The 60948-nt window shown below is 51.1% G+C and overlaps 3 protein-coding genes and 1 pseudogene across 4 annotated transcripts in view; 1 reads left to right on the top strand and 3 right to left on the bottom strand.

Annotated features, from left to right (window-relative positions):
- LOC142435013 (uncharacterized) overlaps positions 1-15446 on the bottom strand; it is an 18348-nt gene extending 2902 nt beyond the window's left edge. The window contains exons 1-5 of the mRNA XM_075539615.1: positions 15383-15446; positions 11005-11223; positions 7314-7440; positions 5779-5929; positions 1-2103 (exon numbers count right to left, since the gene is read on the bottom strand). The exon at positions 1-2103 is cut by the window's left edge and continues 2902 nt beyond it. Of these exons, the coding sequence (XP_075395730.1) occupies positions 1-2103; positions 5779-5929; positions 7314-7440; positions 11005-11007 (2384 nt within the window). The 5' untranslated portion in view covers positions 11008-11223; positions 15383-15446. The remainder of the gene's footprint in view (positions 2104-5778; positions 5930-7313; positions 7441-11004; positions 11224-15382) is intronic.
- Positions 15447-28784: 13338 nt separating this feature from the next.
- On the top strand, positions 28785-40154 carry LOC142434191 (uncharacterized). Of its 2 annotated transcripts, none has more exons than XM_075538889.1 (4): positions 28785-29626; positions 32976-33102; positions 37094-37151; positions 38014-40154. In XM_075538889.1, the coding sequence occupies exons 1-4, from the start codon at positions 29324-29326 to the stop codon at positions 39107-39109; spliced, it is 1584 nt and encodes a 527-aa protein (XP_075395004.1). In that variant the 5' UTR covers positions 28785-29323; the 3' UTR covers positions 39110-40154. The 2 variants fall into 2 exon arrangements, with proteins under 2 accessions (XP_075395004.1, XP_075395003.1); XM_075538888.1 differs by having other exon boundaries at positions 28787-29626; positions 37016-37151.
- A 3997-nt stretch (positions 40155-44151) lies between these two features.
- On the bottom strand, positions 44152-46591 carry LOC142434739 (ubiquitin-ribosomal protein eL40 fusion protein pseudogene; annotated as a pseudogene).
- Positions 46592-46981: 390 nt separating this feature from the next.
- LOC142434741 (uncharacterized) lies at positions 46982-60367 on the bottom strand. Its single transcript, XM_075539361.1, has 5 exons — positions 60358-60367; positions 58830-59879; positions 55182-55308; positions 51373-51508; positions 46982-50528 (listed from the first exon to the last, which is right to left on the bottom strand). The coding sequence occupies exons 1-3, from the start codon at positions 60365-60367 to the stop codon at positions 55292-55294; spliced, it is 1077 nt and encodes a 358-aa protein (XP_075395476.1). The 3' UTR covers positions 46982-50528; positions 51373-51508; positions 55182-55291.
- Positions 60368-60948: the final 581 nt, after the last annotated feature.

The following is a 60948-nucleotide window of genomic DNA, read 5'->3' on the forward strand; positions in this document are numbered from 1 at the left end:
ATGCAGTGAGTTTTCAGATGGGCTTTCAGCTGCGAGGACACCCGAAAGGCTTTTCCACACTTCCGACAGTCGTAAGGCTTCTCCCCAGTGTGAATCGTTTTGTGGACATTCAGGTGGGACAAATCGCTAAAGGCTTTACCACAATCCTTACATTGATAAGGTTTTTCCCCACTGTGGGTCCTGATGTGCAAAAGAAGGTTTGAAGATCTAGAGAAAGCTTTGCCGCACACTTTACAGTCGTATGGCTTCAGCCCCATGTGAGTTTTTACATGTTTAGTGAGGTACACGGGAATCTTAAAGACTTTCCCACATTGCTCGCATTTGTATGGCGTGTCTCTGCTGTGGGTCAGTAAGTGTTGCCTGAGGACTGAGGAATACCTAAATGACTTCCCACACTGCTCACATTTGTAAGGTTTCTCTCCAACATGGGTTCGCATATGCATCCTCACTGCAGACAAATAAGTAAAGGTCTTTCCACATTCCTTACAATCGTGAGGTTTCTCGCCCGTGTGAATTCTTTTATGGACAGGGAGGGCTGGGGCCTGCTTGAAGCTCTTCCCACAGTGCTCACAGGCGTACGGGCTCTCTCCGCTGTGCATTCTCACGTGCTTCATGAGGTCTGAGGAGCCGTGAAAGGCTTTCTCACATTGCTTACATTCGTAAGGCCTCTGTCCTGTGTGAATGAGCCCATGTTCAGATAAGCAATAGGGGTGACGCAAGGTTTTCCCGCATTCATTGCACGCATAAGGCCTCTCCCCACTGTGGGTTCTCAGGTGTGTAGTCAGATGGGAGGAACGCCCAAAGGCTTTCCCGCAGACCTCACATTTGTAAGGCCTCTCTCCGCGGTGTGTTTTGATGTGATGATTAAGGTACGAGGAGTGGGTGAAGGCTTTGCCACACTCTTTACATTCATAGGGCCGCTCCTCGCTGTGAGTGCTCCTATGTCTACTGAGGTGTGAGGAGTAGCTAAAGGCTTTCCCACAATCTTTACATTCATAAGGCTTCTCGCCGCTGTGGGTTCGTCTGTGTATCCTAAGGGAGGAGACCCGAGGAAAGGTCTTCCCACATTCGTTGCAAATGTAACGTCTCATTCCACTGTGGATCCCTTTATGTTGTGTGAGGGAGGCAACCTGGCTGAAGGCCTTCCCACATTCCTGACATTCATAAGGCTTCAGCCCATTGTGCGTTTTCAGGTGTCGACTAAGATTTGAAGAGCACCGGAAAGCTTTGCCACATTCTTTACACTCATACGGCCTCTCCCCACTGTGAATCCTTTTATGGATAATGAGGATGGAAGACTGAGTAAAGGTCTTCTCACACTCCTGGCATTTATAGGGCCTCTCTCCGGTATGAGTCCGAGCATGCTGAATGAGAGAGGAGGAAGAAATAAGGATCTTCCCACATTCCTGACACTGGTAGGTCCTCTTTCCACTAAGAACGTTATGCATGGCGAGCTTTGAAGACTGAGAAGAAACTTTCTCATCCTCCTGACATCCAGACGCCACGTGCTCCCTGTGAGTTTGCATGTGTTGCGTGAGCAACCAGGAAGATTCGAAGTCTCTCCCACACTGCGTACATAAGTGTTCCTTTCCGAAGTTTTGAAACGTTCTATGTAAAACTTGCGATGTCGGAGGACTATCGGGCTTAGCATGTTCTCTACCGTTACCACCTCTCAAATGGGTCTCAAAGGAGGAAAGACCATAGGAATTCTTCCTGCATTGATTACATTCACAGTGTTTCTCACCAGGGCATGTTGATACAGGATTCAGAAGAGTCAACATCCAACTGGCGTCCGCCTCACACCCCACCCTTTTACTACAGGTACTCCTTTGTTCCAGAGTTCCCAGAGCAGACGCTGGGCTCCCATGGCCACGGCAGGCTTCCCCACATTTCTTACACTGAAAGATGCTGCAGCCAGCGTGAGATTCCACACGACAGGACGGCGAGTTATCTGTGGCGGCCCCACCAAGCTGACTTGGTTGAGATAGATTTCCTCCGGGAGCAAGGCTTTGAGCTGCTGCAGTGCCATCTGGGATCTGGCTGAAGGTTGTGTCACACCTGCTGCCTTCATTATTTCCACAGAGACTCTCTTCTCTAAGGTCTCTGCAAAAATTAAAAGTCGGTTGAAAATAAATTTGTCCCTTTTTCAGTTTCACACACATGGATGAGGATACTATACTGTCAAAATTCTCGTTCAAAATTATGGGCATTAAGTGGATGAATGGCTACTGGGGGGAGTTGGGCGGGGAGGTTGGTGGGGAAAAGGGGAGCTAATAAAGAGTACAAGATGGAAGAAAATGTTCTGAAACTGTGGGGAGGATTGATCATATCTTCTTGATGTGACTAATTATTGAATTCTAGGGCATGTGAATGACATGCCAATAAAATGATTGAAAAATACAAAACTGAAAAGATCCTCAGAGCACATGATCTTAATGGTGGTTTTACATGTCGACAAATAGGTAGGATCTCTGGGGGCACAAGGAAGTACACACCACACAGCAGCACTCTACCAGGTCAGCAGTTTCAACACACCTATAGCTCAGCAGGATAAAAAACAAGTTTGCTGACTCCTGGACAGCTCTAAAGTCTGGGGACCCCAAGGGGAAATTCCACCTTGTCCTGTAAGGTCAGTGTAAGTTGGAACTGACCCAAGGTGAAGTGTACATCTCTGTGGATATCTGCACATGTGGACAGATTGATGGATGATGGGCACAGCTATGTGGGTCTATCTAAGCATGTTGTTTTCATATGTATCAGGGCTTGGAATCCGTTCAGGAAGATTCAGCAATTTCCAATGAGAATGAGGGCAGTGCCTCTGGAGGCTGCTGGACATCCCATCAGAGGGGTCACAAGGAAGAGAGCAGACAGGGTGCAGTACAACACTGACAACACACACAACTTTTGTCTAATTCTTTACTGCTTCCACCCCACTCCACTATCATGACCCCAGTTCTACCTTACAAATCCAGCTAGACCAGAGCATGTACACAGGTACAGATAAGAGCTGGATTCACAGGGAATCTAAGACAGATTAACCTCTCAGAACCAAAAATGAGAGTAGTCATACCAGGAGAAGAAGGGAAGGTGGGAGGGGGGAGAAGTAACAGATCACAAAGATGTACACATAACCCCCTCCCAGGGGGACAGACAACAGAAAAGTGGGTGAAGAGACATCAGTTAGTGTCAGACATGTAAAAAAAACAAACAATAAATTATCAAAGTTCATGAGGGAAGGAAGGTGAAGGAGGGGGAAAATGAGGAACTGAAAGCAAGAGCCCAAGTAGAAAAACAATGTTTTTATAATGTTGATTCAAGAGATGTACTTGATAAATGTAGGGAGTAAGGGAGAGTTCTGAGGGGCCGGCCCCAATCCGAACTACATGGTTAGCTGCCCCTCCCCCCAGGAGAATTTATTTCAAAGGACAGCACTGAATCTGCAGCTCCAGGAGAGGGGCATGTCTGAGGAGAACACTTGGCAGCAAATGAAGCGGGAGGGAGAGAGAGTGGAGCACATCCTGGTCCACCAACCCTTGAGGACTATATTCCCGCTCAGAGCAGCCAATCCACAGAGGGGACAACATGGGCAGCCCCACAATGAGACAAGACATCCCTCACTGACCCATAGCCGTACAGGAGACAACACAGGAAACACTTGTGGGAATTCTGCCCTATCTGACGCCACCCCAACGAGATAAAACACTAAGGGCATTCAACAGAACAGCAAGGGGAGCAGAGCAACAAAGTCCCCAGGATATAACAAAATTAGACTTTGGGGCCAGAGCTAGGCACCACCGAGCGACTCAACTGGAAAACATGCCTAAAGGCCAACAACAGTCCTTGAACTCACTACAGGCTTTTATTTCTTGTTGTTATGGGTTTTTTTTGTCATTGGCCTTTTGTTGGTTTGTTTTCTTTTGTTCCTTGGTTTTGCTCTGTCTTGTTTTTGTGCGTGTTATTATCTCCGCAGGTCTGTCTAAATAAGACAGGCTGGATGAACAATATGGAGGTGAAAACAATGGGACCGACAGTTCTGGGGGGACATGGAAGAAGGGGAGGTGGGGGTAAAGGTAGTGGTGTTAACAAACCCAGGGACAAGGGAACAACAAGTGATCCAAATCGGTGGTGAGGAGGGTGTAGGCGGCCTGGTAGGGTGTGATCAAGGGTAATGTAACCAAGAGGAATTACTGAAGCCCACATGAAGGTTGAGCATGATCGTGGGACAAGAGGAAAGTCAAAGGAAACAGAGGCAAGAGATAGGAGGTAAAGGGCATTTATAGAGGTCTAAATAAAGGCATGTACATATGAAAATATATTTATATATGAGGATGTGGAAATAGATCTTTGTGCATATAATTATAGGTTTAGTATTAAGGTAGCAGAAGAACAATGGGCCTCCACTCAAGCACTCCCTCAATGCAATACTTTGTTCTATTAAACTGGCATTCCATGATGCTCACCTTCCTGAGTCGATCGCTGAAGACAAATGGGTACATAAGCAAATGTGAAGAAAGCTGATGGTGCCCGGCTATCAAAAGAGATAGTCTCTGGGGGTCTTAAAGGCTTGAAGGTAAACAAGCAGCCATCTAGCTCAGAATCAACAAAGCCCACATGGAAGAAGCACACTAGCATGTGTAACCACGAGGTGGCGAAGGGACCAGGTATCGAGTACTGAAGAACAAAAAGTTGTGAGGGGGAATGCAGGGTGGAGACCCAAAGTCCATCTGTAGGCCACTGGACATCCCCTAATGGAAGGGTCGCGGGGAGGAGACGAGTCAGGGTGCAGTGTAGCAATAATGAAACACACAACTTTCCTCTAGTTCCTAAATGCTTCCTCCCCCGCACTATCATGATCCCAATTCTACCTTTCAAGTCTGGCTGGACCAGAGGATGTACACCGGTACAGATAGTAACTGGAAATACAGGGAATTCAGGGCGGATGATCCCTTCAGGACCAGTGATGTGAGTGGCGATAAAGGGAGGATAGAGGGAGGGTGGGTTGGAAAGGGGGAACTTATTTCAAGGACCTGCATTTGACCTCCTCCCTGGGGGATGGAAAAGTGGGGGAAGGGAGATGTGGGACAGAACAAGATATGAAAAAATAATAACATAAATTATCAAGGGTTCTTGAGGGAGGGGGGAAGGGGAGAAGGAGGGGAAAAATGAGCTGATGCCAGGGGCTTGGGTGGAGAGCAAACATTTTGAGAATGATGCTGGCAATCAATGTACAAACGTGCTTTACGCAATTGATGTGTGTATGGATTGTGATAAGAGTTGTATTAATCCCCTAAAGATTTTTTTTAAAAAGTGACTGTCAATAGATAAAAAGTTCACAATAAATATAATAAAAAGGAATATATTGGGGGGGAAAAGATGATGGCAGCAAACGTACTCAATAAATGTAGGCATGCATCGTGATCAGAGCTGTGTGAGCCCCTAATAAAATGTTTTAAAAATAAATAAAATGAGGGCAAGTCTATGCATAGGGTTACTCAAACTTTCCGGATCCCTAGGAACAGGATTACTAGATCCCTGTGGAGAGGGACACACGTGAAAAGAAGTGCAGCCAACTGTGAAGTCTGACTGGGGCTGATGTTTCTGTGGTCTCAGCGTCGGATGGCCAAAATATGAATGCAGCCTATGTAACACTCACAATACCTGTAAGAAGATTCTGGGGTCTGGACTTATGTGCACAAATATATTCAAGTGTGTTTTAATGTTGTGACACTGTGGTGTTTTCTCCTGGGGAAACGGATTCCTTCTGGGCCTGACGCTCACCTTGCTAGTCTCCCTGGGTCTTTGTGCTGATCTTCGCCGACGCGCCATTCAGAGACGTCGGCCTGCAAGGAGGACCAGGCGTCGTTCTTCCTGAATAGCAGCATCACACGGTCACGGGACAACTTTTCCTCATCGTTCTGGTTGGGAGAGGCTGGCACACCGAGTTGCGTTTTGCAAAATGAAACGAGAGAAAATAATTACTAAGGGAAGGCGGCTGATCTGGACAAAGAGGACATTGCCACGTTTCGCCGAGTGAGCACGTTGGCAGTGAATGGAAAGTCGTGTTTGAGAAAACACTTTCACCTGGATTAAGAGAGACGGCAAAAACATGTCTCCTTGGGAGGCGTGAACTGAAAGCTATGGGGCACAGCACACACACGACATCCAAAGAGCAAAGAGTGTTGATGACCACATGTAGGAGAGCACAGGGGAGAGAACATAGGTAAGGGTAGGAGAGCACGGGGGGAGGGCACAGGTGGGAGGGCACGGGGAGAGGGCACAGAACAGGTGAGCGGGCACAGGTGGGAGAGCAGAGGTGAGATTAGAAGAGTCTGCTTAGCTGTCCCGAAAGTCGTCTCCTCAGGCCAAGAGATATTTTCAAGATGGCTGATGTACATGTAATTCCCTTCATATAAAACAATTCTTTCTAAAACTGTAGGCTTCCTGGTATTTCCCACCATAGTGGTCTCAGGTGAGCCCCACAGGGATTGCCCTGTGGTGTTTTCTTGCTTCTCCCAGAGGACAGAAGGCAGCACTGGCCTGGTGCTCACAGAGCAAGGCACCGCAGGAGGGAGGACAGTGAACGGATCCCTGACACCAGGCGAGTGACTTTCACTTCAGGGCCTCTGAAGACGGACAGGTGTTCAGGCTTGTCTGCAGCAGTGTCAAAATGACAAACTTGTAAGTCAGCACCCTAAGATGTCTCTGCACATATCCCCGAAACCATTGAGTCTCACCCTGTCTTTACCATCCCTCGGCGTTGAGCCGACAACATCACCTAAAACACTATGGAGCCTCTGGGTTTCTAACCACAAGAAAATGGAAACTCATGGCGACACAGGCGGCCCCGTTTATTGCAAAAGGAGTGTATCTGAGGTCCACAGACCAGGGGATGGTGTCCGTGTGACCAATCCCTCTAGGATGCCCTTCAGCACCAGACGTGGAAGCAAAGTCAATGAAGATACCAATGTCTAGTAACTGTATGTTAAAAGGTGGGACAGCGGGGAATGAGCTGATACCCAGGGCTCAATTTGAAAGGAAATGCTTTGAAAACGATGATGGCAACGAATGTACACATGTGCTCGACACAATGCATGCTGGATGGATTGTGGTAAGAGCTGTATGAGCCCCCAATAAAATGATTTATTAAAAAGAGAAAGAAAATGATGACGGCAACATAAGCACAGACGTGCTTGACAGCATGCATGGATGTGTGGATTGTGATAAGAGCTAAAAGAGCCCCTGATAAAAATGATTAATAAAAAACCCCAAACAACAAACCAAGACAAGACCCATTCTTCCGACGTCATTCTCACCAACGGAGGCCAGGTGGGTCAGCGTCTCCACCATCACGTCCCTGTAGAGTCTCCTCTGAGCGAGGTCCAGCAGAGCCCACTCCTCCTGGCTGAAGACCACGGCCACGTCCTCAGGGACCACGGAGCCCTGAAACAGCCCACACGCTCTGGGTCAGGAAGCTCCCACGTCCCCCATGTGTCCAAGAGCTCAGCGTGCAGCAGACCCCACAGGCGTCTCTACCAAGGACCACCCTTAGGAAATGCCATCACCCTCCTCTGTTCGCCAACCGCAAAGACTTCCTCAAGGACAGCATGTGCTCCCAAAGCCTCACAGCACACGGAAGCCATCCCTCCACGGTGCACTGCCCGTCGGGGAAGTCTTTCCCCGTCTGTTACGGCCCAGGACAGGGAGAAATGCCACCTCTTCACTTTCACAAGCACACACAGCCACACCTCCTTGGACAGCGCCCAAGAGCAATCTCCACAAAGCACAGGGGCAATCACCTGGGACAGACAAGGTTGACTGAGCCAACCCCGCCAGTAGGAACATGTGGGATTCCTCAGGGCGCAGTCTGATTGGACGGCAAAGAGATCAATGGCCTTGTATGGCCCAAACCCCCCTCTCTTCCTCTCTGGTGATCAGACCACCATGCTGCTGCTGTAGCTAGCTGTCGGCCTCCACTTATGAGCTGCTCCACCTCTGGGACAGCCAACCCGAGGATCCTGTGCTAGAGCTTGCGGTTCCTCAGAGACCGGCTTCTCCACAGCTGGTGCACACGCTTGAGCCGGAGGCTGGTGGGTCCTGCCGTCCTGCATTGCTTGAGTTCCACATCCCATCCGGGCCTGCTTCTCTAAGCTCCTGAGTTGCTGTTGGTGACCCGCCCTGCTGTGTGCTGCCTGTGGGCAGACCCTGCCTGGCTTGTCCGATGGAGACCCAGCTGTCTGCTTCCTTGACCTTGGGCCAGGCAGCCCTCCAGAGTTGAAGGACTTCCAGTCTATTAACTGTTCCATGGAAGTGAGTTGAACTGAGCCCTCTGTCCTGCTGTGTGGACTGATTAGCTGTTATATTCCTTTGTGCTGTATAAACCTACACACACACACACACACACGCACACACACACACACACAAAACCCTAAGTGTCCTGGTTTTGTTTCTCTAGAGAACTCTGCCCAACACTTCAATCAACCCCTTGCTGAGCCAAGAAAAAGAAGCAGGTGGACTCGTCTTGAAGGATTAATTTCTCCACGATGTCCTTCCTCTCTACGGACATTGTCTAGTGGCTGCTCGGCCGGTTCCTGCTCAGTAAAACCTTGGCTGACACAGAGCCTGGCTGAGCAGGAGGGAAAACCCTGCTTCCTCTGCCCAGACCTGTGCTCCCTGGACACACCTGTGGCTCAGAGATGATCCGGCCCTTCCACGCATGGCGACAGTGACATCGGATGCACAGATACGGATTTGTCTGGAGTTGGGAGCACACAGTGGCTACCTGCCTGTGTCGTTAACGGAGACGCAGGAAAGAGAAAAACAAGCTGCCAACGAGCACAGCATCTCACGTGTTTGAGAGTGGAGCGCATATTTCACCAAAACGGACAGAATTCTTGCATCAAAGACTCTCAAGTCCCTTCCTTATAAAGCAGTGGTTCCCACCTTCCTCAGGCCGCAGCCCTTTCACACACTTCCTCGTGTGGGGGTGACCCCGGAGGTGGGCGTATCTGCATGTGCACGGACCCGCCTGGAGGACAGAGGAGCGGTGTCTCCGTTCCTTGGGAATATGGTCTTAGGCAACCCCTGTGAAAGGGTCGTCGGGTCCCCAAAGGGGTCGGGGACCCCAGGTTGAGAAGAGCTGTTATCAAGTGCCCAGGAGTGATTTTCTCCCTTCATGACCCCGTGTGTCTCTTCATGAGTGATGCACTTTACACAGATGCGGCACACTGGGGGCTCAGCAGCAGGGATCAACGATGGCTACCTTCATTTAGCGCGCAGGCAAAGGGAGTAACGTCATCAACTGAGAAATCACCCACTGCGGAGACAGAGAGGCGCAGGAAAAGCCGTGCCGCCTCAATTCTAGAAATCTGCAAGCAGACTGGGATGATCCTGCCCTCGCTCACATCTCACACGCTCACGACGTCAGAGGGCAAGCATTAACTGTGGGGAACACGCTCATGATGTCACTGGATAATCATTCGCTTTTGGGAACACGCCATGACGTCGCAGGATCAGCATCAAGGTTGGGAAAGGTCACTTTTGTGAACAGCGCTGCACTTCTTCAGCCACGATGCACACACTTGACTATGTGACACGGAACGTACATGCTCAGTCCCCGTTCTCACAATCATGAAACCATCCATCATTCAGAATGAGCCGCTCTGAACGCTGGGCTGAGATCGTGGGGTCAGCGGGTCGTAACACCAGCTGCTCGGGGGAAGGGCAGGGCTTTCTCCCCCTGTAAAGAATTAGAGCCTGGAAACTCAGAGGCCCTGCAGCCCGGTCCTGGAGGGGCCGCTAAGTCGACATCCACTCAACGGCGGTGAGTTTGGGTTTTCGGTTTCATCCACTCGTACAAACCACAAAGGTGACTATGAACTCTGCTGCTAAGCAAAGATCTAAGGACATTGTGGTTTTAAAAGCTGCCCTTTATCTCAGCCGGAGAACACTGCAAACTAGAATTTTTAAACCGTAAGGGATTCTACCAAGATCAATCAGTGTCACAGGGATCTTTAAAGGACCGTCGCAAGATTACTTCAGCTTGGGGCAGGTTTAAATCCCTTAAAACACAGGCACGGCTCTGCACTTGGGCATTTCCTGTCCCTTACACTCAAATCCTGGGGGTAACAATGCTACGGGCTTGATGGAATTTTTTCTGATGAAATGGAAAATTCAAGAATTTACACACACACACACACACACACACACACAGCTTATATTTAGTCTCTACCAAATGAGAAAGCACTGTCAACAGTCACATAACACCTGGGATGTACATATATGTACGTGTATGTGTGCACCTACATGTATACATGCACACGTATACACACATACACATACGTGTGTATATATGTATGTGTGTGTGTATATATATACATATATATGAAATCAGGCTAGGTAGGAGGCCGAGGATCATTGTTGGAGACTCTGCGTCCACACACAGGGAAGCCTTCAGGGAAAGCATTCTTTGGCAAAAACATCACACTGGACTGGAGTTGCAAACACAATCCCAGCGGGACAGACTGCCCCTAGTTCCTGCCTGGATGACACCAGAGGACACCCCTCCAAGACCCATCATCAGCCAGGAGGCCCCCCGACGGCATCTTCCTGACTCTATCCCAGGACAGCAGGAGGGGCTGTTTTCCAATTTCATAGCAACTGTTCAGGCGCCTGGAGGCACACGGGAAACCGCAGAGAGGACAGGGGGTCTCTGGAGGCCGTGTCTCAGCAGAGAGCAGCAGCGGGCAGAGAGCCGTGGCCCACGGGTCCAGGCTGGCGTCACCTAAGAGAGGTGAAACCAGGCGCCCAGACCACGAAGCCTCATCTGTACCCAGAGGGGTTGGTCCAGTGACACGGAGGAGCTCAGGGCCCCTCCCGGGACTGGGCACCCTGCTCCCTGCTGGGCTCCCCCTTCACTGAGCATCCAGGCGCCCGGCTGTTCCCTCACAGAGCAGGTCCGTCTGACTCACATACAGGTGCTCACAGCCCTGCTTGCTGCAAACTCACCATCTCCTCGCTGCAGATCCCGCGCGTCGGGGGCACGGTCGTCTCTCAGCCCGAGGGATGGGAGTGGACACAGGGCAGAGAACACTCAGAAGAAGATGAGTTCTGATTGGTGCACGCAGCAGCCGGCCAGAGAGGTGCACGTCCTTCCTGGGATGGTGTGGGTGAGCCAGACGGTCCCCTAGCTGAGTCGGGCTGGGTGTCAGGACGCAAATGTGAGCGCTGTGGAGAGGCGGACGACACAGAGGGTGAAGCAGCAAGAAGCGGTTGGTCTTAGGGCTCTGAGCCAGGATGGGCCGGACGTTCACAGCACCGAAGGTGGACCAGGCCTGGGCACCCAGGGTCTGCTCCACCCCTTTCTCCTTCAATACAGGAAGTTTAAAACCCTGCTGGACCCACAGCCGTGGAAACTCTAGGGCAGTGGTTCTCAACCTCCCTTTCACGCACCACCTCCTGCGGTGGTGACCCCCCACCATAAACTTAGTTTCGTTGCTACTTCATCACTCAGTTTGCTACTGTGATGAATCGTCATGGAAATGTCTTTTTTTTTTATTAATGAATTTATTTTATTTCAGCTTCCCCGGGGAGTCAGCGTGTAGAACCACATCCATCTATTGCATAGTCCAAGGACCCAGGATGTATTTTCATTGGTAGAAATTGAACAAAAGTAAACATAGTTAAAGCGTAACAAAGTAAATACAATAAAAACCTCTTCTCTTGTGCCTTCAACACTAGCCTTTCACTTCCTTTATTGCATTTTATTTAAATGTTTCTTTTCTTTTTTAATCATTTTATTGGGGGCTCATGCAACTGTTACCACAACCCATAACGGTTTCACTGCCTTCACACCGCTGCCCCACACACGTAGAAGGCTGTACTGAAGAGAGAGGCTAACGCGGCGCCCATCCTAGGCCACCACCAGTCTGTCAGTGTGTCTGTCCTGCTGGGGTGGCTGCGGCCATTCTGCAAGCTTCAGGCACTGGTACCTCACATGTCACCACGGTCACCCCGGGGAGGAGGTTTTCAGCAGCTTCCAGACTGAGAGGCGACGACTGAGAAGGAATCGGCCGCCTGCTCTGAAGGAGGGAGATGCTGGAAACCTCCCGTGAGCAAGCGCCCTGGGACCTCGCTCACATGCTGACAGCCTGATGGCTGAGAGCAGAAGGCTGTCAGAGACAGTGCCGGGCCGCGGATCCGCAGGCACTGAAACTGTGACTGAGGAGGCGCTGCCAGCTCCAGGGGGTCCTAGGGAACCCGCGGGAGTCAGCAGGCCCTGAGGGTCTGCATTTGCTCCAGAGGGGCGGAGGTGAGCGTGCTACCATGCAATGTATCTGACTCCTTCATTCGACCCTTCGACCCTCTCTCCTGTCTCCCAGCCTCCGTGACTTTACTATCACCTTTACACATCATCGACGTACATTTGCGCCTTCCGGCCCTTCGGTTGTGGGAGGCTGGTTTCCCCTGACACTCAACAAGTCTTAAAACAGAAAGAACTCAGGAAACTTGAAGATTCCATGGGCAAAAAACGGACTCCCGGTGGCATAGTGGATATGCTTGGCCTGCGAGCCGCATGGTCAGCAGTTCAAACCCACCAGCCTCTCCCAGGGAGAAGGCCTGGGCTTTCTACTCCCATAAGCAACGCCGGTCTCGAGAAGCCACCAGGCGTCGCTGAGCATCAGCATGAAATTAATGGCAGTGAGTGAATGAGTGATGTACAAAAAAATTGAACGATGCAGGAAGCAAAGAATGTGGAACGAACGCAGAGTTATTGTACGACAAGGTAGCAGCCGACCCAAAGCCCATCTGTAGGCCACTGGACACCCCCTTACAGAAGGTCGCGGGGAGGAGAGGAGCCAGTCAGAGTGCAGTGAAGTAACGATAAAACATAAAACTTTCCTCTGGTTCCTTCCCACCCACCCCACTATCCTGATCCCAATTCTACCTTACAAATTAGACTAGAAAAGAGGATGTACACTGGTACAGATAGGCACTGGAAACACAGGGAATCCAGGACAGATGATCCCTTCAGGACCAGTGGTGAGAGTGAGAGGGTGGAGGGAGGGTGGGGCAGAAAGGGAAAAGACATTGTGCTTGTGCAGCAAGGAGGAGGAAGGCCTTCTAGGAGACGGTGCCTGCAGATGTCAGACACGGGAGCAGTGGTCAGGATGGGACAAGACTGGGCAGTGCTTTCTCTGCTGTGCGCAGCCTGGCTGCGGGTGAGAACCCCCTGGATGCACCCAACAACCACTGACACGTGATTAATCCTTGTTCATGTTGTGGTGCACATTTTGGTTTTCCCCCTTTTATTCACCCCCCTAATTTGTTCTGAAACGAATTGCTACGCCCTGTTTTCCAGTAGCCTGGGATTCCTTAACACTCCGTATTTCAACCTGGTCACAAATCCACCAACAAATAAGCCAGGAACTCGGTTGCCTTTCCCTAGAAGGGCAACTGCACGCCTATGTGCCCATTTCTCTCCACACGGCCGGCCCCCCAACCGAGCCGACCCCTGATCTTTCATTTCCAGATCTGGGTGGAAAATGTTCTATTTCTCACCCGGCTCTTTCTGATCACATCTCACCCTCCCTTTCAGCATTTTCGCTATCAGCACCCCCTTATTCACTCACTTTCCCAGTTCCCCCTTTGTAATCTGCAGCAAAGGCTGCAGAATCGGAAATCAGATGCCCACTTCCGAGGACCCTGCGTCAACGTTCACGTGCAGACCAGCTCCACAGGCAGGAAGACGGGACAGAGAGGCTGTCTGCACCCGGTACCTGTGCTGAACAAAGATTACCTGCCAACAACGCAAGGGAGGCTCTGCAGCAAACCAGGCACACATTAGACACCTCTGGGCAAGGTCACCTGAGCACCTCGGCTAGAAACCATCAACGCTGCATCCTACAGCCAAGCACAGCCCATACCCTCAGCCACACACACAGCCACCTACCGCCCCTGCAAGTGGGGTGAAAAGGGACTTAAAAAAAAGGATCTGAGCTCGGCGGTTCTCAACCTGCCCAAGGCCGCGACTCCCGAACATCACAATATTCTTCATCGCTGCCACGCTGCTACTGTGCTGAATCGTCAGGTCACTGTCTGATCGGCAGGATGCAGCGTCAGTGTGAGAAATCGCACATCATTAGAGCACAGGGATTCCTCACAGATGCGACACGTCATTCTGGACGATGAAGTGCTGACATCGAACGATAAACGAGTGACGCTTCGTCGTGAAGCAGGATGGGCAGCAGGGAAACAGTCTTCAGGCCGGGTTCCCACAGGTGGGCGCCTCTGCACGTGGGCGACGCGCCCGGGGACAGAGGACGGAGGAGCGGGGTCTCGGTGCCCAAGACCATCGGAAACGTGTGTTTTGCGATGGTCCTGACTTAGGCGACCCTGTGAAAGGGACGTTCCAGCCCCCAAAGGGGTCGCGACCCCCAGGCTGAGAACCACTGACTGCTCTGGCTCCTTCTCAGTTCCAGCTCCTCCTCTGGGTCCTCAGTCTCCCTTTGCGGCCACTTCCCCTCCGGGCTTGTCGTGCTCCCCGATGCTTCCACTTTCGGGTGCAAGGCGCCCACCCCGCCCCCCACGCTGCAGGGGCGGCCTCAGAGGGCATCCATCGACCACCTGAGCCCCTAGTGCCCGGCGTCCTGAGAGACGCGGGGAATTGCTAACCTGCTGCCGCCGCGGGAATTCCTTCCGCCGAGAAGCAGCGGGAAAAGCCACCCAACAAGCGCTTTCACGGGTCCACGGCTCGCGTCCATCCTCCAGAACGACCGACAACTGCCGGACGTGCAGGCTCCACCCGCCTCGCTGACAGCCCGCCTTTCGGGGTTCGCCGCACCCTCTTCCTCGCCCACGAGCCGCCCCTCAAACCCAGCGCCTCCAGGGACCCTGCCCCCCGCGTCCCCCTCAGGGCCGGCGCGTGCTCGCCCCGGCGCGGACACCTCAGGGGACGCCGCAGGGACCCGCCGCGGACCGTCCGTCCGTCTGTCCGTCCGCCCCGCCGCGCAGGGGGCCGACCCGGAACGAGGACCGGAAACCGCCGGGGCCGCGTCCCCGCCGAGCCGGGTCCCCTCAGGCCTGAGGGCCGCAGCGCGGTCAGGGCCGCCGTCCCCTCCCCGCCCCGCCGCCCGCCTGCGCCCGCGGGCCGGCCCGGAGCCCCCTCCCCGCGCTCGAGACGCTCGGCGCCCCGACTCCGCACGCGCCCCGCCCCCCGGGCCCCGGCGGGGACGCGGCACCTGAGGCGGCACCGAGACGCGCAGCTGCGCCCGGCTCCTCGGCGTCCGCGCGGCGCGGCGGGTCGGGGGGCGGGAGGGGCGCGGGGGCGGCGCCCGCACCGGGGACGGGGCACCGGGCTCTGCGGACGCGGGAAACCGACACGCACCTTGCGAGCGCCGGTCCGCTGCGGGCTGCCGGGCGGGGAGGGCACCTCCGCTTCCGGTGTGAGGCCCGCGGGAGCAGCACTAGAGCGCGTCCGGGCGGAAACACGAACCGCTGCGACTGCTGGGAGCAAGGTTCCGCGGCGCCCGCGTGCACGCGCGCACACGGGTGAGACTCGCGCGCGTCACGGACTGCAAGGTCACGCGCAGTCATGTCGGCATCGCAGGTTCGGAAGCGCCGCCGCCGTCGGAGCGCTCACCGGGCAGACCTGCAGGGAGCACGTGGGCTCCTAGCGCTGGAGGGTCAGTGTTTCCACCCGGGCTTCTATTACAGGCACTTCCACCGGGCCTCTGACGTCATCCTGCGAGGTGGGCGCGCCGGCGGCGTGAGGCGACGTCTCCTCGGGGTCCCGGGACCTTCGGGGGCGCTTCTTGAGGGCGATTCGGCGCGTTTTGCTGGGTTTCGAGATGTCGTTTTCCTCTGAGGGGAGCCGCGTGCCGCGCCGTCCCCGCCTCGCGAGGCAGCAGCTGCTCGTCCTGCAAGTTGGTTCTGCGTCGTTCTCCGCCGCGGGCGGAGCAGGGAGCTCGGAGCTGCCGGGGCCCGAACTGCTGACCCTGCGGTCGCACCTGACGCCCAGCCGGGCCTCCCCCGGGCGCTCCACCGAGAAGGGGCTCGCGTACCTGGTCCGGTCAGCCGGCCAGGAACTGCCCAGGAGGAGGCCTGGGAGGACGCTGCCGGGAGGGACGGGCCGGCCCGACAGAGCGCCCCTGAGCACCGGGGAGGCCCCAGACGGCGGACGCAATGCAAGGGCCCAGGGAGGAGGGACTGGACGTCCACACGGCCCCCACGGGGCACTGCCTGCACCCTGGGGCTTGCGACGGGAGCACAGCATGCAGTCTGGGGCGCCAGGGCGCTCAGGTGCGGGAAGACGGGTGCCTGAGGGAGGTCGGTCCCTGCAGACGACCAGCCAGCAGCAGAAGCCTCGCCACGAACCCGGCCTTTTGCTGTGAAGTCCACCGTTAGCCAAATATCAACTCACTGCCATTGAGTCAATGCTGACGCCTAGCGACCCTCTGCGGGTGGAGGAGGGGAAGGAGAGAGGCCAGGAGGAGGGAGAGGGGGAACTGGGAGGAGGAGGAGGGAGGAAGTGGGGTCGGGGTAGGAGCCCAGTCTTTCTCTAGAGGAGCTGCAGGTGGTTCCGAACTGCCTACCTTGCACATCTCAGCCCAACACATAACCGGGGGCCAAATAAAGTTGCTCCTTGTAGGAAACCTGACCTATAACACTGCCCTATTCATGGTGCTTGAGACACGATCTCCACGTTTCGGTGTTTTCTATGCACCCCCCCCCCACCTGTTGGTCATGCTTTTAGGGTCCAGCTTCACGGCTGACCAGGTCTGTCAGTGGTTATGCGTTGGGCTGCGACTTGCAAAGTGCGCTCCAGACGCTCCTCAGGAGACAGACAGTGCTTTCTAAAGAGGTTCAGGCTGTGGGGGAACAGGGCAGGGGCCCCATGGGGTTGCCATGGGTCAGAATTGACTCCATGACAGTGAGGTTTTTCTCTTTAAGGGCCCTTTGGACGTCATTTCCAAAGTCTCCCCTTCAATACTGACTCTTTCTGTTCAAAACTTCTCTGACTCTGTGATAAGGATGTTTAAATTGAGTCCGGGACTGAGATAAGAATAGTAGACGACGGGGTGTTTGTCCAAGCATGTACAAATGTCAGCCTAATTACAAAAATATTCCACCTTTGTACACTGTAGCTTTTAGAAAAACCACATACTGTTACAAGCAGTGTTTGGAGGAAAACTGCAAGCTAAAGATTATATATATATAGATTATATTATATATTATATTAATATATACAATATTATATTATATATAATATTATGTTATATATATAGACACCTGGGCGTGTTATGCCTATAAGCTTCTCTCAGGTCGAAGCTTGGGGTCCACACTCTGTACTTCACAGTCTGGTGTGGTCGCTCAGCGCTGAGTCCCAGATTAAACGCAATAAACCTCCTTGAGCTGCCCCCGGTCTCTGCTCGTTCTGCTTATTCAACAACCTGCTTACAACAACTCTTGTCTGAATTTCACCCCTCACCTGATATGTTTCTCATGAGCTGGACAAGAATGGAAGAGTGGAGACACTTGTAACTCTGAGCCTCCTCCCGGTTACAGTCCTCTTGTTCAAGGCAGTTTCCAAGCCGGTCAGAGCCACACGGAATCAACCAAATGAGAAGCTTTGATTGAATGCCGGCGACTGGGAATCAGCTGTCGCTCCATCCTCTCCATCTGAGCGCAGCATGACACGTGGGTTATAAAGCATGAAACACAAGTGGGGGTGCGGGGGCTCCAGGTGGGAAGGTTCTGGGGGAATTTCCGACGTGTTCAGTCCTGGGGTGAGGGGTTCCTAGCAACTGCTAATTTCAAAACTCGTCTCTGTGACCTGGCAGGTCTGACTTAGTCAAGCATCGAAAATTACAGAAGCCAAATCCAGCCAGTTCGTTATGAACTGCCAGTGTTCCACGATGAAGATTTACACCTCATTTTTCTCATGATAAAAAACATAATTTGCTCAAGAGGAGGGCTCAGAGACCATGGAAACCCAGGACGGTGAGGGACGAAGGGGGCCACCCCATGCCCACAGCAAACAGAAATGGGCTGTCCAGGCCCCAGTAAAGGTGTTGAGAAGTTAGCATGCGTTAGACGCCTATGGGAAACATCCAAAGCTGAGCACGCACACACCCAGATCACCTGGACACAGGTGAACGTCAGTCCAGGCACACAGGAGGCACCAGCGGTCCGATGTCACAATGGCATCTCTGAATTCAGCCACTAAGAATGCCCCAAACCTCAACCACACTCCTGGCCAGTTAGACTGGCCCAAACCCTTACTGTGACAGCCAATGAATAAAAACAGCCCTAAAATTGTGAGCCAGAATGGTGGGTAACAGCCCAGCAAGGGCCCTAGGCATGTCCCCTGATTGCTCTTCCAGCTGGATTGCACCTCCCTATCGTTCATTCCAGCGGTGAATTGAATCATATAGACAACTTATTTTTGATAAGGGCCCAAAAATACTAAATGGGAAGCAGATGCCCTCTTCAATAAATGGTGCTGGGAAAAGTGGATATCTATCTGCAGAAAAAATGAAGCAAGACCCTTATTTCACTCCATGCACAAGAATAAACTCAAGGTGGCTTACAGACCTTGAGATAAAACTCCAAAGAATTAGGGCAATTCCCTGAGAACCTGGCACTGGGAATCCATAGGCTATCGGAAATAGGGAAGAGATACAAACACAGAGGAGTCACAAATAGACAAGGGGGATATACTGAAGATAAGACACCTGTGTACATCAAAGAATTCATCAAGAGAGGAATAAGAGTCCACTGACTGGTAAAACATCTTTAACAATGACACATCAGACAGAGGCCTTATTACTAAAGTCTACAATACTTTGCAAGCTTAAAATAAGAGAAAAACGAACTGCCCACTGAGGAGGTGGGCAAAGGATCTGAACAGAAGTTTCACAGGGGCAGAAATCCGAATGGGCAATGAACATGTGAGAAAATGTCCCCGATCATTAGCCATGGGAGAAACAGAAATTAAAACATCTAGGAAATACCACCTAACTCCTTCAAAGATAGCCCAATTCAAAAATCAGAAAGCAACAAGGGTTGGAGGGGCTGTGGTGAGATGGGAACTCTCATCCCCTGCTGGTGGACCTGTAGGTATGTACAGCCACTATGGAAATCGATTGAGCGATATCTAAAACAGATGGAAATAGAGTTACCATATGACCCAGCAATCCCCCTACTGGGCATATACCCAGAAGAGGCAAGAAACAAACCAAGGCCAGACATGTGTGCTCCAAAGTTCATTGCGGCACAGTTCACAATTGCAAGGAGTTGGAAACAACCCAAATTTCCATCAACTGATGAATGGGTTAAAAAACTGGTACAATGGAGTACTGTGCATCGCTAAAAAGCAGGGATGAACACATGAAGCACATCACCGCATGGGAAGAACTGGAGGAAATTGTGCTAAGTGAAGTAAGCCAAGCACAGAAGGACAAGTACAATATGAGGCCGCTGAAGGGGGAGTGTGGAATGGGGACCGTAGGCAACTGGACATCCCCTTACAGAAGGGTTGTGAGTAGGAGCCCAGCCAGTCAGGGTGCAGTGTAGCAACGATGAAACACACAACTTTCCTCTAGTTCCTAAATGCTTCTTCCCCCCCCCCCCCCCGCCCCACTATCATGATCCCAATTTTACCTTACAAATCTGGCTAGATGAGAGGATGGACACTGGTGCAGATAGGAACTGGAAACACAGGGAATCCAGGGAGGATGATCCTTTCAGGAACAGTGGTGAGAGTGGCAATATCGGGAGGGTGGAGGGAGGCTTGGGTGGAAAAAGGGAACCCATTACAGGGATCTACATAAAACCTCCCTGGGGGACGGACAACCAGAAAAGTGGGTAAAGGGAGACGCCGGACTGTAAGATAGGACAAAATAATAATAATTTATAAATTATCAAGGTTTAGAGGGAGAGGGAGTGGGGAGGGAGGGAGAAAATAAGGACCTGATGGCAGGGGCTTAAGTGGAGAGCAAATGTTTTGCGAATGATGAGGGCAATGAATGTACAAATGTGCTTTACACCATGGATGTTTGTACGCATTGTGATAGGAGTTGTATGAGCCCCCAATAAAATGATATTTATAAAGCAAAAACAAAAAAAAAGTGGTTTTCTTAGGGCAGGGAAAGAGCTCCCGGGAAGGAAGGGAGAGCAGAAAGAGGGACAGGAGCGTCTTGAGCTCCAGGGCGGGTTCTGAGACCCAACGAGTTAAGTCAGAGAAATCACAGCTTGTAGGTGAGGCGGTGGGACGTATATAGGGCTTGAGCTAAGGAAGTAACATCGACGGAAGGAAGGGAGATTTTTTTATCACTTGCAGCTGCAGGACCTTGAGTCAGGATGAGACCCGTGGGAAGTCATCTTGTTGATTGCAAACCTGCTCTCTGGGGTGCTGGGAAAGGGGCTGCACAAACAAACCGCCCTGGGAAGATAAATTGCTTCCTGGGGTGCTGGGGAAGGGGCTGCACAAACCTGGCCTGGAGAGATAAGCTTTTTGGGTGTTGAGGCAGGAGTTGCATACTTCAATACATCATCCATCCTCACAAGAGCCTGGGAACGGGGGCCTTGAATTTCATCTTCCTGAGGAGCCGGAGAGGAGGTGAGGCCGCCCGGTGCCAACCCGACGCACACATCCCCCGTCACCCACCCTACTCCCCGACTGAAGTACCAGTGTCACCTCCAAAAGATAGCTGCACCCCTTCCCTGGTCTTGGCTGGAATTTCCCGCAAGGTGCTCTTTCCACTCTTGTGGGGCGTCCATTCTTGTCGCCCAGCCTTGCCTCCATGTTTTTTCCGCCTCAAGTGGATGGTCTCTGCCTGTCTCCCCGCTGCTGGAGGAGGGACCCCAGTCGTTCGTCTTCTCCCCTTTAGTTCAGGAATCGGTCTCTGAGATTTGTGTCATTGCTGCTTCTTCTCCATGCAGTAGGGAACTCGTGCAGCCCGAATCCTTCTGTGATGAACTTACTTCACTCAGAATAACGGTTCCAGGTCCCTCCACGCCGTGCGGTGTTTCATGCTTTCCCTAGTTTTTTAGGATGCACAGTATTCCATGCTGTGCATGTCCACAGTCTCTTGAGCTGTTCTTCCACAGTTGGGCATTTGCTCTGCGTTCAGTTTCTTGCTCTTGTAACCTGCACTACCAGTATGGGAAAGCCGCACCTCTGCTTCTTAATCTATCCTAGCTCCTCACGGTGTACACCTTGCAGAGCTGTTACTGGGTCATGTGTGGGGGTGTCCAGCTCACAGTTTTGTTATTGTATAAACATATAATTTTCCACATTGGCTGTCTGTATTCACAAGGGTATGCAAGTTCCAATCTCTCCATAGCTTCTCCAGCATTGGTACTTTTTTCTGCTTTTAACTTTTTTATAGTTTGGCTAGTATGATGCGTGTAAACGGATATCTCACTGTGGTTTTAGTCAGCGTCTCCCTGGTGGCTAGTGATTGTGAAGAGTCTTTAATTTGTTTCTTAGCCACATGTGCTTCCTTTAGGGTGAACTGTCTGTTCATGCGTTTTTCCAATTTCTTAATTGGGTATCCTGTTACCTTTTTTTTAAAAATCCGTTTATTGGGGGCTTGTACAACTCATCAGAATCCATCCATCCATCCATCCATCCATCCATTGTGTCGAGCACATTTGTACATTTGTTGCCATCATCATTCTCAAAACATGTGCTTTCTACTTGAGCCCTTGGTATCACCTCGTCATTTCCCCCCTCCCTGCCCACCCCTCTCTCATGAACACTTGATAACTTATAAATTATTATTATTTTGTCACATCTTACACTGTCCAACGTCTCCCTTCACCCACTTTCTATTGTCCAGCTCCCAGAGAGAAGGTTATATGCAGATCCTTGTAATCGGTTCCCCCTTTTCTACCCCACCTTCCCTCCACCCTCCCGGTATCACCGCTCTCATCACTGGTCCTGAAGGGATCATCAGCCCTGGATTCCCTGTGTTTCCAGTTCCTATTGGAACCAGTGTGCATCCTCTGGTCTAGCCAGATTTGTAAGGTAGAGTTAGGATTAAGATAGTGGGGGAGGGGGGAAGGAAGCAATTAAGAACTAGAGGAAAGTTGTATGTTTCATCGTTGCTACACTGCACCCTGACTGGCTTGTCTCCTCCCTGTGACCCTCTTGTAAGGGGGTCTACTAGTCTGGGTAGACTAGAGAAATTCATAAACACACATATATGTATAAGGGAGAGGTTTATATACAAGAACAAATGAACATTGAGAAAACATCCCAGTCCGGTCCAGATCAAGTCCATAAGTCCAATATTAGCCCGTATGCTCGTTATCAATCTATAAAGTCCTCTTCAGACTCACAAAACACATGCAATGACGGCAAATGCAGGACAATCACAAGCCCGTGGGTAGAAAGTCTTTGGGTCCAGTGTAAGCATCTCAGCGCTGGCAGGGGTCTCTCTTTGGCTTCTCCGGCTTCAGAGATCTGGCTGCGTCCATGTGGCTTGTCTTCTGCAATGTCTCCTAGGACGTAGCAGAGAGAGAAGTGTCTTCTGTCTCCAAGGAGGAAGTCCCAGATTTCCCAGAATTCTCAGGAGAAGGCTATGCCCACACAGAAGTCTCATTGGCTATCTCCAGATGGACAGCCTAGACTCCACCCCTACACTCTTACTCCTTAAATTGACACCAAATTAGGTGACTGCCACAGCGGATGTCCAGTTGCCTAAAGATGGACTGTGGGTCCCCACTCTGCACTCCCCCTCATTTACAATGATGTGATTTTTTGTTCTTTGATGCCTGATACCTGATCCTATTGACACCTCGTGATCACACAGGCTGCTGTGTTTCTTCCATGTGGGCTTTGTTGCCTCTGAACTAGATGGCCGCTTGTTTATCGCCAAGACTTTAAGACCCCAGACACTATCTCTTTTGATAGCCGGGCACCATCAGCTTTCTTCACCCCATTTGCTTATGCACCTGCGTGTCTCCAGCAATCGTGTCGGGAAGGTGTGAATCCTGGAATGCCAATTTAATAGAACAACATGTTCTTGCATTGAGTAAGTGCTTGACTGGAGGCCCAATATCCATCTGCTGCCTTAATACTAAACCTCTAAATATATGCACATAGATCTGTTTTCCCACACTCAATATAAACATATTTACATATGTACATGCCTTTATTTCGACCTCTATAAATACCCTTTGTCATCTAGTTCTTTCCTCTATTTCCTTTGACTTTCTTCTTGTCCCACTATCATGCTCAACCTTCATTTGGGTTTCAGTAATTTCTCTCGGTTACATTGTCCTTGTTCACACCCTACCAGGCCTCTCACACCCTCCTTGCCACTGATTTTGGATCACTTGTTGCTCCCCTGTCCCTGAGTTGGTCAGCACCACCTCCTTACCCTCCCCTCCCCTTCTCCTGTGTCTCCCTGGAGCCATCGGTCCTGTTGTTTTCTCATCCAGACTGTTCATCCAGCCTATCTTATCTAGACAGACCTGCAGAGATAATAATATGCACCAAAATCAAGGCGTAGCCAAACAAAGCCACAAAAGAGAACACAAGGATGACAACAAAGAAAACCAATGACCCAGAAAATAATCAATAAATAAAAAACATTTAAGAAAGAAAGAAAAGCCTGTTAATAACTCAAGGTCTGATTTTTGACCTGTAGACGTGTCCTCCAGTCAAGTCCCATGGGTGCCACGCTCTGGCCCCAGAGTCCATCCTTTGTCCTCCCCCGGGAGCTCCCTTCTCTGCTCCCCCTGTTTCTCTGCCGCACGCCTTTCGTGTTTTGCCTCGGTGTCGCGGAGTCAGACCAGGCCAGCGTTGTCCCTCATGGGGCCATGTTCAGCGAGGTCCTGCTACCTTCTTACCGAGCTGCTGCAGAGGTGTGTATATTTGGTAATGAGCCCTTTCTCCAACGTGTCGTTGGTAAACAAAGAATTTGTTTAGGATTTGAGCTGTGATTGCATCGTATCTGATCCGAGAAAGGCTAGTTCTGTACTTTGTGTGTGTGCATATTTCTCTTATTGCCCCCCCCCCCCCACAAAGACAGGCACCTTTCTGCCTTGTTTCCTGGAAAACTACGGGGCCCGGTAAGCCGGCTGAAAAACTAAGGCTTTCCCACCGCGCTTGTTTCCTTCCCGAAAGCAGCTGCAGCCCCCAGAGATGGGAGGAGAGGCAGCCAGGGAGAATTCCCATTGCATGGAATGTCCATGAAGTGGCCCGAGAGACCCAGAGAGCCTGTACCTGCTTCATTCTCTGCTGAGCTGTTTGCAGCTTTTGATTCCTGCACTCATTGGCGAACACTAGGGGCAGAAAAAAAATTTTTTACTATGATTTTATCATAAAGCAAAGTTACCTAGATAAATAGTGTTTACTCCACTTCCCTAATGATGTTATTAAGATGCCCTAATTTGTGAATTGCACGGAGTATAACTGCTGAGACTTGCTCGGTTATATTATTATTTAAAGAACATTTTTAACGAATTGTCCGTTTACATCCCACATCATCATTTTTCCATTCAACAAAAACAGCGCATCACACCTCCAAATGGCTTGCCCTGTTTCCCTCGCATCCCCCCATCTGCCCCTTACAGTATATTATCTCCTGCTTCACCGGAGTGAACCACATCTGTCTGCCCTCTAGCCCACCTCCCAAGGTGGGGGATGCTCCTTGGCGGGGCGGTGGGGGTGACACGACCCAGGGAGGCCGAAAAAGCCGATTGCAAGTCTTTCATTGACTGGTGGTGCTGAGTTTGTTTATTTGTTCCCTGTAAAGGAGGTAGTGGACTAAACACGTCAGGGAACCTGTGTTCTCACTTCCTAATGAAGCTTCCCCTGTTCTCCGAGCCCTGGTATCCACCAAGTATGTTTGGGAATACGAAGTTTCCCTTGACCCTCCCCGACCCGACACGGTGACTTCATATGCTACTTGTCCTTTTGTGGTTGACTAATGTGACTTGGTCCAAGGTCCTCCAAATCCAGCCGCATCATGAGGTCCCTTGCTAGCTTCTAATTGCGTCCAACAGTGTGTACTCCTTCCGTGGTGTGCATGCTCCAAAGCCTCCCCTTCTTCCACTGATGGGCACTGCTTAGTTTGCCTCCATCAGTATTGGGATTTGTGATGCAAAAACAGGTGCGCTCATATCTGCTTGGCTCTGGTCCTTATTTCTCTAGGGTCTGGACCCCAGAGAGCAGTGGCTGGGTCATGAGGTATTTCAGTACCCAGTGGTCTGACGATGCCCCATGCCACTTTCTACAAGTCTTGCTTCACAGCCCCACCAGCAGTAACCGAGGGTCCAATCTCTCCACCCTCTCCAGCCCTTGTTGGAAAGCTAACAGTTTTCTCCATAGTGGGAATAAAAACAGCTTCAGCCAGACAAAGAAACACAAGGGAAGCAAGTCTTACAGTTACTACTTAGAGCCCACTGTGGGCAGCTAACTCCAGGATCAGCAGTTAGAAATCACCAGCTGCTCCCAGAGACAAAGGGGAGGCTTTCTACTCCATAAAGATAGTTTTTATTTCTTCAAGAAATAAAATTTCTTTGCTCCTAAGAACTAGCTCCCCATCTTTAGAAATGCGTGAGTTTGTAGTTTGGTTTCAGTGTGACCTTTCTCAGCTCTTCTGTATCAGGCGTCTGTCCCTAGACCGGTAAGTCTCCGCAAGATAAGGGCAGCGGGGGAGTGTCCCTGCTCCACGGGCAGCAAGATCAGGGGGATCACAGCTCCATGATCAACAGGAAGCAGAGGGGACCACAGCACCCAGAAAACATGGATACAATCTCTCACAATATGAAGGATGTACTGAGAGCTTCTGCTTCCTGTCAGAGCCACCTGAGGCTGCGGGCGGTGGAGGGAGCGGCCAACACGCTTCGCATCCTCCTCAGGGGATGGGGATCATCCTGAGCTCTGGAGGTCTGTATCCTGGGTCTTCTGAAGCGCGGTGGCTGCAGGCACGGTGCCCGGGGGCATCTGAGCTCTGTTCACGAGATGCATGTGTCCTTCAGCAAAGGGAAAGTTAGCACAGGTCTGCGGCGTTCTGTCCTGCAGACGGATGACAGTCCTGCTTTCCACTCCAGTTGTGTGTCCTCCACGGGGGAAGAGCAAGCTCCGCCCAGGAGCTTTGTTTGTTTGTTTGTTTGTTTTTGATTATGTGAAGTTTTAATTTTTATCGGCTAGCCCATCTGCAGAGGGACGGTCAAAGGAACTGTCTACTGCACTGCAGTCTCCGCCTTCTCCGGCCAAGCCTTTCTGTGTTATTCAGGGAGGGCGGAATACAGAGAGCAGGAGAAAAAGCAACTTAAAATTCACATATCACTAAGGAAGCAGTATTGACAGAAGTAAAACAAAAGTACATTTCGGTAAAGTTGCAGGCGCCTTGTTTTATTATCTGATTCCTGGATTTCTTCTTCAGCTTGCCACCCCCCCCACTGACACCGCCCCCCCATGCCAGACCCCCCCACCCCATCCCCAGGCCTGTCCCCAGAGAAAGACTTGCTGCTTCTCCTGATAAGAAGTGAGCAGTTTAAGCAAGCAGCCCCCTAAGGGCACTTACAGACCTGCATTCCATTGTGATGCTCAAACTGAAGACTCCAGCCCAGCAGTGGGGGGTCAGAGGGCAGGGGTGGGGGTGGGGAGACGCCTGAAGGAGGCAGTGCTTTCCTGCAGTGCTGCTTGGATGGGTGGCATGAGCTTATCTATTTCAACACATGCCATCCTTCAGCGCGTCTCCAGTCTTTGTCCCATTTATTCCTCAAAACAAGCCAGTGGTAAAGAGGAGCCCGAGGCTCCACTAGATGAAGTCACCCCCACTCCAAGGTCACACAGCTTCCCATGGAGACTTCAAGGTCACCAGCACCTTCAGCACTTTGACCAGGACCTTGAATGAGCTCACGGAAGCACAGATTCTCTACCAAATGTCCTTCACTTCTGCTTAGTCCAGTCCCCAGGCAGGAGGCTGTTTCAAGAGGAGATGCACCCAGTCCTCAGGGTGTCAGAGCAACCAGCCTCTAGCACCTGGGTTTGTAGGAGCAATTACACGGCGATCGTGTATAAAGATCACAGTAAAGCCTAGAGAATAGGAGCGATGGAAGAGAAGATAAAATTAGGGAGTCAGGTACATTTTCTGGAGGCAAGCTCACCTCCAGGACGGCCATGAACTCAGCAGCCAGATCCTCACAGAGAGGAGGAGGAGGAAGAGGAGGGAGAGAGCCTCACTCATGTGACTTGTAAAGGGCAGAGCTAAGCCTGGCTCAAACACCACACACACACACACACACACACACACACACACACACACACACACACACACAGATTTGAGTCAAATTTCCAAAGTACACATTCAATATGTGATCGTTAAATACCTATGCTGTTTTGTAATATAACATTATATATTTCATATAACAGACACATTATCATCACACCTAGAGTAATATGGAGAATGACCATAACTTCAACACCTTTGTGCTGTACAGCACACTCCCTTTCCATAGGTTTAATTACATAACATAACACACAACATGGTTTTCATTCAATACAGTACAGTGATATAGCGCACATTGGTAGAGAACGTGTGCAGACCCCTGGTCCCGGGGATCATTCCTTCTTTGCAAAGGGGAGGAGGCGGCAGCCACACAGATGCGCAAGCCCCGTTCTAATTACTGACGAAGCTCATCCTGGGGTCTCAGACATATTTCTAATTTATCTCAGGCGACACTTTCATCCCAGCATGTCCTCGCTGTTACCTCAGGCTGTACATCCGGGAAAGACGTCTCAGGACAGGCATCCAGGCCTGACGTCGTGCTGAGACGTTTGCCAGGCTTCTGATCTCCAGACCCATTGTCTGTTCTAGGAGCAGGGAGAAGGAATGTCAGTGCCCTTTACACACAGAACATTCAGTCTCAGCAAGCCTAGTGCTTATTCCCTTAGCAGAAAGAATATTAATTAATTAAGCAGAAAGAATATTAATTAAGCTCTGTGTTCATTGCCTTATCGGGCAAACACCATTGTTAATGACGTCAGGTAATAGGGGTACCATGATAACTGAGTCTTCTTCATAAGCAACTGATAAAGCCCTTTATCCAGGGGACAGTCAATGGATGGCAAATAAAATTTTTGTTGCTGTCAAGGATCTCTGTGATTTCTGAAATCTACATCTGAGTTCAATCAATGAAAATAAAATTTTAAAATACACTGAATTTAAAAATACACTGAGCATGATAAGAGTAGTATGATCCCCTAATAAAATGATTTTTTAAAAACCACAATGAGGGTTTCAAAGACGTAATAAGTACAGACAGCCAGGAGCTGACCTGGACGCAGGAGGGAACACGGAACCATGGAATCGGTCCTCGCCCCCCTGTGTTTCCGCCCGGAAGCCGTCTGCTGACGCACCGTGCGTTGCCACACCGGAAGCGGAAGGGCTCCGGACTCTTCCCGCGGGTTCTCCCTGCGGCTCCGGTGCGAGTCCCGTGTCCGCGGTCCGCGCGGGCCTGAGGGACCGGGGTCCCCCTCACGCCGCCGTCCGCGGGGTCCCCCCCGCCCCCCCGGATCCGCCCCGGGGCCGAGCGCAGCGACGCGACGCCGAGGAGCCGCCAGCGGTGAGGAGGCCCCGGGTCCGGTCCGGCCGTGAGGGGCGCGGGGTCGGGTCGGGGCGGGGGGGGGTTCGGGGGGGGGCGTGCGGGTCCCGCGCGGGGTCCGGGGGGACGGGCGTCGGCGGGGACGCGGTCTCGGGCGACACTGGGCGGGAAAGAACGCGATCCCCCGGCGGCTCTGGGCGGGCGGACGGCGGGGGGCGGGGCCGCGGGGGGAAGCGCACCGCACCCCACGGTCGCTGCGGGAGTGCCCCGAGCGCGTCGGGGAGCCCGTCCGTCCGTCCGTCTGTCCCTCACGGGCCCTCAGACCACGGGGCCGCGACGCGGTCGGGAAACTGGTTTGGGGGCGCGGAGCTCGCCCCTCCCGCCCTGACCCCCCCTCAGAGGAGGCGCGGAGCTCGCCCCTCCCGCCCTGACCCCCCTCAGAGGAGGCGGGGAGCTCGCCCCTCCCGCCCTGACCCCCCTCAGAGGAGGCGGGGAGCTCGCCCCTCCCACCCTGACCCCCCTCAGAGGAGGCGGGGAGCTCGCCCCTCCCACCCTGACCCCCCTCAGAGGCGCGGAGCTCGCCCTCCCGCCCTGACCCCCCTCAGAGGAGGCGCGGAGCCGTCGGGGAGCCGGCCCTGAGCGCTCGGGCCCAGAAGCACTGACACCCGGGCGCCCGCGGCGGGACTAACTCGCCCAGAGCGCAGCGCTGCCGTCGGCCGCTCGGGCCCCGGTCCGGACAGAACACGGACCCGGAGCCATGGCGCTGACCGCGCCTCCTGCCGCCGCGCCTGCTCGGCCGCTGCTCCCTCAGGACCTGGCGGCGGCTCCTGGGGGGCCCGTGCCCGTGGGCGCTGGACCCCGATCCCTGAGTCCCCGCTCTCGGGGTGTCGCCCCGAACCCCAACTACAAGGCAGTCGCGCCCCACTCTCTGAGAGGTCGAGTCCCACCACCTCTCCCTGCAGGTGTCAGGTGTGAGGAGCCGCCTGGACTCAGCCCGGGACGCAGCTCCGATGTAGCTCCGCGGGCGGAGACGGCGCCCAGAATGACCGGCCATGGAACGGTGAGCCCCGCAGCCCAGGGCACGGTTCCTTCAAGATTTGGATGCCTGGGACCACCTGTCACCCTTCTGTGACACCCGTCTGGGTGCCTGTGGGGTTACGACCCCCACACTCTCCCCTTCTGCTGCGTCTGCTGTCGCAGAGTCTTTACCGGAGTCTGGGAATGAAGGGGACCTGGGTCTCCAGAGACAATCTCTCAGCTCAGCAGGGTTCTTTAGTTGTTGCTGGTTCTTTAGCGGTTTTTCAGGCGCTGGAACTCGGGGTGTGCGATTCCTAACTGCTGTTCCTCCACGGAGGGTGTGTCGTGGGTTGGAGAAGTGGGGCCGGATGTTGAGCATCCTGCGGGTGGGATTGTGCTTGGACGAGGGGGTCCCTTGGTGGCATCTGAGGTGTGAGAGCAGAGCCGACAGTCTGAGGGGCTCAGTGTGTGGCCTCCAGGCTGGTTTCTCTCTGTGTGGGACTCTCTTGCCCTGAGACCCCGAGAGTGCGGGAACCAGAGACCCCTAATGAGGGTCCGCATCCTCCCCGTTGGCCTCCGTCCTGTGTGTTTATGTGCAACCACGTACTTCCTGACTCCTCCCCACGGTCTTTGATTAGAACTTAGCAAGAACACATTCCCTGTTTCAGAGACACTCGCTCTGTGAGCTTGTTGATGAGATTCTGGGGCACGGTCTTAGCATGTTACCCCTGGAATGTCAGTGTCGCGAACTTGGACCTTGCTGTGCTGTTTAAATCATTTTGTTAGGGGCTCATACAACTCTTATCTCAATCCGTGCATTCATCAGTTGTGTAAAGCAAAGTTGTACATTTGTTGCTTCATCCTCAAACCCTTGATGAACCCTTGATAATTCATAAATTATGATTATCTTGTCATGTCTTAACTGCCCCATGTCTCCCTTCACCCACTTTTCTGTTGCCCGTCCCCCTGGAGGGAGGTTATATGTAGCTCCTTAGAATCGGTTCCCCCTCTCCACCCCACTTTTCTTCCACCCTGTGATATCTCCACTCTCACCACTGGTCCTGAAGGGATCATCTGCCCTGGATTCCCTGTGTTTCCAGTTCCTATCTGTACCAGTATACATCCTCTGGTCTAGCCAGATCTGTAAGGTAGAATTGGGATCATGATAGTGGGGAGAGGAAGCATTTAAGAACTAGGAAAAAACAAAACTAGAGGAATGTTGTGTTTCATCGTTGCTACACTGCACCCTGACTGACTCATCTCCTCCCTGTGATCGTTCCGTAAAGGAATGTCCTGTTACCTCCAGATGGGCTTTGGGTCCCCACTCTGCACTCACCCTCATTTACAGTGATGCGATTTTGGTCTTTGATGCCTGATACCTGATCCTTCGACACGTAATGATCACACAGGCTGGTGTGCTTCTTCCATGTGGGCTTTGCGGCTTCTGAGCTAGATGCCGCTTGTTTACCTTCAAGCCTTTAAGACCCCAGGCGCTGTATCTATTGATAGCCGGGCACCATCAGCTTTCTTCACCACATTTTCTTATGCGGAACATGAACAGTTTAATGCAGTGGAACGCCTCCATTATACGTGATGTAAAATTTACTCTAAAAATTTACTGAAGTCTTTCATCCTTCAAGGTTCTGGGGACACCTAACCAGTCATGGTGGAAGATTTGAATTTTTACAAGTATTTTGAGTTTCAGGTTAAAGGAATCGGTAACCACTGAGGGCAGTGTCTTTCCTGTGCACAGGCCCTCAGCCCATCCAGAAGCCGTGTCAGGACACACGAGCAAACTCTTGTGCCCAAGAGCAGGGGGCTTAATTTCAGGAAAGAGCCAGCTCCCAACATTTCCCCACAGGCAATTCCAAGCAGGGGGTTCCTGGACCCTGGAGGCGTGTGCCTGGTCCCACAGTGAGCACTTTCTGGGAAGCTTGAGCTGCCGGAGTGACGTGCACGTCGGGTTGTAGACAGGAGCTGGAGCAGCCTGGTGCCCGCTAGGTGGGATGTGCTGTGGACTTGCTTTACCAACAGTCAGCGATACCAGGCTGCACAAGTGCTCCTCCCCCTCGGAGCCCAACCTCGTGTCTCTGGGAGCCTGCAGCTGCTGGGAGAGCGGGTCTGCTGCCAGTCAGTGGAGCGTCTGGCAGAGCAGGTGACAGCAGGCAGACAGGAAGAACTGTGAGAGGGTGTGGAGCTGCCTCTGGGGCTTCAGAGTCGTCTAGACGTTCACCAGGCCTTTCCACTCGGTGTCAGTGCTTTGGCGGCTTCTGCAATGCCTCCCAGCTCTCTCTGCAGGCAGCCAAACGGCCTCTAAGACGCCTTGAATTCCTTTCTTGTCTTTCCCATGAAGCACGAAGCCCTCTTGCCTTGTAGATTGGTGCATGTTGTTAACCAGGGAAAAGAGCATATTCACTGTCCAAGGAAACAGTGACACGCTCGCCCCCTCCCGCTCAAGGCTTGTGAGAGCTGTTAGCTTTGGGGCTGTGGGCCCTTGTGGCTGCGTTTGGCTCAAAGGATGGAGTCTGCGGGGGTTGCAGGGTCAGGCTCGCGAGGCTCTCTCTCCTCTGTGGGCACAGTGGTGTTTATCTGCGGCAGGGGTGGTCAGTCAGGGAGGGCTGGTCTAGAGGAGAGATGCATCCAGCAGAATTTTACATTCGTGCACAGTGCCCTCAGGGACCGTGAAGAAAACACGACAGGGCGGCTGGAGCGTAGCAGAGAATGTGGGTCCAGCGCTGTGGGGCAGAGGGTCCCTGCCCTTGTGTTGACCTTTCTTAGAGAGACCTTGGTCTCTCCAGCACCAGGGCTGTGGGCCGGGGCTTTTCCATTATGCAGGTCTGAGGTGGAGATGGAAATACCCCCTGGGGAAGGGCAGCCTGATGAATTTTGGGGCCCTGCTTCCTGTGAGGGAAAGACTGTGTGCAGGGACTGGAGGGGGAGTCCCCCATTGGGGAGCTCTGGCTGTAGATGGACTGGAAGTGGGAGGCTGAGGGTGCAGAAGGCAGAGAAAGGTTGAAGAACAGACTTGGGGAGGAGCAGGCAGGGGCTACGGTGGATTCCTGCCAAGGGAGGGGTCTTAGGACGGAGGGGAGGGGCCCCCAGAGGGCTGTAAGGAGGAGGCAGGGGAGGGGAGACTTCTGTAACCCACTTTGGGGTGGGGTGCTGGCCCTTTGTCTGAGAAGCTTTGCAGCAAGTCCAGGGCGAAAGCCCATGCCCTTGAGCAGAAGAGGTTTTTAACCAGGGAGGGGTGACTGCAGGGCCAAGCCACTGGTTAGCAGAAGGGAACCTGGTCGGGGTCCTGCCTGGACAGTGACACAGCTCCTCCCGGACAGCTGAGGAGGGGCACACGTGCTTGTTCCCCCTTCTTGACGTGTGACGTGGGGCTGTTTCAGGGCTCCGTGGCAGTTGAGGACGTGGCCATCGTCTTTAAGCAGGAGGAGTGGGCTCTGCTGGACGAGGCTCAGAAAACGCTCTACAGAGACGTGATGATGGACACGCTGCGAAACCTGACCTCCGTGGGTAAGGTCAATGCTGGGATCATGGGGTTCTTGTTCGTGTCTCTTCCTAAATTCCCTTAGTGGACAGAAATATTTCCTCTTTTATAATCATTTTATAGGGGCTCATACAGGTCTTATCACAATCCACACATACATCCATTGTGTAAAGCACATTGGTACACTCATTGCCCTCATCTTTCTCAAAACATTTGCTCTCCACTTAAGCCCCTGCCATCAGGTCCTCATTTTTCCCCTCCCTCCCCGCTGCCCCCTCCTTCATGAACCCTTGATAATTTATAATTATTATTTTGTCAAACCTTACACTGTCCAACGTCTGCCTTCACCCACTTTTCTCATGTCTGGCCCCAGGGAGGGGGTTATATGTAGATCCTTATAATCAATGCACCCTCTCTACCCCACCCTCCCTCAATCCTCCCAGTATCGCCACTCTCACCACTGGTCCCGAAGGGATTATCTGTCCTGGATTCCCTGTGTTTCAGGTTCCTATCTACCAGTGTACATCCTTTGGTCTAGCCAGATTTGTCAGGTAGAATTGGGATCAGGATAGTGGGGTGGGTGGGAAGGTAGCATTTAGGAACTAGAGGAAAGTTGTTTGTTTCATTCTTGCTTTATTGTACCCTGACTGGCTCGTCTCCTCCCTGAGGCCCTTCTGCAAGGGGACGTCCAGTGGCCTACAAATGGGGTTTGGGTCTCCAGTCTGCACTCCCCTCGTCATTGACTATGATAGGATTTTTTTGGTGTCTGATACCTGATCCCATCAACACCTCGTGATCACACAGGCTGGGGTGCTTCTCCTATGTGGGCTTGTTGCTTCTGAGCTAGATGGCTGCTTGTTTACATTCAAGTCGTTAAGACCCCAAATGCTACATCTTTGGATAGCCGGGCACCATCAGCTTTCTTCACATTTGCTTATGTACCCATTTGTCTTCAGTGAATGTGTCTGGAAAGTGAGCCAGTTTAATAGAATGAAATATTCTTACTTTGAGGGAGTACTTGAGTGGAGGCCCAATTTCCATCTGCTACCTTAATACTAAACCTATAAATATATGCACATAGATCTATTTCCCATCATCATATATAAATATATTTACACATGGACATGTCTTTATTTAGACCTCTATAAATGTCCTTTGCCTCCTACTTCTTTCCTCTATTTGCCTTGACTTTTCTCCTGTCCCACCATCATGCTCAGCCTTCATGTGGGTTTCAGTAATTCCTCTTGGTTACATTACCCTTGATCACACCCTACCAGGCCTCCTACACCCTCACACCACCGATTTGGATCCCTTGTTGTTCCCTTGTCCCTGGGTTTGTTAACACCACTTCCTTTCCCACCACCTCCTCTCTCCCATGTCCTCCTGGAACTGTCGGTCCCAATGGTTTCTCCTCCAGATTGTTCATCCGGCCTTTCTTATTTAGACAGACCTGCAGAGATAATAACATGCACAAAAACAAGACAGCAAAACCAAGCAACAAAAAGCCAGTGACAGAACAAAAAAAACACAACAATAAAGAAAAGCTTGTAGTTACTTCAAGCACTGTTTGTTGGCCTTTAGGAATGTTTTCCAGTCGAGTCTGATGGGGAGCAAAGCCCTGGCCCCAAAGTCTGTATTTGGTTTTCCCTGGGGACTTTGCTCTGTTCCCCTTGCTGTTCTGTTCCACGCCCTCAGTGTTTTCCCTCCATGTGGTGGGATCAGATCAGGTGCAATTCCCTCACTGTGTGTCCAGTGTTGTCCCCTGTGGGCTGTGGGTCAGTGAGGGACATCGTGTCTTAGAGTGGGGCCAGCTCTGAGCAGGCGCATCATCCTCAAGGCCTGTTGGACCAGGACGTGCTCCACTCTGTCTCCCTCCCCCTTTACCTGCTCCCGTGTGCTCTGATCAGTCATGTCCCTCTCCCTGAGCTGCAGATTCAGTCTGTCCTCTGAAGGGAATTCTTCTGTGGGGGAGGGACAGGCGTCCACATAGTAGTTGGGATTGGGGCCGGCCCTCAGCACTCTCCACTGGTTCCTACTCCACGCCGGCATGTTGCATTCCCATCCTGGAGCACTAGGTTGAAGTCTGGCCCCTGTTTCCCTGTGGAGACACAAACAATGCCCTGCCCTTGAGTGGGTTAGTGCCCTGTGTCCCTGCTACCTGTTTCTTTTTATATCTTTTCCTTTCCCCCCTCGTTAGTTGTCTACCACGTGTTTGCCTGGACGTGGTCTGGCCCCTCCCCACATACTACCTGGTCTTCGCCCCAGGAATGTTTGTGCAAAGTAGCTTTTCCCTGTGCCCCTTCTGCGTTTGTTTTAATCTTACCTCAGCAGACTCGTGTTGTACTTGCCCTTTTGTGCTTGGCTTGCTTCTTTTAATATAATTTTCTGCAGTTCTTTCCATGCGGCGATGTGCTTCATGGGTCCGTTACTGCTTTTTAACGATGCGTAGAACTCCACTGCATGTTTGTACCAGTTGTTTTTATTTTAAAAAGTCATTTTATTGAGTTCTCGTACAGCTGGTATCACCATCCATACATCAGCTGAATCCGGCATATTTGTACATTTGTTGCCTTCATTTCTAGACATTTACTTTCTACTTAGCCCTTGGTATCGGCTCTTTTTCCCCTCCTCTTTCTCCCCCACCATCATTACCCCCTTGTACCAGATTTTTTGTATCAGTGTTTTTAATCCACTCATCAGTTGATGGAAATTTGGCTTGTTTCCAACTCCTAGCAATTGTGAACTGTGCCCTGATGAACACCGGCACACAGATGTCTGACCGTGGTTTTTTCTTGCCTCTTCTCAGTGTATGCCCAGTAGGGTTACTTCTGGGTCATTTGGTAGCTCAATTTCCACCTGAACAGAAATATTTCTATTGATTTTACTTCCATATCTGAGAAGGAAAGCTCTATAAATAGTTGTAGTGAAACAGGCTCCATCCCTTTAGCCCATAGAGCACACATATCCTAGTTTCTCCGTGAACATAAATCTTTGTAACTGTAATATTTCCATTTTATTATGGTCAAACCCCCTGAGGTTCGTTCTGTGTTGGTAGGATAAGCATTGGTTTTACATGACACTCAGGGCTCTGCCTCCAGTGTTTGTAGGGAGTTTCACTGAGCTGACTGCAAGTGTGACGTTGTTGTTCTACAGCAAACTGCACGACATCTCTTCACCTTCAGAGCTCTGAACAGTTGGGCTTGGTGTCAGGGAACTGTCCTCTGCTCTGTGATGTTTTCTTCATCCTGTGGATCGCCCTATAAGCAACCCGCTGTTTCTACCCATTTGTGTTCTGATCACAGCAGGGAAAGATCTTAAGAAGGAAGGGGAAAAAGTGAGGAGCTGATGCCAGGGGCTTAGCTGGAGAGCAAATGTTTTCAGAAAGATGAGGGCAAGGAATGTAGAGATGTGCTTTACATACTCGATGTATGTATGGATTGTGATCAGAGTTGTATGAGCCCCCAATAAAAGGATTAAAAAAAGATCTTAAAACAGTGGGCATTTAAGACTTGGGCCAATTACTGCATCTACTCAAGTATAAGCCGAGGCATCTGATTTTATCACCAAAAATGGGGAGCTTTTTCAGCAATAAAAATGTGCTGTAAAAACTCGGCATGTCCACGAGTATATACGGTATGTTTACACAAGCAACGTGGAAAAGCGTCATCTTGGTCACCTGAGCAAGGTGCTCTGATCCACCTGTAGTCAGTCCCATGTGCTCTTTCGATGCTCCATGAGTCCTGTTGACGTCTCTTAAGGACAGTGGTTTCTCACAGTGCTTGCTCAGGAATTGCTGTTTATCCATTTCTGAATTGCGGAAACAGCAAAGGGGTGGGAAGTCTCTCTGTGACCACGCCCTCCTGCCTTGAGAAGTAACTCATTGCTTTTTCTCCCAGTGAACGTTAACTTGAATTAACCTGCCAGTCTCTCAACATTCAGATGGTGAAGAAAACTTGCCCCGTGAAGGTGTCCTGCTGCGATTCGTGAAGAGTGAGACCTGGTCCTTGTTCATTGCAGACGTCTCTGAAGGGCGTGTTGGTGGAGATCGGTGTAAAGAGCAGGAGGGACGTGGGACGTGAGTATCATTCAAAGCATCATTTCCGCAGGAGAAAACCTCATCAGATGATCACATTTAAACACTCGTGGGCGTATATATTTAAGTGCATGTTTCCAGACCTAGAATCTTTCCATGACAAAGAACCAGGGTTTTTCACCTGTTGGTTGGACCCCGCCTGAAGCAGTGGCCCCAGTCAGATGTGATGCTCGGTCACATGCACCTGTGCAGTGCCGGTCATGCTCCACAGGGCCGTCAGCCATCCAGCTCCTGAGACGATCTAACAGCTTGAGAAACGATATTCATCCTCTGCCCTCACTTACACTGGAAGTGACTGCATTGTTATCGACTGAATCAACGTCCTGATATAACAAGTGTGTGTGTGTGTGTGTGTGTGTGTGTGTGTGTGTGTGTGTGTGTGTGTGTATCATGGGTCTGTAATTCCCATGGGGTCATTTCTAACCCATGAAGCCCCTATAGGCCGGGGTGGAACTGCACCTGTGCCCTCCCCCTGCTTTCGATATTAAGGTAAGAAATAATCTTTCTGCGGCACAGCCTCAGGTAGGCTCACGCTGTGTGTTCCTAAGCAAACAGTGTTCAAATTTCCATTTTGTTTATTCTGTTTTCATCCGAGTCTAGATGCTCACACTTGAGGGATGAGACTGCAGTCACCTGCAGTCACCCTGTTGAGAGGATGTCAGGATGTCGTAAGGTCTTACAGGGAGCTGCATAGTGTGCCCCTCATTACATCCCACAGATCCCACGTCTTCATAGAGACCTTGCTGAAACAGAGTCTACTCAAGAATCTTGACCGTTTAACCTATGTATAAATGTGAAACAAAAAGGGAAATATTTTTTCTAAGACCATTGCTGATTTTTACAGAAATCCGACCGTAGAAAACCTCTCTGAAAGGAACGAAGACAATCACGGTGCCAGGACTTCCGACCAGGTTCTCAGTGGCACGGCGGCAAGGAGCGAACTGTCCCAAGAACATCCAATTCAGTGCTGTCGGTGTGGAAAGGCCCTCACGGATCCTTCATCTCACAATCCTAGTGGAACTCACACAGGTGCACCAACCTCCACTTGTCGTGTGAAAGTAGCCGCGCCCCTGAGACTTCTCACAAGACAGGATGCCGGCGATGAAAGGGGATGTGGGACAAGCTGCAGTTCCTCGTCAAACCCTAGCCATCCCATGGAAACAGGACGTGGTGAGAAGCGCTATCAGTGCCAACGCTGTGAGAAAGCATTTTGTGAGCGTTCCTCCCTGTATCATCACGAGTGGATCCACATCGGAGTCAAGCCTTTTGTGTGTCAGCAATGTGGGGAGTCCTTCACGAGCCCCTCCAGTCTGAACACACACGTGCGAACTCACAGTGGAGCGCGCCCTTTCAAATGCCAGTGTGGGAAAAACTTCAGTCAGTTCACCTACCTCAGGAAGCATCTGAAAACTCACTCCGAGGCCCGGCCCTTCCAGTGTCAGCAGTGTGGGAAATCCTTCAATCGACCCTCTCTGTTCAATACACATCTGCGCTCTCACAGTGGAGACAAGCCTTTCACCTGTAAGGAATGTGGAAAAACCTTTTCCTCTGCCAGGTACCTCCACCAGCACATGAAAACGCACTCTGAGGACCGGCCGTTCACCTGTAAGCCCTGTGGGCGAGCCTTCAGACGCTACTCGCACCTCACCAGACACTTGCAGATTCACAGTGGAGAGAGGCCGTTCAAATGTGAGGCGTGTGGGAAATCCTTCGCCGATTCCTCCTACCTCACTTGCCACGTGAAGACTCACTCTGAGCACCGGCCGTTTAAATGTAAGGAATGTGGCAAAGCCTTTAAACGTTCCTCCACCCTGAACACACATCTCCGCACCCACAGGGAGGCGCGGCCTTTTAAATGTAAGGAGTGTGGGAAAGCCTTCAGAAGCTCTTTACACCTTATCACACATCTAGGAAATCTCAGTGAGGGGAACTCTTATTAGAGTATGGAGCGTGAGAAGGCATTTCTCCACAGTAAGTCCTGAAGTCAACATAAAGGGATCCAAGCTGCCATGGAGCCTTAATTACGTCAGCCAGGTGGGATGCAGCCTGCGAGCTTCCTGACATTTGCATCACTGCATATCCTGCTGCCTCCTGAGTCCAAAGGAGGATTCGTGGCCTCGTATTGGACCTATCGGGTAATTATGGTTCATGCGGATCAGGCTGGGATGTCTTAGCACACTGTGGACAGATCCCGAGTTTGCTCGTGTTACAGATGGATCACGAGATAACTCCTGAAGCAGCATGAACTTGTGTTCATTTCAAGCAATGGAAAAAGAAATATCATACCAGGGCCTGTGGTTTGCATTGCCCATGGAAAAGACGTGAAACCAGGTGTACTTGCTCATTTTGTAAGGTAGTGTTTCACAGAGAAAAATGTTACACAAAGTACCATACATTTCAAAAGCACTAAGTGCCTTTGTTTATATAGAGTTTTAATGCTAGCTACAATAGATGGAGCAATTGTAGCTGTTTGCCATAAGGTCTCCACTAAACAAACCAAAGGGCTAGGAGCTAATTTTTGCAGTGTTTCAGGGATAATGGCTGCACACTGCCTTTGTTTCTCCTTGTGGTTACAGAGAATAGTAACAATAGTGCATCATATAACAGGAACATCAACAGGTGAACACAGGAAATGGTATTTTTTGCTTCATATACTGTATTTTTATTTTTCAAAGAAATTTGCATTATGTGGATTCTTTTTACAAGAAGTTTATACTTTGATGAAGCTTCTAGTTCTCAAGTGATCATGTCCCGCATACCTTGCAAAATATGGTTTTATAATGTGAGACGGCATTTTATATTCAAAAACGGAAAGTTATAAATAAATATAAAAAGTTGATGAGATGTAAACCCATTTATGGTTTCATGCGAAAGAAAACCTAACAGCCGAAAAGTACCCGGGAATGTGGGTAAGTTGGTAAAAAAATATCCCATCTTTAATGTGTTAATATAAAATTGCTCTTTGATATAAAGTTTCTACACATATATGTGTCCCTGGATTTGTTCTTTAGTCCACCTGGTCTAATGCAATATCGCTGTAGATGGTGTGTCACTGAGGACCGATCATGCCAGGTGTCTCTGTGCAGATACACGGCGACACAAAGCTCTATCGTGTTTCAGTTACGTTTCAGCATCAGCGGCTGCTGTCACTCCATATCTGACCCACAAGCCACTGAACAGTGTTGTGGCTCAGCCACTTTCCATCCCAGATCATCGTCCACCTTCGTCTGGGTGGCCTCGAGCTGATCAACTTCAGCTTGCCATTTCTGCAAAAAACGTTCACTTTCCATCCATTCCTGGAATGCCCTTGCCGTGAAAGGCCCAGAAGACCCGGGATGGCAGCCATGGCCATCAGCAGTAGCAGGGAGGTTTCTGCACCGTCCTCCGACCTTCCACACCACAGCATCTGTTGCCCGCCCTGCCCTGAATCAGGGTGAAGAGATCTGGGTGGCTCCTCCATCTCTGTGCACTCAGGTTCCCACTCTCCTGAGGGGGGGATCCGTTTGTTTTCTGCAACTGCAAATATAAGCATATCTCAACCCTTGGCTGTTAGCCAACCCACTTCCACAGTCCCACTGTCCTTCCCCTAGATCTTTCAGCATCATCTTGATCTCTAAGGTACAGTGTCATTCTGCTCTAGATAGGTCCAATGCTTTAGGTCGAGAAAATGAGTTAGCCAGTTTCCACAAACGTCATCTGCTGAACTGCCCTCCGTGTCTCCCTTCTGGTTTAATAAGTGTGGTATTAGAGTGTCGTGTGTTCCTTCCAGGAGAGTTGTAAGCAATGCCCGTAGTGGGATGGATATTTGGAGCAGGATAGCAAGTGGCTGTGGGAAACAGGATTTCTCCCATGTTGTCTCCCCCAAATATATGTAAAACTTAGCTACTTGCGAATGGCTGTACACTTGGATGTTACCAAAAGTAGGACGGGTCATTCTCCCTGAGCTATCAGCCATCTGGAGCAAGCAGACACCACTGTTTATCCCACAACAAGTAGGGCCCACTCTTCCAGTAAGGATAGTAGTTGACTGTTTCCTTGCAGGAGTCCCGAGAGGTCAAACCCGCCCAAGGGTGCTCAAGGTTAGGCCTAGACCACCATCATGAATCTAGGGTCTGCCCATCTTGTCACATGTATACCCCTAGACACTCCCATCCCTATGTGCACACCCCTAGCTCATCCCCTTCCTGTCACGCTCATGCCTATTGTACTGCCCCTTCTTGTGATGTGTGGTTACCTGTAAGTTAGCAATAAAGTAGGGTCTTTGTCCTGCTCTCAAGCCCAGGCTTTCCATGAGGACCACCAAGCAGGCCTGAGGTGAGCATGCTACCATGAATTGTGTCTGATTCCGTTGACTCCTCTCTCGTGCTCGATGACTTCACTGTAATCTTTGCTTTATAATTGGTGTACAGTTGTGCCTAGCGGACCCGTGATTAGTGGTGGGGGGCTGGCACCCCATTCCCACCACAAATGGCTAATAATCTTTTGTGGATTCGCCAGGCCTGACTGACGCCCACAAGCATCCTCTCCTGGCTGATGCTTCTACAAACTAGTTCTAGGTGAGCCTCAGGAGTTAACTCCCTAGGAGTATTTAGCTGGGGAGTCCTTTCAGAGGGCAACAAGTGTTGGAGCACATCTGCGGGAAGGATGAACGATTGGTATCTCTTAGCAGTGTCTGAAAATTAATGATTTCCGATGCTCTTTCCTAATTTCAAGTGTGTGTTCCCTAGTGGTCGTCCGGACTGTCGCTCTTCCTAAGTGTGCATCAGGGCTGGTTGTCTGGAGCTTAGCAGGAGCAGTTACTAATCCTGCCTGAGAGACAGCCTCGCTGATGCGAATACAAGCTCGTTATAGCAATTCCTGCTATTCAGGTATCAACCATACAGTGACTGAGGGAAAACTTCCTGACTGGCCCTACAACTGCTATTTTAAAAAACCTGACACATGGTGACATTTTCACCCTGCCTCAAGCTGAGCTTCACAGTTGGAATCTTTTAGTTGGCCCCTATTGTTTAATTCCCGAACAGTGAAAGTGAACTTACAGTCAACAGGATCTAGGTAAGTAGTTCACAACCTACCTTATGCCGCGACCCATTAATACAGTTCCTCGTGTGGTGGTGACCCCCCCCCCAACCATATAATTATTTTCGTTGCTACTTCATCACTGAGCTTTGCTACTGTGATGAATCAGTCGAACCCCAAAAAGGTCACAACCCACAGGCTGAGAATCGCTGATCTAGGTGGATAGTAAAAGTCTTTTAGATCAATTATTACCTTGGAATCACACTTGGTGGGGAAGACGTGGGTGGAGGGTCCCCATGGACTGTGAGACTGAATTAACTGCCCTTAAGTCTAAAAGCGTACGCCATTTAGCAGATTTCGTTAACATTACAAACACAGCAGAATGCCAAGGGCTGACCGTCTTCTGAATGTGGCTTTCCTTTGGCTGTTCCTGAAATAATCATTCCTGAACTAATTCATATGATGCTTGCAATGTTTCTTTTTTTAAATTAAACTGGTTGCTTTAGAAAACATTGCTGATTTTGAAATTGCTAACGTAAGAATTTGCCAAATTGTAGTTATCTGTAGTTAATTGTAGTGCGCAAATGCTTACAAATCCTGCTGTGCCTGAATTGTATGGGTAAGTCATATTTTGGGGGGAAACAGTACTTGCAGCCATACTGTTTCCCCCAAACCCTATTACCCTACCAACTTGATGAAAACGAGGCTACTAGCTGGGGATCCAGCACAGGCCAGCGATCTGGAGCAGGCTGGAGGTCTGCAGCACAGCTCTAGGCTCTGGACAGGGAGCTGAGTCAGTTTTCTTGGACATCCTCCACTGAAGACAGGGAGGTGGTCAACGTTCCCTCCCTCGCATCCCCTTCCAACCCCAAACCTCAGAAATGCAGCCAGCGTGACCCCGAACTACCACCACCAAAGATTACCTACAAATTTGTGATTGTCCTGCGCTGCTCCTCAAAACGGCCAATGCAATACCAGCTACCAATAAAAAAAACAGGTGAGGTTTCCCTCCCCCACCGAGAAATATAAACTAGCCTTTGCTCTTGAGATTCCACAACCTGAAATGCAGTGGATAGGTTTACCTTCATCCCCTTTCAAAGGTGGAGGGTGTTGGTCATTTATTTTGAGTATCAAATTCTAGTGGCTTTTTGCTGCCGTATCCTCACTGTGAGTTAAGTGATCTTCTGTCCAAGGTATTTTTTCCCATGTCCTCAGCTCAATTTTAACATAAACTAGGTGACACCCCATGCCCTTGTTGCAAACTTCTTTTCTTGACAAGAAGTAGTTCAAGGAGGTGTGTTTAGGGTATTGTACTCATTGGGGCTGGTAAACACATAAGTATTTTTTATCATGTTGCAACCATGTTTCTAATGAATGACTACATGACAATAATAATAATTAGTAATCTACCAAGGGGGTGTTGGGGGGAAGGGAAGGGAAGGGGGGAAATGAGCTGATGCCAAGGGCTCAATAGAAAGTAAATGTCTGCAAATGAATGAAGGCAACATATGTACAAATATGCCTGATGCAGTCAATGTATGGATTGTGCCAAGAGATGGAAGAGTCCCCAATAAAATATTTAAAATAATAAATGTAGTAATTTAGTGACTGCTGCCAATGAATCAGAAAACATCAATGACAACATTATTAGTTTTATTTTTAAAAAACCCTCTGATTTAGTTATAAACAGATTCCCAGCTTTTAAAAAAATCATTTTATTGGGGGCTCGTACAATTCTTATCACAATCCCGACAGACATCCATTGTGTCGAGCACATGTGTACATTTGTTGCCATCATCATTCTCAAAACATTCGCCTTCCACTTGAACCCTTACTATCGGCTGCTCATTTTTCCCTCCCCCTCCCTCACGAACCCTTCATCATTCAAAAATTTTATTTTTGTCATACGTTACACTGTCTGACGTCTCCCCCCGCCCTCTTCTCTGCTGTCCATCCCCCAGGAGGTTCCCGATTTTAACCCCTTCTCAGTAAGAATCCAGCTCCCTCATTTACAATTAGCACGCTAGAGTCGGGGGTTCAATCCCCTGTCCAAAAGACACCACTGTTCTGATTGTTGCCTTTGACAGAATGAAAGGGAAGCTGTGCCACGTGTTGAAGGGACTGTGGGCACCAGGAAGAAGATACAACGTTGCTACATGAATCCTTCAAAGACTCGTACATGTCCTGTCATAACCAGCATGGTCAACCATGCTGTCTTTCATGGTAACCTCTAGGAAACATGCCTCTCTTCTTAGCTTTGCTGTCCTGGCTTCTCTCTGTCACTCAGTGGACTGGTCCTTTTTCAAGTCCTCTATTTCCAGTGAAAATCATAAATTATTATTTTATTAGCATGATTAGAAGGATGCTTTCCAAAAACCTGGAAAAACCTAATGACTTTTCCTATGTCATTTTTTTTTTCTTTTAGCGACTCTCCAACTTCTCTGAGGTCATCTCTCAAAGGTAAGTTCATGGCGTCCATTCCAATAACCATATTATTAACACCTAAACTTTTTTTCAGCTATTTTGAGGCTTGACTCTTCCTGTCATTTCTCTCTTTAATTGATCATTTTATTGCGGAGCTCCTATCTTATAACAATCCACCGTTCAGCAATATCCTGCACACTTGAACGTATGTTGACATCAGCATTTCCAAAGCAGTGAATTTTCTCTTCAGCCCTGGGCATCAGCTCCTCCTTTTTGCCACTTCCTCCCCCTGTAATGTCTTCATTCGAGGTTTATCTGATAATTGGTCTTCTGGTGTGAACCTTTATCTTCTTCAGGTCGTTCCCACCTTTCTTTAATGTCCTCTTGCTTTTCCTTTGCTGCCTTGTTGCTCGCAGTTCTTGTTCTTTGACCTCTGCTCTTATTGTGTCTTTTCTGAAATGTTTACTTTCTCCTCTGAATCAGGGTTTCTTTTCCCCCCTCATCGTCATCTCCCAGGTTTGCTTGACGTCTTGTTTTCTCCTGCTTCCCCGAGAACTGAACACCCCATCTGCATCACGGTGCAGCCAGCTTGAGGTACAGATGTTCTCTGACTTGGGCTCAGTCACCTTGTCCCAGAATGCCCCACTGCCAGCAAACCACCCTTCGAGAGGGACCCCACGGAGTAGACCAGCCAGCAGATCAATCCAATGTTCCCTGGCAGATGGAAGTCACGGACAGATGCTCTTTTGGGCACCTAGGAGCTGTGCACACTACAGATGCGTTCTCAGGATCCTTGTGGGCGTCAGTCAGGCCTGGCGAATCCACAAAAGATGTTATCAGCCATTTGTTCTCCTGACTCACTGCTCAAATATCCATCATGCTACGGGCATTCCTTACGACTCTCAAGGCCAAGCTCTCATTGAACGCGTGAACGACACTCTAACATCTCAGTGATTAAATCAGAAGGGAGATGACATCGTTTGGTAGATGACAAAGTTTGTGCAACCTGGCTAATCCATTTCTTTTACTTCCGACCTAAAGCATTGGACCTATCTAGAGCAGAATGCTTTTGTACCCTAGAGATCAAGCTGATGCTGAAAGATCTAGTGGAAGGACAGTGGAACTGTGGAAGCGGGTTTGCTAACGGCCAAAGGTTGGGATATGCTTATATTTTCAGTTGGAGAAAACAAACAGATCTCCCCCTCAGGAGAGTGGGACCCCGAGTGCACAGAGATGGAGAAGCCACACAGACCTATTCACCCTGATTCAGTCCCCAAGTTCCTAACCACCGCCCTACGGGAAGGGCTGTGCTGTGTGTTTGCACAGGCGATGCAGAGTGTCAGTGTGCTTCCTTTAGGGCCCAGGGCAGAACAGGTAACAGATGCTGTGGCATAGATGGTCGGAGGACGGTCCAGAAGCCTCCCTGCTAGTGCTGATGGCCAGGGCTGCCGTCCCTTTCTCCTCACGGCAGGGGCATTCCAGGAGTGGATGGAAAGTGAACTTTTTTTTAAAATTGCTTTAGGTCAGTGAAAGTGAGACTTTATTGAGGGCCCAGGGCCATTGGGCTCGGGAGAACACCAGCGGGATGCAGGAGAGCCGGTAGACAGGGGCCTTATTTGACCTTCTTCGGATGCAGGTTGTTGGTGTGGCCACACTTCTTGCGGCAGTTAGCTGCACAAGGGGGAAGGCCAGCATAACACTTGCGGCAGATCATCTTGTAGTTGTACTTCTGGACCAGCTGCCGCAGGGACGGCTCGATGATACCACCACGCAGGCACAGCACCAAGTGCAGGCACAGCACCAAGTGAGACGCTGCTGGTCCGGGTGAATGCCCTCCTTGTCTTGGATCTTGCTTTGACATTCTCAATGGTGTTGCTGGGCTCAACCTCAAGTGTGATGGTCTTGCCGGTCAGGCTGTGGGGCGAGGCATCCCAGTGAGCCAGGCAAGCAAGTCCAAGCCATCTCTGAGCCCGCTCGGGTCACCTTGAAGTAGAGAAAGAGGGCGGCCAAAACTGAATGTTTTATGAAGAAATGGCAAGCCGATGGCAATCAGCTCAAGGCCACCCAGACGAAAGTGGACGATGTCCTGGGATGGAAAGTGGCTGAGCCACAACACTGTTCAGTGGCTTGTGGGTCAGATTATGGAGTGACAGCAGCCACTGATGCTGAAACGTGACTGAAACACAAGAGCTTTGTGTCGCCGTGTATCTGCACAGAGACCCCTGGCATGATTGGTCCTCAGTGACACGCCATCTACAGGGATGTTGCATTAGACCAGGTGGGCTGGAGAAACAAATCCAGGGACACGCATATATGTGTAAGAACTTTATATCAAAGAGCAATTGTATATTAAGAATTTTAATATTAAGCCTGGTCCAGATCAAGTCCATAATTAGCCGATAAGTCCAATACGAGGCCATAAAAGCTTCTTTAGGCTCAGGCAACACACACCGTGATGAAGAGCCAGAAAAAGCTCAACGGGCCACGGGATGAAGTCTTGTGTCCAATAATTCCAGTAAAGCTGAATGAATATGCAGGCCTCTCCGGTCTAAGCTTGGATCCACATGACTTCTCAGCAGGAAGATGAAAAGCAGAGGAAGTTCCCAGAATGCTCAGGAGACCACGCCCCCACAGATGCAGCATCTGACTGTGACCTGAATTGACAGGTTAGACTCCACCCCACACTTATCAGGTTGAAGGTAAGTTAGGGAACTTCACACATGAGAACATCTCATTAAAATCAAACCGCTATAGGTTTTAAATGCCTTTAGGGATGGGTTTAAAACACGTAGCAATGGCATTCGAGTTGGTGGATGGGGCAGGGCAGCGGTTCTCAACCTTCCCGATGCCGCCACTCACCCCCCAACCGTAAAGTTACTTTATTGCTACTTCCTAATTTTGCTGCTGTGCTGAATCAGGTGACCCCGATGAAAGGGCTGTTTGACCCCTGCCATGGGGCGCGCGACCTACAGGCTGAGAACCACCGTGCTAGAGGGACTCGAGCCTGGACTGGGAAATCTTACTCCTTAGGAGGGTTCAGGTCACATTGTTACTTGTTTGTAACTGTAGGACCTGCTTTTACAGAAGGCTCTGTGTTTAGAGAGAAGGCATGTCATTAACATAACCCATTTGAATTTAGTGTAAAATGGAGAATTATGGGAAACTGAGGACCTGGAAGGTCTACTTAGCCTGCTCATTACACTCCTGACCACAGGGCTTGTCAAACCAGCATTAGGGAAGGGACATGCCTCAGGGTCCCAAAGGACTAGACAGTGCTGGGGTGTGCATATGCTCCAGAACAAGTTCCCTCCACAAGGACCCTCCCTAAAAATGCGAATAGGAAGTCGTCTCACAATGAGGTCCATTGTGGGCCTTCCGCTGTGAGGATCCTCCACACTTGGGATGCTCATAAGGCTTCTCTGTAGTAGGACAATGCTCTGCACATTCAGGTAAGGGAATTTCTAAAGGCTTTCCCATTGCTTAGCACATGTCTTATCCCCAGTGAATGCTACTGTGTTCACTGAGGTGATAGGGGTCTCTAAATGCTTTCCCACATAAGGTGATTCCCTTCATAAGATTATTCCCAACCCCAATGAGTTCTATGCACTACAAGTTGTAAAGTCAGTTTGTACATATGTCCTACGGTGTGAGGAAAGTCTACAGCAGGGGTGCTCACACTTTTCAGCATGCCAGCTCAAGTCAAAATTATCCACCAACCACAAGAATGCAAACCATATATTATTTTTATTGGTTACACTTCTTCATAAATGCACTGTGAGTTCTTCCTATGTACAATGTACGTTTACGTACCTTGCGTAGCTGCATGAGTCCATATTGCACAACACGACGATGCACATTCTTGGTCATTACCTGAGTTCACTCTGATTAATTGCACTGAATGGGATGATCGTCAGTCATGGTGGAATGGTATTTGGTCTTAATGATCTTTTAATGTTGAAAAAGGCTGACTCATAAAAAAATCCTGATTCCGTAGGAATGTGATACATTTCTGTCTTCTTACTTGGTCCGGCTCTGCCTCTCATTTTAATACCCTTTCTTACGTTTAAGAGAGAAAAACAAGGTCTAAAAATTGGCGACAACTAAGCTTGTTGGTTTTGCTCCACTTAGCAGTGCAGTTCTTTTCACATGCGTTTGACACCTAAGATTGCATGACTGGCTGCGCTGTACTTCAATTAATTGATGGGATTGATGATAGGCTATATTTTAATGCCATGGGATTTACCCACACATTTGCAATTGGCTAGATCACGATCGACGTATTGAACACTCTGGTAAAAAGGTGATGTCCCAGAGGGCTGACAGATACGCGGCTTCATTGCAGTTTGAATCTCATGTAGACTTAAGGACTTCCTATAAAGAAATGCTTGCTGATGCTCCATACACTAAGGGTTCTCTTCACCGTGAGTCCGTAGGTGTCTGATAAGGTGTGAGGAATTTCTAAAGGCTTTCCCACATTCCTTACATTTAAAAGGCCTCTCTCCACTGTGAGTTCTGACATGTCTGATGAGGTGTGCCGATATTCGAAAGCCTTTCCCACACTCCGCACATTTAAAAGGCCTCTTCTCACTGTGAGTTCCCAGATGCGTGTTAAGGGTGGAGGAGCGCTTAAAGGCTCTCCCACATTCCGTACATTTAAACGGCCTGTGCTCAGAGTGAGTCTTCACGTGGTTGCTGAGGTAAGTGGAACGTTTAAATGCTTTCCCACATTCCTCGCATTTAAACGGCCTGGTCTCGGTGTGAGTTTTCACATGGAGAATGAGGAAGGAGGATTGAGCAAAGGCTTCCCCACATTCCTCACATTTAAACGGCCTGGCACCGCTGTGAGTTTGCTGATGTGTGTTAAGGTGCGAGGAACTTTTAAAGGCTTTCCCACATTCCTTACACGTAAAGGGCCTGGTGTCCGAGTGCGTCTGCCTGTGCTTCATGAGGTAAGAGGAGCACGCGAAGGCCTTCCCACACTGTGGGCATTGAAACGGCTTTGCTTCGCTGTGAGTTTGCAGATGGATGATAAGGTAAGAGGAGCGACCGAAGGCTTTCCCGCATTCCTTACACTTGAAAGGCCTCTCTCCACTGTGACTCTGCAGATGCCGGATGAGGTGCGAGTAGCGTCTGAAGGCTTTGCCACATGCCTTACAGGTGAACGGCCTGTCCTCAGAGTGCGTTTTTATATGCTTGCTGAGGTACCGGACACAAGCAAAGGCTTTCCCACATTCCTTACATTTAAAAGGCCTCTCTCCACTGTGAGAGCGCAGGTGTGTATTAAACCATGAAGGACATGTGAAGGATTTCCCACACTGCTGACACTGGAAGGGCCGGGCCTCGGAGTGAGTTTTCAGATGCTTCCTGAGGTAGGTGAACTGACTGAAGTTTTTCCCACACTGGCATTTGAAAGGGCGCGCTCCACTGTGAGTTCGCACGTGTGTGTTCAGACTGGAGGGGCTCGTGAAGGACTCCCCACATTGCTGACACACAAAAGGCTTGACTCCGATGTGGATCCACTCGTGATGATACAGGGAGGAACGCTCACAAAATGCTTTCTCACAGCGTTGGCACTGATAGCGCTTCTCACCACGTCCTGTTTCCATGGGATGGCTAGGGTTTGACGAGGAACTGCAGCTCGTCCCACATCCCCTTTCATCGCCGGCATCCTGTCTTGTGAGACGTCTCAGGGGCGCGGCTACGTTAACAAGACAAGTGGAGGTTGGTGCACCTGTGTGCGTTCCAGTAGGATTGTGAGATGAAGGATCCGTGAGGGCCTTTCCACACCGACAGCACTGAATTGGAAGTTCTTCGGACAGTTCGCTCCTTGCCGCCGTGCCACTGAGAACCTGGTCGGAAGTCCTGGCACCGTGATTGTCTTCGTTCCTTTCAGAGAGGTTTTCTATGGTCGGATTTCTGTAAAAATCAGCAATGGTCTTAGAAAAAATATTTCCCTTTTTGTTTGGCATTTACACATAGGTTAAAAGGTCAAGATTCTTGAGTAGACTCTGTTTCAGCAAGGTCTCTATGAGCACGTGGGGTCTGTGGGATGTAATGAGGGGCACATTATGCAGCTCCCTATAAGGCACCTCAGTGCCTTATGACATCCCGACATCCTCTCTCAACAGTGACCTGCAGTCTCATCCCTCAAGTGTGAGGATCTAGACTCGGATGAAAACATAATAAACAAAATGGAAATTTGAACACTGTTTGCTTAGGAACACACAGCGTGAGCCTACCTGAGGCTGTGCCACAGAAACATAAGATTGTTTCTTATCTTAATATCGAAGTCAAGGGGAGGGCACAGGTGCAGTTCCGCCCTGGCCTATAGGGGCATCATGGGTTAGAATTGACCCCACGGGAGTCACAGACCCATGATACACACACACACACACACACACACACACTTTTATATCAGGATGTTGATTCAGTCTATAACAATGCAGCCACTCCCAATGTAAGTGAGGGGCAGAGGATGAATGTCGTTTCTCAAACGGTTAGATCATCTCAGGAGCTGGATGGCTGACGGCCCTGTGGAGCATGACCGGCACTGCACAGGTGCATGTGACTGAGCATCACATCTGACTGGGGCCACTGCCTCAGGCGGGGTCCAACCAACGGGTGAAAAACCCTGGTTCTTTGTCATGGAAAGATTCTAGGTCTGAAAACATGCACTTAAATATATACGCCCATGAGTGTTTAAATGTGATCATCTGATGCGGTTTTCTCCTGACGAAATGATGCTTTGAATGATACTCACGTCCCACATGTCTCCTGCTCTTTACGCCGATCTCCACCAACACGCCCTTCAGAGACGTCTGCGATGAACGAGGACCAGGTCTCACTCTTCACGAATCGCAGCAGGACACCTTCACGGGGCAACTTTTCTTCGCCATCTGAATGTTGAGAGACTGGCAGGTTAATTCACGTTAACGTTCACTGGGAGAAAAAGCAAAGAGTTACTTCTCAAGGCAGGTGGGCGTGGTCACAGAGAGACTTCCCACCCCTTTGCTGTTTCCGCAATTCAGAAATGGATAAACAGCAATTCCTGAGCAAGCACTGTGAGAAACCACTGTTCTTAAGAGACGTCAACAGGACTCATGGAGCATCGAAAGAGCACATGGGACTGACTACAGGTGGATCAGAGCACTTTGCTCAGGTGACCAAGATGACGCATTTCCACGTTGCTTGTGTAAACATACTGTATATACTCTTGGACACGCCGAGTTTTTACAGCACATTTTTAATGCTGAAAAAGCCCCCAATTTTTTATGGTAAAATCAGGTGCCTCGGCTTATACTTGAGTAGATGTAGTAATTGGCCCAAGTCTTAAATGCCCACTGTCTTAAGATCTTTTTTTTAATCCTTTTATTGGGGGCTCATACAACTCTGTTCACAATCCATACATACATCGAGTGTGTAAAGCACATCTCTACATTTATTGCCCTCATCTTTCTGAAAACATTTGCTCTCCAGCTAAGCCCCTGGCATCAGCTCCTCATTTCCCCCTCCCTCTCTTAAGATCTTTCCCTCCTTTGCTCAGAACATAAATGGGTAGAAACGGCGGGTTGCTTATAGGGCGATCCACAGGATGAAGAAAACATCACAGAGCAGGAGACAGTTCCCTGACACCAAGCCCAACTGTTCAGGGCTCTGAAGGTGAAGAGGTGTCATGCAGTTTGCTGTAGAACAACGTCACACTTGCAGTCAGCTCAGTGAAACTCCCTACAAACACTGGAGGCAGAGCTGTGAGTGTCCAACAGTCCCCTATAAAACTCAGACTTATCCCTCATTCAAACACAGAACGAACCTCAGGGGGGTTTGGCCACAATGAAATAGAAATATTACAAAGATTTATGTTGACAGAGAAACCAGGATATTTGTGCTCTATGGGCTAAAGGGATGGAGCCTGTTTCACTATAACTGTTTCTAGAGCTTTCCTTCCCATATATGGAAGTAAAGTTAATAGAAATATTTCTGTTCAGGTGGAAATTGAGCTACCAAATGACCCAGAAGCCCCCCTACTGCATACACTGAGAAGAGGCAAGAAACAAACCACGGCCAGACATCTGTGTTAAAAAGCAGTGACGGACCCATGAAGCACATCGCCGCATGGGAGGAACTGGAGGAAATTATATTAAAAGAAGCAAGCCAAGCACAAAAGGGCAAGTACAACACGAGTCTGCTGAGGTAAGATTAAAACAAACGCAGAAGGGGCACAGGGAAAAGCTACTGTGCACAAACATTCCTGGGGCGAAGACCAGGTAGTATGGTGGGAGGGGCCAGATCACATCCAGGCAAACACATGGTAGACAACTAACGAGGGGGGAAAGGAAAAGATATAAAAAGAAATAGGTAGCAGGGACACAGGGCACTAACCCACCCAAGGGCAGGGCATTGTTTGTGTCTCCACAGGAAAGCAGGGGCCAGACTTCAACCCAGTGCTCCAGGATGGGAATGCAACATGCCGGCGTGGAGTAGGAACCAGTAGAGAGGGCTGAGGGCCGGCCCCAATCCCAACTACTACATGGACACCTGCCCCTCCTCCCAGAAGAATTCATTTCAGAGGACAGACTGAATCTGCAGCTCAGGGAGAGGGACGTGTCTGATCAAAGCACACGGGAGCAGATGAAGGGGGAGGGAGAGAGAATGGAGCAAATCCTCGTCCAACCGGTCCTGAGGATGATGCTCCTGCTCAGAGCAGTCAATGCACAGAGAGGACCACATGGCCGTCCCACTATGAGACACGACTTCTCTCACTGACCCACAGCCCACAGGGGACAACACTGGACACACAGCGTGGGAATTATGCCCAATCTGATCCCACCACATGGAGGCAAAGCACTGAGGGCGTGGAACAGAACAGCAAGGGGAACAGAGCAACGAAGTCCCCAGGGAATGCCAAATACAGACTTTGGGGCCAGGGCTTTGCTCCCCATCAGACTCGACTGGAAAACATTCTTAAAGGCCAACAAACTGTGCTTGAAGTAACTACAAGCTTTTCCTTTTTGTTGTTTTGTCTTTGGCTTTTGTTGTTAATGTTGTTTTGGGGCTTTTTTTGTTGCTTGGTTTTGCTGTCTTATTAGAGTGCATGTTATTATCTCTGCAGGTCTGTCTAAATAAGACCGGCTGGATGTACAATCTGGAGAAGAAAACAATGGGACAGACAGTTCCGGGGGACATGGGAGAGAGGGAGGTGGGGAGAAAGGGAGTGGTGTTAACAAATCCAGGGACAAAGGAACAACAGGTGATCCAATTCAGTGGTAAGGAGGGTGTGGGACGCCTGTGTGTGAGGGTGTGTGAGGAGGGTGTGATCAAGGGTAATGTAACCAAAAGGAATTACTGAAACCCAAATGAAGGCTGAGCATGATAGTGGGAAAAGGGAAAAGTCAAGGGAAAGAGAGGAAAGAACTAGGAGGCAAAGGGCATTTATAGAGGTCTGAATACAAGCATGTACATATGTAAATATATTTATATATGATGAAGGGGAAATAGACCTATGTGCATATATTTATAGGTTTAGTATTAAGGTAGCAGATGGACATTGGGCTTCCACTCAAGTACTCCCTCAATGTAAGGACACGAACACTTTGTTCTATTAAACTGACATTCCATGATGCTCACCTTCCGGACACGATCACTGAAGAAAAATGTGTGCATAAGCAAATGTGGTGAAGAAAGCTGATGGTGCCCGGCTATCAAAAGATACAGTGTCTTAGGTCTTAAAGCCTTGAAGGTAAGCAAGCGGCTCAGAAGCAACAAACTCCACATGGAAGAAGCACATCCGCCTGTGTGATCATGGGGTGTTAAAAGGATCAGGTATCAGGCATCAAAGACCAAAAAAATCATATCATTTGAATAAGGGGGTTGTGCAGAGTGGAGACCCAAAGCCCATCTATAGGCCACTGGACATCCCTTTACAGGAGGGTCTCGGGGAGGAGACAAGCCAGTCAGGGTGCGATGAAGCAACAATGAAACATACAACTTTCTTCTAGTTCCTAAATGTTTCCTCCCCTCCCCCCCCACTATTATGATCCCAACTCTACCTGACAAATATGGCTAGACCAGAGGACGCACACTGGTACAGATGGGAACTGGAAGCACAGGGAATTCAGGGCAGATAATACCTTCAGGACCAGTGGTGAGAGTGGTGATACTGGGAGGGTAGAGAGAAGGTGGGGTAGAGATGGTGAACCGATTCTAAGGATCTACAGATAACCTCCTCCCTAGGGGATGAACATGAGAAAAGTGGGAGAAGGCAGACATAGGGCAGTGTAAGATATGAGAAAATAATAATTATAAATTATCAAGGGTTCATGAAGGAGGGGGAGTGGGGAGGGGAAAAATGAGGACCTGATGGCAGGGGCTTAAGTGGAGAGCAAATGTTTTGAGAGTGATGAGGGCAATGAATGTACAAATGTGCTTTACACAATGGATGTATGTATGGATTATGATAACAGTTGTATGAGCCCCTATAAAACGGTTATAAAAAAGGAAATATTTCTGTCCACTAAGGGAATTTAGGAAAAGACACGAACAAGAACCCCATGATCCCAGCATCGTCCTTACCCACGGAGGTCAGGTTTCGCAGCGTGTCCATCATCACGTCTCTGTAGAGCGTTTTCTGAGCCTCGTCCAGCAGAGCCCACTCCTCCTGCTTAAAGACGATGGCCACGTCCTCAACCGCCACGGAGCCCTGCAACAGCCCCACGTCGCGCGTCAGGAAGGGGGAACAAGCACGTGTGCCCCTCCTCAGCTGCCCGGGAGGAGCTGTGTCACTGTCCAGGCAGGACCCCGACCAGGTTCCCTTCTGCTAACCAGTGGCTTGGCCCTGCAGTCACCCCTCCCTGGTTGAAAACCTCTTCTGCTCAAGGGCATGGGCTTTTGTCCTGGACTTGCTGCAAAGCTTCTCAGACAAAGGGCCAGCACCCCACCCCAACGTGGGTTACAGAAGTCTCCCCTCCCCTGCCTCCTCCTTACAGCCCTCTGGGAGCCCCTCCCCTCCGTCCTAAGACCCCTCCCTTGGCAGGAATCCACCGTAGCCCCTGCCTGCTCCTCCCCAAGTCTGTTCTTCAACCTTTCTCTGCCTTCTGCACCCTCAGCCTCCCACTTCCAGTCCATCTACAGCCAGAGCTCCCCAATGGGGGACTCCCCCTCCAGTCCCTGCACGCAGTCTTTCCCTCACAGGAAGCAGGGCCCCCCAAAATTCATCAGGCTGCCCTTCCCCAGGGGGTGTTCCCTTCTCCACCTCAGACCTGCATAATGGAAAAGCCCCGGCCCACAGCCCTGGTGCTGGAGAGCCCAAGGTCTCTCTAAGGAAGGTCAACACAAGGGCAGGGACCCTCTGCCCCACAGCGCTGGACCCACATTCTCTGCTACGCTCCAGCCGCCCTGTCGTGTTTTCTTCACGGTCCCTGAGGGCACCGTGCACGAATGCAAAATTCTGCTGGAAGTAAATATGTTCTTTCCCCTGGTTAACAACATGAACCTATCTACAAGGCAAGAGGGCTTCATGCTTCATGGGAAAACACAGAAGGAATTCAAGGCGTCTTAGAGGCCGTTTGGCTGCCTGCAGAGAGAGCTGGGAGGCATTGCAGAAGCCGCCAAAGCACTGACACCGAGTGGAAAGGCCTGGTGACCGTCTAGGCGACTCTGAAACCTCAGAGGCAGCTCCACACCCTCTCACAGTTCTTCCTGTCTGCCTGCTGTCACCTGCTCTGCCAGACGCTCCACTGACTGGCAGCAGACCCGCTCTCCCAGCAGCTGCGGGCTCCCAGAGACACGAGGTTGGGCTCCGAGGGGGAGGAGCACTTGTGCAGCCTGGTATCGCCGACTGTTGGTAAAGCAAGTCCGCAGCACATCCCCTAGCGGGCACCAGGCTGCTCCAGCTCCTGTCTACAACCCGATGTGCACCTCACTCCGGCAGCTCAAGCTTCCCAGAAAGTGCTCACTGTGGGACCAGGCACACGCCTCCAGGGTCCAGGAACCCCCTGCTTGGAATTGCCTGTGGGGAAATGTTGGGAGCTGGCTCTTTGCTGAAATTAAGCCCCCTGCTCTTGGGCACAAGTTTGCGCGTGTGTCCTGACACGGCTTCTGGATGGGCTGAGGGCCTGTGCACAGGAAAGACACTGCCCTCAGTGGTTACCGATTCCTTTAACCTGAAACTCAAAATACTTGTAAAAATTCAAATCTTCCACCATGACTGGTTAGGTGTCACCAGAACCTTGAAGGATGAAAGACTTCAGTAAACGTTTAGAGTAAATTTTACATCACGTATGATGGAGGCGTTCCACTGCATTAAACTGTTCATGTTCCGCATAAGAAAATGTGGTGAAGAAAGCTGATGGTGCCCGGCTATTACAAGATACAGCGTCTGGGGTCTTAAAGGCTTGAAGGTAAACAAGCAGCCATCTAGCTCAGAAGAAGCAAAGCCCACATGGAAGAAGCACACCAGCCTGTGCGATCACGAGGTGTGGAAGGATCAGGTATCAGGCATCAAAGACCAAAATCACATCACTGTAAATGAGGGTGAGTGCAGAGTGGGGACCCAAAGCCCATCTGGAGGTTACAGGACATTCCTTTACGGAACGATCACAGGGAGGAGATGAGTCAGTCAGGGTGCAGTGTAGCAACGATGAAACACAACATTCCTCTAGTTTTGTTTTTTCCTAATTCTTAAATGCTCCCCCCCCCCACCATCATGATCCCAATTCTACCTTACAGATCTGGCTAGACCAGAGGACGTACACTGGTGCAGACAGGAACTGGAAACACAGGGAATCCAGGGCAGATGATCCTTCAGGACCAGTGGTGAGAGTGGAGATACCACGTGGGTGGAAGAAAAGTGGGGTGGAGAGGGGGAACCGATTCTAAGGAGCTACATATAACCTCCCTCCTGGGGGATGGACAAAACAAAAGTGGGTGAAGGGAGACATGGGACAGTTAAGACATGACAAAATAATCATAATTTATAAATTATCAAGGGTTCATGGGAGAGGGAGGAGCAAACACGAAGAGCTGATAACAAAGGTTTAAGTGGAGAGCGAGTATTTTGAGGACAAGGCAACGAATGTACAACTTTGCTTTACACGACTGATGAATGAACGGATTGAGATAAGAGTTGTATGAGCCCCTAACAAAATGATTTAAACAGCACAGCAAGGTCCAAGTTCGCGACACTGACATTCCAGGGGTAACATGCTAAGACCGTGCCCCAGAATCTCATCAACAAGCTCACAGAGCGAGTGTCTCTGAAACAGGGAATGTGTTCTTGCTACGTTCTAATAAGACTGTGGGGAGGAGTCAGGAAGTACGTGGTTGCACATAAACACACAGGACGGAGGCCAACGGGGAGGATGCGGACCCTCATTAGGGGTCTCTGGTTCCCTCACTCTCGGGGTCTCAGGGCAAGAGCGTCCCACACAGACAGAAACCAGCCTGGAGGCCACACACTGAGCCCCTTAGACTGCCGGTCTGCTCTCACACCTCAGATGCCACCAAGGGACCCCCTCGTCCAAGCACAATCCCACCCGCAGGATGCTCAACATCCGGCCCCACTTCTCCAACGCACGACACACCCTCCGTGGAGGAACAGCAGTTAGGAATCGCACACCCCGAGTTCCAGCGCCTGAAAAACCCCTAAAGAACCAGCAACATCTAAAGAACCCTGCTGAGCTGAGAGATTGTCTCTGGAGACCCAGGTCCCCTTCATTCCCAGACTCCGGTAAAGACTCTGCGACAGCAGACGCAGCAGAAGGGGAGAGTGTGGGAGTCGTAACCCCACAGGGACCCAGACGGGTGTCACAGAAGGGTGACAGGTGGTCCCAGGCATCCAAATCTTGAAGGCACCGATTTATAAACGAATGTCCAGGAACGAAACATGGGGGGAAGGGAAACCTTACTGCCGTTGAGTGGCTGCCGACTCAAAGTGACCCCCAGGTCAGGGCAGGGAGCAGGCAGACGCCGTCGGACAGGGCAGGGCGTCCCCTTTGAGGGTCAGAGACTGGAGCATCGTGGGAGCGGGAAGCCCGTCTTCCTGGCGAGCTCCGCACCAGGAAACCCGGACTCCAAGTGGAGAAACGGACCCGCGGCCCTTCTCCGACTCCCTCTTTGCCTTTTCTTTCACGGAGCATCCACGCGCCCACAGCGCTCGGCTGGGCGCCAAGACCCGGGCGCTCTGACTGAGGGGAAGCACGTGCCCTGGGCCGCGGGGCTCACCGTTCCACGGCCGGTCATTGTGGGCGCCGTCTCCGCCCGCGGAGCTACATCGGAGCAGGACGCGCGCGCGGGCGGCGCAGGGAGGGACCGTCCAGGCGGGCGAGCTGCGTCCCGGGCTGAGTCCAGGCGGCTCCTCACACCTGACACCTGCAGGGAGAGGTGGTGGGACTCGACCTCGCAGAGAGTGGGGCGCGACTGCCTTGTAGTTGGGGTTCGGGGCGACACCCCGAGAGCGGGGACTCAGGGATCGGGGTCCAGCGCCCACGGGCACGGGCCCCCCAGGAGCCGCCGCCAGGTCCTGAGGGAGCAGCGGCCGAGCAGGCGCGGCGGCAGGAGGCGCGGGCAGCGCCGTGGCTCCGGGTCCGTGTTCTGTCCGTCCTGGGCCCGAGCGGCCGACGGCAGCGCTGCGCTCTGGGCGAGTGAGTCCCGCCGCGGGCGCCGGGTGTCGGTGCTTCTGGGCCCGAGCGCTCAGGGCCGGCTCCCCGACGGCTCCGCGCCTCCTCTGAGGGGGGGGGTCAGGGCGGGAGGGGCGAGCTCCGCGCCTCCTCTGAGGGGGGTCAGGGCGGGAGGGGGAGGGGCGAGCTCCGCGCCTCCTCTGAGGGGGGTCAGGGCGGGAGGGGCGAGCTCCGCGCCTCCTCTGAGGGGGGTCAGGGCGGGAGGGGCGAGCTCCCCGCCCCCAAACCAGTTTCCGGACCGCGTCGCGGCCCCCGCGGTCTGAGGGCCCGTGAGGGACGGACGGACGGACGGACGGACTCGCCGCGCGCGCAGCACCTCGGGCCCCGCCCCCCGCCGTCCGCCCGCCCAGAGCCGCCCGGGGATCGCGCTCTTTCCCGCCCAGTGTCGCCCGAGACCGCGGCCCCGCGGACGCCCGTCCCCCCGGACCCCCCCCCCGCCCCGACCCGACCCCGCGCCCCTCACGGCCGGACCGGACCCGGGGCCTCCTCACCGCTGGCGGCTCCTCGGCGTCGCGTCGCTGCGCTCGGGCCCCGGGGCGGATCCGGGGGGGCGGGGGGGACCCCGCGGACGGCGGCGTGAGGGGGACCCCGGTCCCTCAGACCCGCGCGGACCGCGGACGCAGGACACGCACCGGAGCCGCAGGGAGAACCCGCGGGAAGAGTCCGGAGCCCTTCCGCTTCCGGTGTGGCGAACGCACGGTGCGTCAGCAGACGGCTTCCGGGCGGAAACACAGGGGCCCGAGGACCGGTTCCATGGTTCCGTGTCCCCGCCTGTGTCCAGGTCAGCTCCTGGCTGTCTGTACTTATTACGTCTTTGAAACCCTCATTGTGGTTTTTAAAAAAATCATTTTATTAGGGGCTCATACTACTCTTATCATGCTCAATGTATTTTAAAATTCAGTGTATTTTAAAATTTTATTTTCATCGATTGAACTCAGATGTAGATTTCAGAAATCACAGAGATCCTTGACAGCAACAAAAATTTTTGTTTGCCATCCATTGACTGTCCCCTGGATAAAGGGCTTTATCAGTTGCTTATGAAGAAGACTCAGTTATCATCGTACCCCCATTACCTGACGTCATTAACAATGGATTTTTCCTATTAATACAGTGGACACAGGACTTGCTTCTTCCTGTACCAGAGCAGCCCCCACCTCCTCTCTGGCTCCTCAGGAAGATGAAACCTCACAGCCCCCATTCCCAGCCTCTTGGAAAGATGGATGACCTATTGAACTCGGCAACTCCTGCCCCTGCACCCCAGGAAGCTACTTAGCTTCTCAGGCTGATCTGCACAGCCCCTTCCCCCAGTAATTCAAAGAGCAGGTCTGCAAACAAGATGACCGCCCACTGAGCGCATCCTGACTCAAGGGCCTGCAGCTGCTAAAGCCATAGAGATTCTCCCTTCTGTTAACATAGACTTCCTTAGCTGGGACCCTCTGAACTCCCATGGCCTCACCACTGACAAGCTGGGGCTAGGAAGGGCTGGGGGTTCATGCCCCAGTCAGTCCCTTTCTCTGCTTTCCCTTCCCTCCAGGAAGTGCTTTCCCTGCTTCAATAAAATCTTTCTCAAGTGCACGTTCCTAACTAAGCATCCTCTCCTTCTGCGCCTCAGTCTCCAGCCTCCCCCTTTCTGCTAAGGGAATAAGCACTAGGCTTGCTGAGAC

The sequence above is a fragment of the Tenrec ecaudatus genome, chromosome X (assembly GCF_050624435.1).
Source record: "Tenrec ecaudatus isolate mTenEca1 chromosome X, mTenEca1.hap1, whole genome shotgun sequence".
NCBI lineage: Eukaryota > Metazoa > Chordata > Mammalia > Afrosoricida > Tenrecidae > Tenrec > Tenrec ecaudatus.

Excerpts from the sequence above, each read along its gene's own strand:
- LOC142434191 (XM_075538888.1), top strand. The coding sequence starts at position 29,324 with ATGGCGCTGACCGCGCCTCCTGCCGCCGCGCCTGCTCGGCCGCTGCTC. Across the intron at positions 33,103-37,015 it reads GCGAAACCTGACCTCCGTGG|ATGGTGAAGAAAACTTGCCC; the intron begins GTAAGGTCAATG and ends CTCAACATTCAG. Across the intron at positions 37,152-38,013 it reads GAGCAGGAGGGACGTGGGAC|AAATCCGACCGTAGAAAACC; the intron begins GTGAGTATCATT and ends TGATTTTTACAG.